The sequence below is a fragment of the Heterocephalus glaber genome, unplaced genomic scaffold (assembly GCF_053883595.1).
Source record: "Heterocephalus glaber isolate CG9 unplaced genomic scaffold, H.glaber_assembly_v1.0 deba00001150, whole genome shotgun sequence".
Taxonomy (NCBI): Eukaryota; Metazoa; Chordata; class Mammalia; order Rodentia; family Bathyergidae; genus Heterocephalus; species Heterocephalus glaber.
In genome coordinates this window covers 2605936-2677453 of record NW_028258204.1, presented here as the reverse complement: position 1 = coordinate 2677453, position 71518 = coordinate 2605936, and the positions used below count along the sequence as shown (strand labels likewise).

The following is a 71518-nucleotide window of genomic DNA, read 5'->3' as shown; positions in this document are numbered from 1 at the left end:
AGTGAAATAAATTTTTTGTAGCAGCAGGTGACATAGCTTTCTTTCACTATTCTTTTCAAATGTATTTTCCTTCAACACCACTCAGCTTGTGATTTTTATTGTCCTTTTTAGATATGTATATTTTTATAAAGAATAATAAGGTTAATTATGTTAAATGGCCACATAGGTATAACATATCTTTTCATTCTTTCCTCCTAAACCTTTCACTTTACTTCCTGTCCCTCTGATCCCCTTCCTTATCGTCACACACCTACTTCTGGTTTATTTTATCTCTAAATTGTTTACTTTTGACTGCTTTCATAAGGAAAAATGTGGGGTATTTTAAAATTTCTGAGCCTGCTTTATTTCACCTAACATGATGGTATGTAATTCTAAGTTCCTGCAAATGTCATGACTTCATTTTTCTTTATGACTGAATATATTGTGTTGTGTCTCTATACCTCATTTTTATCCCTTTTTCTATTATCACGAATTTAGTTTGTTTATTCATCTCTCTCTCTCTCTTTATATATATATATATATATATATATATATATAGCAGTATGCTTTACTGTGTTTATTTTTTATCTTTAATTTACCCATGAGAGATATAATTGGTTCAAATAGAATTTCTATTTTTTTCAAGTAATTAGATATATCATCTAAGACAACCAATTTGGTTTTATCTCAGGAATGAAAGGATGATTTAGCATATATAAATCAATATATGTTACACACCATTAAAAGGAAGCAAGGATAAAAATTACATGATAATCTCAATAGACCCAGAAAAGGCCTTGATGGAATCCAACATTCGTTGATGATAAAAAAAGAAAAATCCTGATGGAAATAGGTATGGACTAATGTTATCTCAAATTTTAAAAAAGTCATTTATGGCAAACTCACTGCCAACATTACACTACATAGGAAATCTGAAAGCTTTTTCTCTAAAATCAGCAAGAAAACTAGAGTTTGTCTATTACCACTCCTGTTCAATGCAGTATTTGAAACTTTAGCAAGAGCAATCAGTCAAGGGCAAGAAAAGAATAGGACTATGCATAGGAAAGAAAGAACTCATAATCTCCTTCTTGATTAATGACACAATCCTTTAGATAAAAGACCCCAATGTCAGCAAAAGACCTCTAGAACTAATAAACAATTGCCACAAAATAGCAGGATATAAAATCAAAATATAAAAGTAATTGAGTTCTTATGTACCAACAATGAACACATGAAGAAGTAAACTGTGAAAACAATCCCTTTCAAAGTAGCTTCACAAATGAAATATAGTGGTACTTGGGTTTGTGACCTTAATTTGTTTTTTGTGATCTTGGAGAAGATGTCTGTAGTTGTGTTAATGTGGCTAAGATGACTTTGGTCATGTTTTTCACCAGAACAAAATTCTGTCGAAAACTTTTGTTTGTGAACTGAATTATTTGCAAGCAGAAATATTCATGAACTTGTACTTCAAAATTATTTTAACCAAAGTGGAAGACCACTATAATGAAAAAAATACAACTGTGAAAATGAAAATTGAAAAGGACATTAGAGAAAGGAAGACATCCCTTCTTCCTGTGTAAGTAGAAGCAATATTGTCAAAATGACCATGCTTTCAAAATTGATATATAAATTTCATGGAATTGCAATAAAAAACTAATGACTTTTTACACAGAACTAGCAAGAAAAACTCTAAAAATTACATGGAACCAGAAGGAACCTAGAAGAGTAAAGCAATCCTGGGCAGTAAGAGCAAAGCAGGGGACATTACAAACCCAGAGTTTGAATTACATTACTGAGCATAATGAAAAAAACAGCATGACATTGACATGAGGGCCAATAGAACAGAATAGAGAATGCAGAAAACATCTCAGCCACATTCAGACATTTAATCTTTGACAAAAGGACCAAACTCCTATGCTGTAGAAAAATCAGCCTCTTTCTCAAACTGTGCTGAGAAAAGTGGTTACCTATGTGCGGAAGATTAAATACAGACCCATAGTCCTCATTCTGCACTAACATTAGATCAAGACACATCAGACCTGGATATTAAAACAGAAACACTGAATCTCTTGGAAGATAAAGTTGGTAAAACTTAAAGCCATAGCCATTGAAAAGGAGTATCTAAACAGAATTCCATTTGTGCAAAAAATTACAAAAGCCATCAATAAATGGAATTATATTAAATTAAAATACATTTATACAGCAATGTAAACACCCAACAGAGTGAAGAAACAACTTGCAGAATGGGAAAAAAAAATGCTGACAGCTCTTCCTCAGAGGGAAGATTTATATCTGGAATATAGAAAACCATGAACACTCTAGTACTCTCAAAATAAAAGACCCAATCGAGTAATAGGCAATTGGTATGAACAGACCCTTCTGAGAAGGAAAAGTACACATGGACAATCAGTACATGAAAATGTGAAGCACCTTTGTTCATTAGAGAAATGCAAATGAAAACAGCACTGAGATTTTGTTTTACTCCAGAAAGCATGGCTATGACCATCAACTCAAAAGCCACAAATACTAGTGAGCTAGTCAGAAAAAGAAACCCTCCTACATTTTTGCTAGGAATGTAAACTAGTATAACCACTGTGGAAATCAGTATGGAGATTCAAAAAAAAACCACTAAAAACAAGAAATTTCATATGACTTAATTCTTCTCTTACTGGATAGCTTCCCAAATGAGTTAATGACATCATATGGCAAAGATACATACATGCTTTTGTTTATAGAAGCACAAATCAGAATAGGTAAATCTGGGAGGCTGCCTATGTACCTATCAAAAATGAGTCTACAAAGATAATGTGATATATATATACACAATGAAGCAGTATTCAGTGATAAAGATAAACGTGTAATTTTAGAAAAATGGATGCACTTTGAGGTCATAATTTTAAGTGAAATAAATAAAAAGTTGATGGTTAAATACCACATTGTTCCTTTTATATGAGGAACCAAAAGTATAAACAATTTAAAGGAAAAATATTCGTTCACAGGATTTATACATATAACCATTACATTGCTCTATTTGCAAGACTAAAATTAGGTATAAGAACACGAATTGACTCAAGAGGATATTTATAGCCTGGATATACATGAAAAACTAAGTATTTTAATGAAGAGTCATAAGTTTACATAAATATAAGAAATATTAAATTCTAAAATATTTTTTGTATGGTATTCATGAATGTTTCACTAATTAAAAACTGTAATGAAATATCTTAGGGCCCATATAAAATGTATTAACAGATTAGAGATTCCACTGAATTTGAAAATGTAGTCTTTTGAATTCAAAATGCTCCATAAACATCTATAGACGTAGTGTGGGTAACAACAGGAGGCCTTAGCAAGAGTAAGACCTGACTGTTGCAGAATCCAACCTCTGTGTCCCTGATACACTGCCATCCATCTGCATCTTCTTTGGCTGCATAGAGAGGGAAGACATGGAAGAAGTGAGTAAATGTTTGCAGGGAGCATCTCTGCTGACCCAGCCAGCAGGCCATGAATGCCCTTTGGTTTAAACTTCTTTCTCCATGAAGGTGCTGTCCTAAAGCTTTTGTCATCACACCTTCTGTCAGTTCCCATGACTAAAAGGTGTTAAACTCTCTTTTCCAGAGAGCTCGAGCCTGTGTATTCTCTGTTGGGATATGGAACGACAGTGGCAGTGCGTTGAAATTGAAAGTTTCATCTAAGGCCAGAAGTGCAACGTGAACACCACTCTCTATAAGATTGTTTGCATATTCTTTAAGGCAAATGGGTGAAATCCAGAAAATCATCTGATCATTGCTCCAAAAAGCACATCTTTTATTTCATTCTGAGTTTCTTCTCTTCTTTCCAGTTCTTTTCCGTCATAATTGAACCTCACAGACACATAATTCCACACTGGAAACTGTTTCTGTGGAAAGTGTTTCTGTGACAACTGCCAACCATTTTCAGCTGGCCCTGCAGGTCTTTCTTGGACAGGTGGTCCAGCATCTGGGCATCCACAAGGCAGTCCATGAAGTAGCTGCTGTATTGAGGGAATCCCAGGCTGGGCAACAACTCATTGCTGATCCACTCTTGGTTCATGTCCCCATATGCAGGTGTCAAGTGTCGTTCTCAGTGTGGGCTGGGTGGATGGGCTGGTTAGTGACATGATCTCTTGGATGGCCAGCCACAGCTTCAGCCTGTTCAGGGCATTGCTGGTGCCAATCTCACGCTGGATCTCTGTGTCTGACAGTCTGAAGTGAGGGCCCCTCTTTTCACATTTGCTCTGCAGGCAGCCACATAATAGGCCAGCATCCCAACACAGAACTCCAGCCTTACAACCAGCGTTGGCCCATCCCACTGTGCAAATGGTAAGCCTTGACTCAGGGATTCCTCCAGAAACTCATGTTTTTATGGGGTTTTTTGTTTTTGTTTTGTAACTCAGGTCCTTGTGCTTTCAAGGGAGGCAAGGTGCCACTGAGCTAAATCCGTGGCCCCTACTTGTGCTATTTTTGTTGTTTGTGTGTGTGTGTGTGTGTTTTTCTAAGTTTACAACTTTTTCAGCTTGTTTTTGAATTTGCTAATTCCCAAGGCATCTTGAGATGAGTTTCCTGCCTCTGAAACACTGTCTTGTCCCCGTGATTCTTTGCCAGTTTGTCCGGCCCGGCCCTTTTCCTTCTTGCCAAACAAATGCCCAATAGAGGACTTGCTGCCCTACTTCTTGGTTGCTTTGTGGAGCTAGTCCTGGCTGTTGTTAGTGCTGCTGGGTTTGCTCACAGGACCATCCTGGGAGCCTGGTGGGTTTCTCATGTCCCAGATGTCCTCGTGGCTGACAGTAAGCAATGCCCCTTTGTGCAACTTGTCTAATTGAAGGGACCTTGGAGAAGAGGGAGGGGAAGTTTCACATTTGGTCATTGTCTTCTCATCTTGTTCCTCTTCTCTGGAAGCTGACAACAGTCATTAGCCCCAGCTTGTCCAATTCCCAGCTGGGCTGTGAAGGACACTTCTCTGGGTGGAGTGATCACTGCCCTGAGGAAAGGAAGCAGAAAGCCAGGAAGCAGGATAGGGGGACTAGAGCTGATCGATCTGAAACAACCAAGATTGTCTAAATCCTACAAAAAAATATAGAGCTTTTGTAAATTATGTACTTATTGCAATTATCACTGTTTAATTTTTAAATGATAAGCCATGACTGAGAAAGGGATTTTACTACATTTCTAAAATCGTCATGACACAACCAGCGTGCATTATCCTTTCCCTACCTCTACAACAATCATTTTAAAATAAGCCGACTTAATTCCAAGGAGTTGTTGTCATATTTTAGGGTTGACTGACCTTAACTGTACTTTTTCTAACAAGAAATCAGCATTTAATAAAGTTGGGACTGAACAGTTGTATCAGAACACTATAAAACTCCCTGCACACTGGTTCCCTTTTCCTCACCCTGTACCTGGACTGGGGAAGCTTCTCTTCAGAGACTGACCAGAAGCTATGAGTTGGGAGCTGCTCTCAGCAAGGCTGCAGTGGCCAGGGGGTGGGGCCCAGCCTGGAGCCTTCTCTCTGCCTCCATCCTGCCAGCAGGTGGCAGGAGCCCTGGAACTACTCTGCCAGGACTAAGCAATATCCACTCTCCTCACACCTCACAGACATCAGTGCATACGCAGATGAAGGCAAGAAATGCTGAAAATAAAATTGTGCAACTCTAGTAAAGGCCTTATTTTTCATATGTAAGTCATCTTTTTACATTTGTTTGTAAGCATGTTTAAAGGATGAACCTAATCATACCTTTTTAGATTTTGATGATGTAGCCATTTTGGATTGTACAAGTGGCAAGTGTAACTTTTACTTTTTAAATGGAATACTAAAAAGGCAGCGAGAAAAGAGTCAAAGCAGGTTGTCTTTTTACATTTGGTTTCTGCTTTCAATCCACTTGTACAATGCATTGTTACTGGTCTGTTTTTCTATTAATCTTTGTGAACTTCCTGATCATGTAACAAAGTTCACAGTCTACTTTTGAGCTTCTTTGTCACATTATTATTTATTGCTTTCTTTCAATAAAATACTGAAGCATTTTCCACTGCCAGAAAAGGGGGAAAAAGAAAAGATTTGTTACAGGAAACAGGAAGGCAGACCATTTGCAGTTGAGAAACTGATCTTGGGACAAAGGGAAAGGTCAGGAAGATAAGGGGAAAGAGAAATAAAAAGCATTAATAAGCTATATGTACATGCACCAACTCTCCACAAAAATGTGTTCATTTTGTATCACAAATATGTACTAAGAAATTTTTAATTAAAAATACAAAGACCAAAGAAAAATGACAATTGTAAATTTTAATGACATACCAAGTAATATTTTTCTATATGTGGACACTGTATAATGCTTGCAAGAGTTTAAACATAACTGCCTTTTCAAACATTTGTCATTTGTTTATAGTGAAAACTTTCAAAGCCTTTTTTCTGTATTTCTGAATTATACAGTAGATTATTTTCATCCAAAGCCACCCTTCTATACAGTTGCACATCAAAACAAACCAATATGGATGAGTTAGAACACTTATTCTGTGAAATATGTGAAGTGCAAAATAATAACCCTAACTGCATGATCTCATTCCTATGCAGATTTTACAAAGTTTATCTAGAAACTGAGCAGAAAGGTGATTAAAATGGCTGCAATAATGTAGAGGCAGCCTTCAGCAAAGGCTACAAAATTCCAGTTAGATGCAATGAATAATTTCAAGAGATCAGTTCTACAGTGTGTTAGCTACAGTTCATGATGATATATTGTATTCTTGGAAAATTCTAAGTGGATATAAGTTAAATGTTCTTAAAAATGATAACTAGGTGAAATAAGTCATATGATAATTTTTGCTGACTTACTGATTTCAAATTTATTAGACTTCCAAACATATCTTATACAAAAAGCATATATAATTTTATTTGACCATTTAAAGTATAGATCTTAAAATTTAAACATTGCAAAAATAGAATGAAAGGTTTCTGTTTCTACACATCCTTATGGTCATACACTGAGCCATAAAATCTCAAATTGCACTTCAAAGATATATCACAGAAAGACTTTCTTGGGCTTGATTTTCATGAAGAAATCACACATTGGTTAGAGTAAACCCTATCACTTTGAAAAAATATGAAAAATAAGAAGTTTCTCCTTTGAGGAAATAAATTTATCTTCTTTCAAGTTAGCTCAATAAACACTAAACTGACTAAAATTCTTCCACTCTTCTTTCTTCTTTGATCCTCAAGGGAGCTGGATTGTTTGGAGACTAGAAAGACCAACCAACAATTTATTTAATTAGCAGCTCTGAGATTCCAATTTTAAGAAGCTAGATCCTGTAAACAAGACCCTATTGCTCTTCAACTGTACTTCTATGGTCTCACAAGTGGGTTTTTAGGGACATAGTGTGTACAATAAAAAGATTCAGTGGTAACTGTTGGAGCGAGTCCATGTGTACTACCAAGGACAGGTAAAGGTATACAGAAAAGAGAAGACAAGCAGCTGAAGGAAGGAGAAAAAGGAAAAGGAACAGGGGCATAGGGCTTCATGTCTAGAGTAGTGACACCGAAAGACTCCCACATATAGTATATAGTCTATAATGATGAAGTCTCTGTACTTTGTACTTTGAAGGAACTTTGGTTTTGGTGAATAACTCTCTTTTTCTGCTGCTCTACCACTTCCTTTTCACACTAGAAATTCAAAACTCTCAAGTTGTATTCCCCTGTCAGATTTCTTGCATTTAATTATTGTTTTATTATTGATGCTGAAAATGTATTAGGCATGAGGTATTGTCTACTTTGTTCTAATTTAAGTGGTGTTTGTTTTCATATTCCCTAGTTGTTTCCACAGGAAAATTCCATTTAATGGCTCTTATTTGTCTGATTTATTATAATTACAATTTATCTTAGTGTCTGTAATAGCGACTATCAATAAAGTTGTTGCTGATGTTTAATAACCAATTCAATATATTCAAGAAAATATCAAATGATTAAAGTTTGAGAGACTGTCTTTGCATTTTTATTAATTTAATAGAAATCCTAGAGTATTTCAATGTAACATCTCCTGTTGGCTATACTCCTTGTGAGTTAGGAAGACATCTTTGATTTCTTTGTTTACTGACAGTCTCCAGCCTGGTCGCTCATCAGGTAAATGTGCTTTACATTTTTTCAAACACATTTTTCTATTGCAATTATGGTTAGGCTTTATATTGATTGATATACTTTGTGATGAATTAGTATGATCAACATTCTCATGTTAAGCACAATTTCATTTTCATAAGTGGCATTACTTGGTCATTGTGAGTTATTTCTTTAAAACAGCTATGGGTGCATTTTATTTAACTTTACTTCTTAGTTTGTATCTATATGAAAGCTTGTGCTCACCTCGAAGATTTCTTTTATGTGTTATAGCAGACATTTTGGTTGTGACATATGTACTTGTTCAGAACATACAATAAGAAATGGAACATGTAAGTTCCTGACAAGACAAATGTTGGTCCACAATTTTCACAACTTACAGCTCAGTGTCTGGTAGAGAAATCACCCATTTTCTTCTCCAGCCTAACGTGTTTTTTTCCTATCTCATCTCTTCTGATTGGTAATGACCCACACTTTCTCTCTGAATTTTAATTTTCTTATTTCAGAGAAAGAACCTTACACATCTTTACAGAATAAACTGGTCAGCAATAATATTTTTTGTCTTATATTATTCAAAAATCTCTAGGCATTCTTAAAACTGATATTTTATGTCATGTAGGATATAACAAGCTTTGTGAATCATTATTGTGCCTTTTAATGTTTATAGAATAATTCTATTTGTATAACTTTTCAAAATTGTAATCAAATCCATCCATCCATATATAAGTTGGCCACTAACTTTGATTATTTTAAGTGTACATACAAAATCAAAATCATGGGCACAAAAACACATAAGTGTGCATAGTCCACATGCTTTTTCTTCTAGGTGGAACTCGTCAGACAAGTATTCTAGCAAAGAAGGATTCATAGAGACCCTTGTTAGAAATCCGTGTGGTGGATAAAAAAGGTAAAAACAAACAATTGTATTTATAATCATCAGAATTCCATCCATGACTATAACCACAGCTTAAGTACATATTGTTAAATATCAGCCCTCCGAGAAATACTTATTGCAATATTAAGAACAGAAATTCACTTCTTTGAGATGGTCATTTTATCCAAAAAGGAGAACAATAACAGTGTTGATTTAATTTTTTTAATCATACCATGTAGTGAACATGTACTACTCCTATTGTAGAGATGAAGTATTTGCAGAGCTTAAATTACTTTCTCAAGGCCACAAAGATGTTATGTGGGTGACAAGGATTCCATTCCATTATGTCTGACTCAAGAATCCACATTACAAATTACAGTCTTATACCTTTGGAATTTTACATATCCAAAATAATTATGGTAAGAAAGGAAAATAATATCTATAGCCATAATGATAACTGTCATTTATTGAGATTCTTACTGAGAACAAAGACATCTTTAACCCTTGAGACCAGTGTTTCAGTAGAAATCATATTTTTGGAAAGAAAACTAGGGCACTGAGATTTAACTTTCACATCACTATGAATTGTCGAATCATAGAATAAAGGCTAACTGTAAAAACATCATTGTTAAATCACTACGGTAGACACGCTACCATGAAGAACTAACAAAATTATCCAAGAAAGTACATCCAACCACTTCAATTACTTTGGAAAGCTGATATGACAAAAAAGTTTAGATTATGTTCATAAATTAAAATTTGAAAATGAAAACAAATGAGTCAATTATAAAAATGAAATATATAAATTTCTAATTCACTGAGGAAGTGGGATGGATTATACACATTGAAAAGGGAAATAAGCTATCATGAGGCTGAATGAATTACTGCTATTGATCTAACACAATAGTGAGTGAAAGTCATCCATAAAAATATGATATTATAAAGTTGTTACCAAGTGAGGTCCCAGGTGCCTGTTCATTGAACATTGCTTTCTTCCTTCTCCAGAAGACAAAGAAGTAACATGAAAGTTGAAAATCACACAGGAGTAGCACAATTCTTCCTCCTGGGCTTTTCAGATGATCCAGAACTTCAGCCCCTTCTCTTTGAACTGTTCCTGTCCATGTACCTGGTCACAGTGCTTGGGAACCTGCTTATCATCCTGGCCATCAGCCTTGACTCCCAACTCCACACCGCCATGTACTTCTTCCTCTCCAACCTGTCCTTTGTTGACATCTGTTTTACCTCCACCACAGTCCCAAAGATGCTGATGAACATCCAGGCACAAAACAAAGGTATTTCTTATATAGAGTGCTTAACTCAGGTTTATTTTTTTTCTTACTTTCCTAGGAGTGGTTATTTTTCTTTTGACAGTGATGGCCTATGACCGCTTTGTGGCCATCTGCCACCCCCTGAGGTATACACTCATCATGAACCCTCAGCTCTGTGTACTCCTTGTTCTGATGTCCTGGATAATCATGTTATGTATCTCCCTTATTCATATTCTCCTAATGATGCAACTCATCTTCTCTACAGGTACTGAAATCCCTCATTTCTTTTGTGAATTGGCTCAGGTTCTCAAGGTGGCCCAGTCTGATATCCTCATTAGTAATATCTTTCTATATGTGACAACACTCCCGATATCTTTGTTCCCTGCCTCTGGGATCATCTATTCATGTTCTCAGATTGTCTCCTCTTTACTGAGGATGCCCTCTACTGCAGGCAGGTATAAAGCCTTTTCCACCTGTGGGTCTCACCTCTGTGTGGTCTTACTGTTCTATGGAACATCACTTGGAGTTTACCTGAGTTCTGCTGGGACCCATTCTTCCCATGAAAGCTCTGTTGCTTCTGTGATGTACACTGTGGTGACCCCCATGCTGAACCCCTTCATTTACAGCCTGAGGAACAAGGATGTGAAGGGAGCCCTGAGGAGACTCCTCAGCAGAGTAGCCTGTGGTTCCTTATGAACAACTGACCTCAAAACTAAGGGTATGTTACAAACCCTAAGACAAATGCTGTGAATTTCAATATAATGGCTCCTTTTCTCTCCTAAATGACATGCTTGATTTCTAGTGTTTTTAAACCACTTAAGTTTTGTTCTGCATATATATTTTTATGTTTGTTTCTCTTCAACAACTCACTCAGGGATTTCTTTGCATTTGCCTTTTTATGTATGGTGCCCAAAATTTCAAATTCAATAAAATTTCTCATACATTTGTGAGACTTCTAAAATAATAGAAACACATATATCACGGGCAGATATGATCTTCTTCAAAATAGTTGGTTAATGTTAATGTTCTTCACCATAATAGGGTAGTATTCTAGTTTTCCCAGATTAAAGGGAATAAAAATCATCGGAGTACTTACTATGTCAGATCTGTGCTTCTTATTTTACAGTATGACTTTATTTATTATTGTAAGTTAATCTTTCAGGCGTTTTCTCTCATTCACAGAATTTCTGAAGGTAAAGCATGAGATTGAGATGCAGTATAACTAGAAATTGACACTAAGTACATATTCCTACCTTTATTTGATTACAAGTGATATGGTGCCCAAAGTAATTCTGAGATTTGCTGTAATTTGGGGGAATCTTATTTTTTCTCATCTCATGTATTTTTCCATTTCTTTCTTTTTTCTCTTGTTTCCTTTCTACTTTCCTTCCTTCCTCCTCTTCTGCTGCCCTGTTTTTCTTTCTCCCTCCCTCCTTTCCTTTCTCCCATCCTTTTGTCCTTCATTCTTTATTCCTTCTTTTCCCTTTTTATTCTTTCTTCCCTGCATTCTGTCATCACGTGCTTCCTCATTTCTTCCTTTTATCTGTTCCTCTTACTTTTGGCTGATTTTATTTGTAACATTAACTTGCTCCATTTATTTTTAAGGATTAATAATATTCTACTGTCTGTACTACTCAGAGTGCTTATCCTCTGACCCATTGATGAATATTTTGGTGGTTTCTGGCCTTGGCTCTTGTGAATAATCTTATAATGATTACACAGGCACATTTATGTGTTTGAACACAGTCATATGCTACAGAATGGGGTTTGACTAAGGACTGTTTCACCTCTGGGGTCACATAACATCATGTGCTTAGTGAAATCCTTTTCACCTTTATCTGTTTGAGAATACTGCATGTAACTGGCAATAATGACAAAGATTCACCAGCACAGCTCTTCTTAGAACCCAACCTAGGTATTAAGCAGCAAATGCTAATTCCTGTTTCCAATTATTAAAGAATTCTATCTAGGAGTGGAACAAATTACTAGCTTACAAAGTCACTTTGTGCTTAATATCTTCAAGAACAGATTAAGAACATTTAACAGATTAAAGAACATTTAGCACTCTAGTGTAAAATGATTCTAATATATCCATATACTCATCAATACTTGTGATTTCCAATTGTATATTGGAAAGTGACGCCTATATTGGAATTGAAGTTTTAACTTATTGTGATTTTGATTCTCATTTTCCAATGACTAGTTATGCATCTTTTCCAATACTTCTTGGTAGATGCTATATGTTGTGTAACAATGTCTTTTCAAGATTTTGCTTCTTTTGAAATAGTGAATTGTATAGTTTTACTTCTGACCTGTATGATTTCTTTGTACATAATAATTACATGAACATGATCAGGTATTTGTTTTACAAATACATACACTTATTTCAATTATATAACTTATTATTCTCTTTATGCCATATTAGTATTCCATTGGTTTTACTTCCCACATTTAATGAAATATTCATCTGGTGACAAATATGTAGCCTAATTGCATATCTTGGCTGTTGTGAATAATGTTACCATGATTATTAGACTGTGCTTGTGTCTTTATATACTGAAGTCAGATGGTTTGGATACATGTACAGTAAAGGCATTGTAGGATCATATGGTACTGCTAGTTTTAATTTTCTGAAGAAATCCCAAAAATTGCATGAGGGCTACACTTTTATTAGCATTCAAGCTTCCCCAGAAAACCAGAATCACTAGGATATTTGTGTGTAAATATAGATTGAGAGATGATAGATAAATGGGTGGAAATAGCTAGTGACAGTGATGTGCAAACCTTTACACCCATTGTGTTAGATTTTGAGTGTATAGATAAATGATGATTACCTGCTCTTGATCTATCCAATGATTGAGGTAAAAACATAAATCCGATGTTTTTTCAGCCTTCCAGGGTAAAGCACTTTTAGAGTTCAAATTACTATCTTAAAGTTAATAAGCATCAGAACAGATGATTTTGATAATTCTATTTACTCACTCAATACCTGAAGTGTGCATTATCTATTGTGTCCTAGAATTTTTAAGCTACTTGCTATTAAAGTAAGGCATTAAAAGCTAGGAGAGTTAAAAATGTCCCCCGGTCAAATTATCTATTATTTTTCAATTGATTTTGGAATCAATTTTCCTTACAAAGCAAATATCCTAAACAATGCATTTCTCATTAATATGTTGATCATGAAAGTTTCCCCTTATTTATCTGAAACTCTGAAAAAATACCTTTCTGATCACTATATTCAGTTATACCTTCAGAACCATACTTTCAATTAAGCAATGGTTTTCAGAGTATTATAGATGTAAAAGTTAAATAAAATTACACTTTGTGTAATGTTCAAAGTCATCCAGTTTATAAGAGCTTACATGTTTATTCCAGAATACACATGTAAAATCACGTCCTTTAATATAAGAATAGAAATTTCCATTAATAACGAATATATTCAACTTAAGGTACATAATAATCTCACACCTCTGGAAGAAATGTTCTGTTGCAAACCTCCCAGCACAGAGACTCCTCTCCCGTAGGACCCTGGGCTTGATCTCCCACCTCAGTGGCATCTATCAAGTTCTATGTCACTGCTGCTCTGGCCTGGTATGTCTGCCTCACCCACTCTGGACTCCCACCCCCTCAACCCTCATTTTGCCTCATGCCTGTTCCCCTTTCCTGATGGCCTTCACAGCTCCTCCTCTGGACCCTGAGAAGCGAGCTCTGGCCCGGAGTCTTGAAGAGCTTGGAGGCACTGTAAGCACCCTGGCTGCGTCTGCACATCCCACCCTTCTGCAGGTCCTAGAAGGCCCACGCAAATTAACGAGTGAGGTGGAAACTGGCCCAGTTCCTGGGGTATGGAGGACCCAGCCTGGCTGAGCTCCCAAGGGTCCCCAGATCCCACCTCAAGTGTCACTCACACCTCACAGAGCTGGGCTGCATGCAGTGCTGCCTGCAGACCCTGACAGGAGTGCCCGGTGCTGGCTGCTCAGCTCCAGCTGTGGGAGGAGCAGAGAACAACAGGCCAGGATGGCAAGCTGGAGACAGGTGTGGGAGGAGCACCAGGGATCTGACCTGGTCTGGGGCCTTTGTGCAGAGCAGCAGCTCTCAGGGGCCCTGCAGAATCCTCAAAAATCACCAGGGAGGGCTGAGAGGCAGCAAGGCAGAGGGGAAAGGGGACATGGGTGGGGTTGGTGTGCATAGCTGTGGCCTGTGTGTCTGCGGCCAGACAGAGGGTGTGTACATGGGGTGCAGCCTGTTCCTGCATCAAGCCATGTGTCGTGTGCTGCAGGCACCCTGCTCAATTCAGTTACATAGACTGTAGGCAGAAGGGAGAGATGTATGCACAGGAGAGGAAAAGAGGGCTGAAGGCAGAGGGAAAGAGGCAGGCGGAGTGGGACTTGTACAGGCGAAGGACGTCTGCAATCAGTCCCAGCATGCTGAGAAGGGACTGAGGTTTCCTCCTGGGGCTGGCCCACATTGTGGGAGGTCAGGGGGTACAATGACTTCTCTGGAGAGGACCTTGAGGACAGCCTCCCAAAGCTCTGTGGGACTCTGGGGCCACTGCTCAGCCTGAGGCTGGTTTTACCAGTTTTGTGGGTGGTGAGATGTGACCACAGGCCAAAACTGGCAGGAAGGAGTGAAGGCAGTGGATGGAGGTTAGATTCTTCATGCTGGTGTACATGGGAGGTGTCCAACCTGAATGTTGCGCAGAGACCTGGTGTGACCTGGTGCACCAGACCTGAGTGAAGACTTTCCTAGTCCCCAAACAGCACTTGTAACCACCAGTGGACAGACCCAGGACTCCATGTGTCCCATAAAGATGGCTGGTTCTGTAGCCTCTGTTAGCCTGAAACACCCACCTGTCTCTCCTGACTTCCCCTTGGCAGCAACTGGCCACACTGACTTCCCACTCCGCTGCTGTCTGTCACAGTCAGCACAGCTGGCTGTGGGTGTGAGCTCAGCCTCTGAGTGGGGAGCTGCTGCCGTCCCCACCTCTCCTTGAGCATCCTGCTCTCTGTGTCCACCCCAGGTCTCCGTGTGCTCCACACACCGTCCAGGCCCATTTCTCCCCACTTTTCACTTTTCTCTTCAGCTCTGCCTGGTTGTACTAAATTTCCAGCTTACTGTCCTTTCCAAACTTGGTCCTTTGTAAACTCTGCCTTTTTCATCAATTATTCTTGCCTGTGATTTTAGCCCTTCCTTTATCTTTTTTGAGGATTTGCCGCCCTCTTTTTTAAATGTCCCTTTTAGATCATGTATGCTCTCTACTTTCTTTCCCTTGACCTCTTTATTTTTTGCATCTTGTTTCTCCATTCTGCTTGGTGAGATTCCTAGGATTTTCCCTCCTAGGTCCTCTTTAGTAGGAGACGGTTTTATATCTGAGTCCCAGCACTGGGGTAGGCAGGTGTCTGAGAGAGAGTTTGTGCTTGGCTTTGCTGGAACCTGTCAGAGTCCATCAGTTACAGATGGGTTGAAGTGTCAGCTTCGGTCAGTTTTCTGCACCAACCTACTGCAGAGCTGGGGCAGTGAGCCGTGTGGCCCTCTTGGGTGCCACGCCCTGGGCAGGGCTGGGATTTCTGGCTCTGCTTAACGAGGTTGGCAGTAAGCCCCCTGCAGCTCCAGGTCATGAGGAGCAGATTCCAAGTCTACATTCCAGAGGGCCAGGTCCTCCTCTCCTAACCCCGCCTGGCATGAAGCATCATACAGAGCCCTTTAGGCATAAGCCCCATTCTCACATCGTCAAGGTTCTAGAAGCCAATTAATGACCTAGCCTCCCTTAAATTGGCTCCTTTAAGATGCTTCTAAGAATTTTCTGGCACTTAGAAAACTTATGTTCTTGCTTTTAGCTGGGCTTTGCCTTGAAATGTACGTGGCATACAGACTTTGGTTGAGGGCATTGGGCATTAGCCATGCCTAGTGGTATATTTTTCCCCTAGTAGCCTTCCGGACCTGGCATGGGCATAGAAAAGCCAAACAAGTGGCTCCATCTGTGAGGCAGATGTTTACCCTCAGCACGGGACACAAAGGAGGGGGGCCAGGACAGATAGCCTGTCAGGCAAGAGTGGACCATGTGTCTGGCTCTGTGGGTAGCACTGGAGGGAAAATGGAGACAAGGGTGGGCTGGAGGGTAAAATGAAGTTAACTAAACAAAGGATGTGAGTAACAAGTCTGAAAACTGGAAACAGCACAGTATTGGCAAAAGATGCCTGGATTGTGTCTAGGACGGTAAGGTGAAGGATGGCAGTGTTGAGATGGTAGTGACAAGGATGCAGTAACAAGGTTAAGGTAAGGTTAAGGTGAGAAATCAGGTATCAGGTCAAGGCCACCATGTGGGACGGGGTGGGGGGGTCACATGGTGATTGAAGTTCGCTGAGTAATAGCCACCCGTGGGCTGCAGAAACCAGAGGTCACCCAGGTGCCCGAGAGAGGAGGTGGCTAATGTTGGGGAGAAGGGGAAGGCAGTGGTGAAGGTGAGAAGCAGGACCTTCCAGCACCCGGATGCTTGGTGTCCCTGCAGAGGGCCTGGCGCTGCCCTGTGGGCTGCCCTGCTGTTGAGGATAGGCTGTGTCTTCTGTGTGAGCTGGGAATGTGCTGTGGCTTAGGGAGGTGCAGGATGCCCCTCCCAGACATCTCCTGGATGTCCGTGTTTTAAATAAACAACTCCAGGCTCCAGAAAGGGGAAAGTAGCTGTAACACTTGGCAAGGTGACATGATGAGTCCGGGGACACATGATGGGTATAAAACCAACTAAATGGTGAGACAGAAGTCTCCAACATATTTGGGGCACAATTTTGCAGTGATACTCTAAAGTCTTTTTTTTTTGAGACAGGGTCTCTGGCCTTGAACTCACTGTGTAGCCTAGGCTGGCCTCAAACTCATGGCAATCCTCCTGCCTCAGCCTCCGGAATGCTGAGATCATAGGCGTGCACCACCACACCCAGCTTGTAAAGTCAGTTTTGAATGGAGGCCTACTACACAAACATAAGCTTCAAGCGCCACCTTCTGGACCTATTTCCCATCACATTGGCCCCCACCTCTTCATCCCCTGCCCTCAAGGTGGCTTTGGGCACCTAATACCAGAGACCCAGCCAGGCAGGAAGGCCCTCCCTACTCCTGGTGAGCACTTGGGCCAGAGCTTCTTTCCTAGGATGCCCTGCCCATGCACAGTGAGCTGGAAAATAGGAAGGAAGGACCAGAATTTCTGGTCACAGGAATTGTACCCCTGAGCTTGACGCCCAAGTCAGCGTTGGGCTCCTGAGCTGAACCTCTGGCTTTCTGGCCTGGATGTCCTTAGAGTCCCGGAACCTGCACAAGGACCTCAAGCCCAGGGCCATGGTCCAGAGAATGGCCAGGACACTGGCCCATGCTGCCCTAGCTCCTCATGGTGAGAGGAGGTCCTGTAACCAACTTGCCAGCTGCTGAGCTGCTGGGTCCTAAGCTGGTATCAAATGCCAGAGCCCACCCTGTGGCAGCAGCTGCTCACTGTGTGTGTCAGGCAGGGTGTCCATAACCTCACCCTGTCCTCACCTCAGCAAGAGGGGTCCTGGCTGTGGCACCCCCTTCCCTGTGACCATGGAGTCCATGAGAGACCGTGGCTTTGTGTGTGCCCCAGGACCCCATCAGCAGAGGAGCTTCTGACCATGTCACCGATAAAGGCTGGTATGCACTGAACGTGTCCTGCTGGATCCTTGTATCAAAGTCCTAAGCCTGTGTCTCAGAATTTAGAGATGAATTAAGTTAAACGAGGCCAAAAGGGTGGCCCCTGTCTGAGATAGCTGGGGTCCTCATGAGAAGAGACGGGGACACAGAAAGAGGCAGAGGGAAGACCGTGGGCAGAGATGGTGGGAAGGCAGCCACCTGCAGCCAAGCTTCCTGGAGACTCAGAGCCTCCAGACCCTGCCTGCACCTTATACCAGAACTAGGAGTTGGGATGTCCCAAGGCCCATGTGTGGAAGCCTTAGTCCTCGGCTTGGCACTGTCGGGAATTGGGGGAAACTTATGAGACAGGGCTCAGGAGAGGTCACAGCTCACTGAGGACATGTCCTTGAAGGGGATGGGGACCCTGGGCCTTCCGCTTGCTCTCTCTCCACCTCCCCAGACAGCATAGTGGAGAGCTTGCTCTGCCACACTTTCCCCACCATGAGGTGTAGCCTCGCCTTAGCCCCTAAAGCAACTGGGCTTCCCAGCCATGGACTGAAGCCAGCAAAGCTGTAAAGCAAAACAAACCTGTTTTCTCTTCAAGTTGATGATTTCAGCTATTTTGTTACAGGAATGGAAAGCCAATATACCTTGATTTTGGATTTCCAGCCTCCAGAGTTGTGAGAAAACACATTTTGATTTTTAAGCCTCTTGATCCATGATGATCTGTTACAGCAGAGCCCTCACAAACCAACGCACAGGTTTGCTGCTAGCAGCCCAGACCTCAAGTTCTTGTACAGAAGGGATGGAGCTCCCTCGTCCCTTCATTGCCCAGGGCCAGTCCTCTCGTCCCAGGGGGCACAGGCTGGTTGTAGGATGGGGACTGCAGGCAGGAGAGGAGGCCTGTGGGGGGAAGCAGGGGCCGGGGTGGGAAGAGTGGAACTAAGGAACTTTGCTTGCCACACAGCTCAGCTTCCTGTAGGACAGCAGGAGGGGAGGTGGTGACAGAAAGGAGCAGGCATGAAGGATGTGGGTGGCAGGGCCGCTGATGGGACACAGGTGGCAGACCCTGAGCATGTAGAAGACAGCTGTGGTGGCACCTGTCCAGCCCATGGCCACATCCTCAAATTTCCCTAAGCCTCATGCTCGGCCCACAGTAGCCACGTTTGTGTGAAGTGACTCTGTGGTCAGACCAAGTGTGGATCCTGACTTGGTTTAGGTCTGAAATGCCCTTCAGCAGCCCACATGTTGGGCTGGAGGTATGGCTCAGTGGCAGAGCACTTGTCTAGCATGCGGGAGGCCCTGGGGTTTAGGCCCAGCATCTTTGGTCTTTGGGGGTGCCCTGGAGGGGACTGTGAGACCCCAGCCCCTTCCTGTCTCACTTTGTTTTGTGGTTCATGTTGTGAGCAGTAAGTCAGTCGTCTCAGGTATTTCATTATCCTGAGGCAAAGCTGAACAGCACAGATATTTGACCCAGGATCTTTTCCCCATCAGTGGCCCTGGGGAGCAGCCAGTCAGCTTCTGCAGGTCATCTGGGCAGAGGACAGGCAAACAGGGACTGGAGGTGGGCAGTGGCAGCCAGGTGCATAGACAAGGTAAAAACCACAGGAGAGGGACACAGAGGCAGGGAGAGGGAAGACACCAAGTTCGGGGGCTACATGGCCATAGAGCAGGGGGACCTTAAGGAGAAGGCCAAGAGTGCTCCTGGGGGCTTTGCAGTGTCTGGCCACTGAGACCTGTCTGCCCTTCTGACCGCAGACCAGTGACCCACAGCCACCTAGTCTGTCCTTCTGTCTCCTCTCGGGCCCTGCTTCTGTGTAGCCCGGACAGACCAATGACAGGGTTTCTGAAATGTTCCCATGGCATCTCCCTAGCTGGCAGGAGGAAACACATGCTCATACGCTGGGGCACATTCCCATGTGGTCTGTGATGTGTTTGCAAGTTTTGCCATTCATCTGAAAGACTTACAATTTAGAGATTTGGGAATATTTTTCCAGCCTGCTTGTGCCTTCAGTCCTGGTGGCTATGGTGAGGCTGGGTCCCTGGGCCTGGTCACCACCCAGCTGCCCTCCTTCTTTCTTTTACCTGGCTGCTAGGATATGAGCAGCTTTTCTCTTCCATACCCTTCCACCATGCTGTTTTTGCCTTGGAGCCAGCTGACCATGAACTGAACTCATCAAAACTGTGAGCCAGTTGTGTGTGTCAGGTATTTTGTCCCAGGTATGAGAGAGCTGGCTAATACACCCTACATGCCAATCTGCCTCCAGTGTGTATTTCTTGGGCTCAAATGGCCCAGGTGAAGGGACCCATCAGGGGATCTACAACCCCATGGTTGTTGCCCTCAGTGATGGGAGCCGTGACAGACAAGAAGCTCCCTACAAAGCCACACTGACTCCTCCTTCTTGGGCCACACCTGGATTCCATGGCAACCTTCTCTGTGTCTACATGTCATGTTTGAGCTCCCTGCAGGATGCCTGGATGTGGGTGTAAAAAGCCCAGCCTGCCACCTTTCTTTGGTGGCCTGGAAGCCATCTCAGAAGAAGCTTCCTGGGTGGAACAGCCCCCTGGTATGTTGGAGTCCTTGAGTGACCAACAGAGGATGCAGTACCCTGGTGACCTAGAACCTGTGAAGTGACAAGGTGAAGGCAGTCTAGAGCCAGTCACTGCACTCCGGGGGGGGTGTCCATCCCTCCCCACAAAGCATGGCACCTGTGACTGTCCCTTCTGTACCCTTCAGCCTGGCTAGGAGCCCTTAACTTAAATACCTCTCCCTGTCTAGCAGGACACTGAGGATGTTCATGTCTTTGTTTAAAAAAATCTCTGTATGCACACGACTTATAGAAACTGCAATAAAAAATTGACCAAGTTTGGCCTCAGATTCCAGTAGGACTGTCAGGCTGTGCCCTGGTTGGGGGGGGGCGCTGCTGCTTGTTCTCCCAGCTGCTCTGGGTCTGAGTTTCCCAAGGGGCTCAGACTGGACCACCAAGTCCATCCCTGGATCGTAGCTCCCTTCTCCATTGCCTGGATGGTGACTCTGTTTCCCTGGAAGCCTCTCGTAACCAGCTGCAGATGGAAGAGAGGCTGAGAAGGGTGGGCACCACCCAGGTCCCATCCTGGCAGCAGGCGAGACCAAGGTGTGGAGCCCAGGCTGTGGCAGCTCAGGATAATGCGGGACAGAGAAGTGGAGGAAGGGACAAGGAACAACAGTTCCTGGAATGAATGAAAGGTCAAAGTTATGGGACCTAGAGAAAGCCTGTGAATGACCCCTACATGGGTGACACAGCCACTCCAGCGATCCCTGTCACTTTGAAAAGGTGGGGGCAGCATGGTCCTCACTGGCCATCCTGTTAAATCCATGCTGAGTGAAGTCCAAAGTCTGGCCTTTTTCTGCTTGTGCGAACTTTACAGAAATTCACCTGCAAAGCTGAAGGCAGCCTGCAGGGAGAAGGGGGCAGATGGGAGCTGCCATTTAATGAATTCTCAGGATGGATTAGGGACAACTGGGCAGCCTGGACCCGGCCCCTGGGAACCCTCCGGAGGTCCTCAGGGCCCCTTGTTGGGTTCCCATGCCTGTGTGCCCTGGTCCTAGGTGGTTGGTCATGAAAACAGTGGTGCATGTGCTGGGTGGTAGGATGCCATGTGCTACACAGCACTGTGAGGATCACACTTTCTTCTCTGGTGAAATGCAGGGCATCTGCTGGAATCACCTGGGCTTGTGACGGTGTGGGTCCTGGCAGGTGTAGCACAGATATGTTTCAGACCGGAGCATCTCCCAGATGACAGACTCTTATTGATGAGCAACAAAACCCAATACCTTTTGATAATAAACCAAGACAGAATACATTATGTTCAGTTCAGAAACAGAGATCTCTTAATTACAGGTTTTTGTGCCATTAGAGATTGGGCAGTGGAGATGGGAGTGACCAGGGGATTCTGCGGATTTCCGGGTGAGGGGCAAGAGCAGCGGCAGGATTCTGGGAGGACACTTGGATCATCTGGCTGGGAGGTGGTGACACTGTGTAAGATACTGAGTGGGACATTCTCCTGGCTGGGAGATAGGTGCATCCGTGGGGTGCAAGGTATCTGTGGCATGGAGACACACTTCCTGCTGTGTGGAAGGCAGATGCTCGGCATACATGGTGGCTGTGTAAGGTGGTTGGACTTCCTGCTGGGTTGGCGGCAGATCTTCTGGTCACGGGAGGCCTGCTCACAGTGGGGACTGATCAGGGTGCTGTTGGTGTACCTCCCCTGAAAGGAAGAGGAGAGGGAGATCACCAAGATGCCAGTGGGAGTTAGGCCAGAGGCTGCAGGTGCCAGCTGAAGGGGATGAAGTCTGGGCCCATCGGGATGGGCAGTGTGGGCCTTCCTTGTCGATGCTGTGAATCAAATCCAACCACAATCAAGATGGAGTCACTTGGGTCAAGTACTAATAAAAATGAAAATTAAAGTAGATAAAGCTGAGAGTTTATGAAGAAGGGCATCTCATGGATGGTTGTTGGAGAAGCACAATTGCAAAAGTCTCTGCCAGGACCACAACTTTGAACCAAGGCCACCACAAAGCTTTCAAATCAGTGGGTTTACAAATACACAGATTCACAGCAACCAGTAGGCCCAGATGCTGAAGGCTCTTCCCTTTTTAAATCCCTTATACTGAAAAATACTGCTACAAAGACATCTATACATTAACTGTACAGCCAAGGCCACCTTTGTTATTGATCCTGTAATACCCTTTTATGAATCCTTGCAGCCAGGGAGTCTTGGTTCAAAATAACTACATAGTTGTTGTTTTGCCTTTCAAGTTCCCCTCTGCTTAGCCCTTTTAATAAGGCCGTGGTTTCTCCTGCTGTGCATGTTCCCACTGCCATGCTCTGCATCACCCCAATAAACTCATCACCACTGGAGAGTCTCTCATGGTTATTTAGTGTGGTATGTTTGGTGTCAGAAGTGGGATGTGAGAAGAGATCACCTGCAGAAGACATCAGTGACTCTGGGGACCAGGTGCAGTGCCCACCTTGACCCCTGTGTTCCCCCCTCTCTATGCTTACCTTTCTGCCCCAGTGCATCTTCTCTTAGGTGGGGCCCCTTTCATTTTGCCTGGGAGTTCCCATTGAATTTATTTGGGACCTATTTTGCATAAGGGTACCTTAATTAAAGAACCTTACCATTAGTCTTGGGACTATAACTTTTCTGTGAGCCTTTTCTGGTATAAGGATAGGTGTCTTTCTGGTTTCTAAGAACTCACATTCTGTCTGTAAGGACCGCAGGTCTTTTCTGGTGAATTCACTCTTGATTTTCCATGCTTGATTACATATTTCATTTTATCTGTACACTTAGTTTAAAAGTTTTGTTAATTCTCCTATTTTGATTTCATTTTTTATATGTATCTATAAGTAATTTGGCTCTTTTACTCCCTGCTTGTTTCTGAACTTTTTTCAAGAGCAGAAATGAACATCTAAATGCTGAAAATGGTATGGCCGCTTAAAAGCCAACAAGGCACTTGATCTCCAAGGAAACAAGGGACTCTGATTTCTAAAGAAAAAAAATCTCCTTTGTAAGGACAAATAGGTCACAGATAGGCAAGAGTACTATTATGACATCTGCCAGTCTCAAAACAATTTCCATGCAACTAGGGAAAATTGGTCACAGGCTAGACAAACTAGGACAAAAGTCATCCAACAAACCACAAATGAATTTGAGTCAGGTGCACTCATCAGAGCAAAACAATGTGCTCAAACCATTAAAATTAATTGATGGGGCTTGAAGGATTTTCCTATGTTCTTGAAAGATTCACAAGAGACAAAATAGGATCCCAGAATTCCAAAGCATGCAAAAAACTTCCTTTTTGGGGACTCTAACTGGCTTTATTATGGTACCTTCCCATGCACACCTTTCCACTGATTGGCAAATTATACCACAGATCTACTCTTCACCCACAACTCTGGGGTTCAAAAATCTGAATAGACACTGGCATTGGCAGGCAATAGCTCCTGGCTGGGCAAGTGCTACAGATGGGGAATCTGTCCTCTGCCCTGTCTCCTCCCCCGTCCCAGTTCTGAGTTTGTCTGCTGTGTTCTCACCCTCTCCCACACATGGAAAGAGGACCAGGAAAAGTGCCAGAAGAAATCACATGGAGCACCTTGTGTCTCAGCGCCCCCTACTGTGGGGCTTCACCTTGAAATGTGCAAAAGGGAAACAGTAGCTCAGAAAGAGGAAGAGGAACTCTGGGATTCTCCTGGGGTTCACATTCCCAGGCAGGTGTCTCCATTCCTGATGTCCCCAACAGCCAAGGAGCCCAAGCTGCCTGTCCATCCTGATGCTGAAGAGGGCATCTGCTGCCAGGTGCAGGCGATGACCAGTGGGCCTGGATTGAATCTAGAGACAGGACCTCGAGAACTCCTGGTCATGTGGCTTTATTGGTGCACCTGGCTGTCCCTTCTGTCTGCCATGGTGTGGTCCAGCTTTCTTTATAACTGCAGGAGTTTCTTTTTATCCCCTTTTGTGAGATGGAAAAGGTAGAGCTCAGAGAGGTTAAGCAATCCAATGTGGCTGAGCCAAGTTCTGCTGTGGTCACCCTTGAAACTGCCACAGGGGCTCCTCTTCATTCACTGCAGTTGTTCCCAGAATAGATTCCTGTCCCTTCATGTACATCAGATAGGAAAAGCCTCCTTATGTCAGAAAGGACCGTAAGTCTACTTGCAGGAGCATGTCTGACTGGGCATGCTCATCCATCCATTTATTCATTTGCCTATTCATTTGTCAAAAGAGAGCTTTTGTTTATTTATTTATTTATTTATTTTTGGTACTGGGGATCGAACTCAGGACCCTGCACTTACAAGGCAAGTGGGAGAACCACTGAGCCAAACTCCTGGCTCAACAGAGAGCTTTTATCTGTGAGTCCAGACACAAGACCACTGCTTCAGCAAAGCTTGTTCCTGTCAACACTCACACCCACATGGCTGCTCTATGTCTGTCTCCCCCCTCCACATAAGTGCGATGATAACTGTTGTTGAGAACAGCTTGACTTGGATAACAAAGACAGTGTTTGATTCTTGCCTTTCGCTTCATGAAGTCCAACCTGCCCCAGGGCATTTGTACTGGTTGTTTCTTCTCCTTGGAAGGAGTTCCTCTGATTTTCACTTCACTGACTTACTCTTACCAACTCATTTTCAGTGTAAATGTCAGTGTCTTCTCTGGCCAGCCAGACATTTGCTGGCATATCAGCGACTTCCAATTCTCTGGACCATATGTGTTATCCCCTGACATTCCCCAAAGAAAATGTAAGCCCATCATGATGGTGGAACTTTCTTCTGCTTCACTGTATGTCCTCAGCACCTGATGTGGAATAATCTTTGCTGAATTAATGGGGACAGTTAACCCCATGACTGTTTTCCTTTGTGAGTTCTTCCCACTGCTTTAATGCTTGCCTAGATCTCTATGCTGACATAAGTTACTTGCATTTTATTGTACTTCTTAGCAGTAATACTTTTTACCTATTTAACATTTGAAACCACTTGGGATTTATTCTATTATGTCATGAAATGAAGCTTCAGTTTGTACTTTTTCCCAATAGCTTGTCAAATTTTACAAAATTGGGACTGAGGATTTAGCTCAGTGGTTCCACAGCCTGCCCCGCAAGTGCACGCTCCTGAGTTTGATCCCCGGTACTAAAAAAAGTTTTTACAAAATCATTAAACAAGCAGTAAACATACATAAGTCCATCTGAGTATGCCCGCATTCCCAGTTTGATCGCCTTGGGCAAGTGCTGTAACTGCAAAGCATATTTATTCCAGGTGGTGCTTGGTTGATTTGGGGCTATTGTTTGATGGGACCATTATTTTAATTGTTGGAGCTTAAGGTCTTGATGATATAGGATAAGGCAAAGTTTCCTTCATTATTTTTCCCTTTTGAAAATTCCTTAAAGGTTCTAGACTCTTTACTATTTTGAGTGAACTTTAGAATCATTTTGATCAAATTCCTTAAAATATTTCATTACAATTTTCACTAAAGTAGTATGATGCTCATGACTTGCTCTGGGAAAATATGACACTATGGTTCAGGCTTTTATATTTTCAAATCTTCTCTTACAGCAATGAGTAAGGCTTTGTGATGTCTTTTCATCACAAGTGGGTATATTTCTGTTGCATAGGCATTTGGGTTTTTATTGTTTCTAGGAACAGAATGGAATCTGTTTTGCTTATTTCCAGATTTTCTGCTTATTTACTCTCGAACATGTGCAATCATCCCAGGCCTAGCGCTTACCCCTCAAGAGCATGAGTGCAAGGGAGGGGGCTGGAGCTGCAGGAACATGCATGAAGATGGGTCGGGGACACCACACCACAGGGTCTGCCTCCAGTGGGCTGTAGAGGCCCAGAGTCTGTGTAATTGCAAGGGGAGGGGGAGGTTCCTCTTTCCTGTCAGCCTGTCTACCAAATGCAGAGGTCTGAGCCAGCAAACAGTTATTTCTTACATCACTCAACCACTTCACAGTGAAGGGACATTTCCCAAAGTTATCAGCAAGAATTTGACAGATGGCTTTTTCTTCCAGTGCTGGGAGCTCTGTTTCTGTATTTCCTGATTATTTCATAGAGGTGTGTGTGCTTGCATGTGTGTGTGTGTGTGTGTGTGTGTGTGTGTAGGTGGGTGGGGTCAGAGGACTGCCAGCTGCCATGGCAAACCTATACCTGGGACCTGAGACTTTGGCTTGCAGGACAGTTAGGTTAGAATTCCTGGGCAATGGAGCGCCACCACTTGGCTTTATCACAGTGTCCCTTGGCCTAGTTCCTCCCACGTCAAGGTTAGAAGGAGAAGAATGCAGGTGCCCCTTGCTCCTGAATGCATTCTGTGGCCCATCTGTCACTATGCTGTGACTGCTACCCAGAACAACAGTTTCCCAGCAAATAACAGGTATGTTCAAAGTTAGGAAGTCAGCAAGTAGTGTGAAAACCAAGATACAAATATTCACAAGTGTTTTGTATGTAGCACATTTTGGGCAGAAAGATGTACTTTCTGGATGTTTTCATAGATCTCACCCTGACAGTATGATGCTGGGGACATTGCTTCCCCTGGGTCATTTCACGGCACAGTGATAATCCTGCATTCTGAAACCATCACTAAACATCAGAGGCTCAGTTTCCATGGCTGCAGTATGCACTGTGGTGACCACTTTGTATAACAGAAGGGGTCCCTGGATCTGAGCTGCTGGAGGCAGGCCCTGTGGTCTCCTGGCTACGTGGCTATGGGCAACTTACTCCACTTTGCAGACTCTACCTTCCCTGCAACCATAGTTGTTGGTTTAATTAAAAGCACCCATTTGTGGGAAGCACTCAGAACAGAGTCTATATAACAGACAGCTGCAATCCCTCGGGGGCTGCCATGACAATGAATCACCCAAGATGTCCAGATCAGCCTTCCCTTGATTAACTTTAGGCCCCTTTCCTTCCAGACCCACCACACCCAAAATTCCTCAGGAAAACTGCAAGTCCATAAGTTGGCTTAACTGAGAAAGTGGAGTAGAAACCTGAACCTAAGATAAAGGAACAGGTTGATAGGAATCAAAGAATGCTTACATTATCCATCCTAAAATTAAAAAAATACCAAAACCAAAGCCTGGGCTCATACATGTAATATGGACCAGCATCCTTCTGGGGTGTGGGCCACCTTTTCCTGACGTCTCCATCTCCCTCCAAGAGAAGCAGTTTCTGGCTTCCAGAAATAATATGCCTCTCTCCCTTGGGCCTGATCTCTATTTCTTTGAGTGTATTCCTTTTAATTTCTATCTAATAAACCTTTCCTGTGTCTCTTACTGATGAGTCTTAAAAATTATTATTTTTTGGGATGGCAGTCAGTGAACCTACAGATCAGGACCGTGTGAGTTAGGTTCCTTATTCAGCTTTGGGGACTGCCTTGGACCCTGTCTGGTGACATGGGGTAGCAGCTCCTATAAATTCTAGGCCAGGTTCATATGAACAGGCTCATTACCTGTGGAGCTTGTTTTCATGCCCAGGTCAGCTATCACCTGACACCAGGAGGAGGAGGAGGAGTTTGGAGAGACCCCTGCCAGTCCTATGGGCAAGACTCTGAGCACAGCTTCAGGAAGAGGGGTGTGGGGCACACAGGTGACTTGCGGGGAGAGAGGGCCAGCAACACCTGTCCTGGGAAGGACACCTGGTTGATGGCTCTACCCTGTACCTGGGATCAAGTTGCTGGGGTGGTGAAGTTACCTAAGCTGGCCACCAAGTGGGTTCCCATGATATAGGATCCTCTTGTGCTCAGCCAGAGGGGCACCCCCGATGATGTAGCCCCAGGCTCATCCCAGCAAGTGGGAACCTAGCTGAGCTTGCCGAGTAGGCTAGGCTGGTGTCAGGGCCCTGTGTACTCTGCAGAGCTCTCTCAGGGCACAGTGCACAGGAGACACACCTTGGACTTGGGTGCCTGGCCAAAACCTTATCAGACACTCAGGAGGGCCTCTAGGACTACAGTAGGAATGGATGAGGTCAAATTAGATGGTGGCACAGGAGCCAGAAGGAAGGCCAGATCTAAGTAGTATGAGCTTCCCTGGGTTCCAGAAAGAGCTCTGTTGATTGAACATAGCCCTGGATGCTGGCCCTGACTATCTGGGTGCCCTTGGGAAACTTCCTCTCACCCTATGGGCCTCTGCATTGCCACCAGTGACACAGGGCTCCTCGCCATAGGATTGCAGGGTGAACCTGCCGAAACAGTAGTGGAGGGGGCCTGGCACAGCTGGGCAGCTGTTAGAGTTCTCTACAATCACTGGGAGCCTGCCACCAAGCCTTTGTGACAGGGTTGCCCTCAGATCCTGAGCCTCACCCTCTGAGCTTTGTTCCAGCATCCACTACCTGGTCTGTTGCTTTCCTCTGCTTGGGGGAAGGCATTTTCACACCTCTGCCCCTTGCTCTGTCCTCCCTCTCCAGTGGACACTGGATGTCACCCCAGTCCAGTGCATAGGACAGGAATGGAGTACAAGGGCCACTCGGGCTGTGATAATGGGAGCCCCACAAGAAGTAATGTGGAGAATGGGCACGCAGACAAGCAGGGCAGGCCTGAGAACCCCATCAGAGAGAGACCAGAGCCCCCTGCTGGAGAAGCCACAGCCTCCACGCCAAGCAGCCCTGCTGGAGTCCCTGGGCCTGGGTGCCTAGCTGCTTTTCCTGAGCAGCACCAGGGCGTCCAAGCAACACGGACCTTCTAGATATTCCATGTGCCCAGCCACTGAGACGGAGTTGCCTGATTCAGGGAGCAAGGCACCAAACATCCTCCTGTCCCCAGCCCTGTTTGTGCAGAGGGCTGGGCTGTGGCCCAGGAGCATCTAGAGGTTTAGGGACTTGGGCCTGAGCAGGACGGGCCTGAGCAGGACAGTCCTGAGGCTGACCCAGCAGGGATCTGGGCAGTGGGGAAGAGGGAGTCAGGCTCAAATTCAAGTTCTGATTTCTCCCTCTGAGGCTCTGTCATGCAGACTCTCTGGGCTTCTGTCCCCTGGGTAAACTGGGAAAAAATAATTGGCTACTGCAGTTTGTGGGAGGATTACAAGGGAACACAGGGACAGTCCTGGGCTCTCAGCTGGCCCGAAGGAGGATGTGGTGATTACCAGCCCTCAGGGGCAGGACATTCCAAGGAAACAATCCTAATTATGTGGCTTCTCCCCATGGTTGCCAGACAATGACACATCTGGTAAATGGGTCTGTGCTGGATAGCCTGGTCCACCTGTCTTCCTGGCCCAGCTCACCAGTCAAGGGTTGGCATGGGTGCCACATCAAGACACCATCTGGGAAGCTATGAGCTCCATGTCCCGTGTCCTGGGGGGCCCCCTCAGCATGTGCCTGGCTCAGCCCTGAGCCACATCCCAGAAACAAAGCAGGGGTCATGCTACCCAAAGAGAGCTTTCCAATGTTCCACTCACCGTTCTGGGCTGACACCATGTCCGTGGCATTTGGTGGCAGCTTGGGTAGCCACAGTTGCAGGAGGAACCCAGATTTCCCTGAAACACAAATGTGGCACTCAGGAAGCAGCATAGCATAGACATGGCCAGGTTTCTGGCTGTCCACTGGCACCAAGAACCACAGTGCCACAGAGCCACGTGCCCTCCCAGGCTCAGGGCCCAGAGCTCCTGTCCCCAGAGTGACCATCAGGGTCATGGCCCCCACCCTAGGCCTTCTCACCTTTATGGTTCTGGCCTTCCTGCACCCGCAGCGGTGGACGATCACAGTGGGCCTCGTGTTTATAGGAGGAGGAGGAGGAGGTGGGGGTGGCTGCTGAGAGGGAGTGTATGGTGGGGGAGGAGGAGGAAGCAATTTCTCCCTTTCTGGCTCCTAGAAGTGAAAAAGAGCTGTCTGAAGGCCCTGGGGAGCAGAGACATGGGGACCTTGACCTGGCACCTGCATGTGGGGTCAGCTAAGGTTTCGGGGTGACAGAAAGGACAGTAAGCAGCACCCACAGCGAGGGGAGGGCCCTGTGTGGAAGAACAGCCAAACTCCCCTGCTTCCCACATCTGGCTCTGCCCCGACTGCCCACAATCCCAGGGCAGAGTCTTGGTCTCCTGAGGTCCCCCTGGCTGGCCGAAGACTGGCAAGGGGCTGTGCAGGGATCGGGGCACTGGCAGGTGACTTTCCCCTCCCCCTGGCCTTGCAGATGCCACCTCCCCAGGCCACAGTGCTGCAAGCACAGGTCCCAGGCAGCACCCTGTTTCCTGGTACCCCCTGCCGGGTCCCCTGGCCCAGCCACTTAGCACTTCCGGTCCCACTCAGCTGAGCCCCAGGCTGCCCCCGCCCCATCCCTGTGCTCTCCTGGGAAGAGCCTCGCAGCTCAGCCCCCAGACCTCTCCACCCTCAGCCCTGTGTCCACAAGGCTGGGCCCAGCCCAGCCCTGGCCCTGCAGGAGACAGAGATGAAGTTGAATCCAAGGGAGCCCAACACAGCCAGGGTGGACACAGAGCCAGCTCTCCTTTCCCAAAACCCTGAGTGTTCAGATCCCAGAAACACCTTTGGGGCTGAATAGCCCATCAGGGCAGTAGGGACGGTGACTGCTGAAGCAGGTCCCCAAGGTGCTCTGTCTGTGACAAAGGTCAGGACCAGCAGGTGTTGGGGCCTGGGGGTGCTGTCTGGGGATGTCACTGAGTCTCCTGTTATTTCCTCCTTGACCCTCTGTCCCCTCTCCTTCACACAGGTGGGTGGAAGATTTGGGCACAGGCTTCCCGGTTGCCTCATTTGATGGTTGCTACCCTGCATGGATCTGTGCCAGCATCAGGACACAAAGCAGGACTCACCATTTGTGGCCTGGGTGCGGGTGGTGGCTTGAGCTGGAACATAAAGAAACACAGCATGGGCTGAGAGTGTAAGGGTTGCTATGGTTTCACTGAGAGTTCCCCAAATGCCTTGTGGGGAAGACTTGTGCCTAGGATCAGGAGGTGCTAGAGCCTGGGGGTGCTGTCTGGGGATGTCATTGAGTCTCCTGTCCTCTCCTTGACCTCATGTCCCATTTCCTTTGCCCAGAGGGGTGGGAGAACCTAGGCACAGGCTGCCTGGTGCCCCTTTGGAAGGATAGCACAGTCCTGGGTGCGTGAAGATGTCTGGACTCAGACCTCCACTAACCATTTCAGGCTCAGGTGGAGGTGGTGGTGGCTCCTGGCGGTGCTGGAATGGAAGACAGACACAGCCCGGGCTGCTGGGGTGGGTGGGCTCTGCCTGAGCCCTGCAGCCTAGGGGACCCTGGTCTGAAGCAGCAAGTAGGACACAGCTTTGGGGTGCGTGTTGGGCACCCTGTCTCTGTGGCACTGTGCCCAGAAGCCCACCTGACCCACCCCTCCCTCTATGGTGGGCCAAGGCACTGTCACCCCCAACCCACCCTGCACCACAGTGCACTCCGGCCTCTTCCTCCCTCTGGGAACCTGGCTGTCCTCAGCCCTCCCTGCTGATCCTTGCCAGGTGCACCCTACCGTCCCTGCTGGCTCCGTCCTGGCCAGAGCCAGGCACCTGTTCCGGGCTGGACATCAGCCCCTTCAGGCCTGCTCTCTACTCCCTCCTCCAGTTCTGGATGCCTCCTTCCACCTAGTTGCCCAGTGCTCCGCATGCCCTGCACCCCAGGCTCTGCTGTGCCCAGGCCCTGGCCGCAACCAGGCACTGGTGACATTTCCCTTGTGGCCGAGCAGAGGCTGCTATGAGCTCCCCGTGGGTGCATGGCGGCCGCTCCGTCCTCTTCCACCCAGCCCAGCTCAGGCCTCACAGTCTGCTCAGTGACAGGGGCGGTATGTATGGTGTGGAGACATGTAGGTAGGTCCCATGGGATTCAAGGCACAGCTGCCCCAGCCAGTCCTCCCTGGTCAGCACCACCCTGCATCTGGGCCATCGGTGCTCCATGGGTACCCTGTCTCCTTCCCCACACAGAGGCTCCTGGATATGTGTCCTCCTAGGGTCTGCAGACTTTCTGATGAGGGCCCCTGGAGTGGTCTCTCTTCTGGAAACGAGGCCTAAAGGAGCCTGCCTAGAACTAGGGTTGTGACCCTGAGTCACAGGAAAACCTTGGAGCAGATGGAGATGGTCCACAGCTGGATCACGGGCTGCCACATGTCCCTGTCCCTTGGCAGGAAGGTGTGTGCAGTGCCGGGTAGCAGAAACCCTTACCTTCCTCCACCACAGTCCCCAGCAACAGCACAGCAGCAGTGGGATCAGCAGCAGGGCTGGCAGGAATTTCAGGTAGGGCTTGATTTGGGACCCTCCTCCTGACACAGGGTGACTCTGTGGAAAAGGATGAGGCCAATAGCATGAAGGGCTGGCACTGGGCATGGCTAGGGGGCTTCTTCCTGAGCGCCCACCTGGCTTCCCATCTTCCCCTCCTCCTCCACACAGTGCCAGGCATGAGGGACATCATGGAGCAGGGGCCGGCCCTGACCCTCAGGCTGCAGGCTGCACCTCTGCCCCACTCAGAGCTCTGCACTGAGCCCAGACAAGGAGGCCCAGGAGCCCCTGTGTGACCCCAGCCTCACTGCTCACCTCGGGGCCAGCACAGCTCGTCCTGAGGACACAAAGAGCTACAGGTGCCATGTTGGGGAGGCCGGGCTGCTGGGGATCCCAGGGAGGACAGGAAACTGGGGGCCCTCAGGCCTTGCTGCCCACCTCCCAGTTCTGGATCATGGGCTCACCTCACCCTCCCCGAGCCTCAGTGAGCCCCTGTGCACAGGGGTGGGAGCCACCTCCTGCCCATGCACTCAGGGGCTCAGAGAGTTTGGGGGAGCCCAGCTCAGGCCCCATGCACACGGGTGAAGTAAGGGGTGTCCGTGGTTGTCACAGTGAAGGTTCACAGGCCACCTGGCTGGCCTCCCCTGAGTCAAGGGCTAGGTCGGGGAGGATGCACAGGGGACAGGGCTGAGAGCACAGAAGGGGCAGTGCTGGCTGTGGGCTGGCAGATCCCAGGTCTGCACCTGCTCTCTCTCCTGCCTGTGCTGTCCCCGCACAGCTGTAACAGGTGGACCCTGAGATCAGATGCTACCCTGTGTGTGGCTATGCAAGGATCGGCCAAAGCAGACACATGGGGGCGATCACTCTGTGGGTCCCCACGGGCTGAGCCTGGACGTGGGTGGCAGTGGTGAACAGCCCTCTTCCTCCAGGGAGGTCCTCCCACCCTTGGCCCTGCCTGAGGGCTGGTGACAGGGCTGGGAGAAGCCCCCTGTTGGAGCAGCATCTTCCCTCCCAGGGTGTCTGACTGTGCTGAGCTGACACACCTGGACAGCATCCCCAAGCCCAAGAGGGAGGAAAGCTCTGTGGGCGACAGAGCAGGCAGGGGGCTAATGGGAGCTGAGGCAGGAGGAGGGCAGGAAGGGGCAGAGTACACTGCAGATGACAGGGCTGTCACCATGCAGGCTTCAGCCTGGGCTCCTGAGTGGCTTTGGGCCATCACTGTATCTGGGGCACTGATTCAGTGACACAAACTCCTACCCCAGCTGGTGGGACTCCAGATTCCTGTGCCTATGACACCCATGTGCCAGGGCTGGGTGCCTTGGACCTTTGGATAGGCTCCAGGCAGAAGCTTCCTCCTCCCCGAGTGGCCGAGGGAGAACCCAGGTGGGGCCCAGGGTCTGTGTGCTCAGTTGCTGTCTGTATTGCTGAGACCCCCTGCCTTGACTTCCCCAGGTGGATTGTGTCCACTTCAGGGCTCACCAGAGTCAGGGAGTGCAGTCCTACCGTGGGGTTCACACAGTTGGTGCTGGTGATTTTGAATTTGTCCCCAATGAAGCTGGTGCCATTGTTCAGGCTGAGGTCAACAGAGAGCTTCCTGTGCACAGAGTTGCGGCAGATGGTGAGCACCAGCCGGGGTGCTGAAGCCCAGAGCCACCCTCTCTAGAGTCCCAGCATCTGGAGCTCCCAGAGGGAGGGCAGGTGGGTCCTGAATTCTCCTTCCAGTCACTGCAATGCCAGCCTCAGCAAGGGCTGCAGCTCAGGCAGTGAGTGGCCCTCACGGCGGATGGTGCCATCCTCCCCATGGCTGAGGGACCAGGGAGGTCTGAACAGCATCACCGTCACACTTCTATCACGCGCTGTGTGGTCCTGGCCGGGAAAGGTGACCCGGAGGAAAGGCAGCCATGCCTGGCCCAGCCTCTCCTGCACCTGCCCTCAGCAGTGCCTGGGCCTCTGTGCGTCCCTGGGCACCTTGAAGGTCACCCCCAAGGGCAGGTGGGGAGGGCGCCTCAGCCCAGAGCAGGCTGACCCCAGGACAGGAGACGGTGGCAAACAGGCCACATTGTCCCCACCTCTAGGACCCAGAACCACGGCACTTACCATCCAGGCTCATCTATCCTCGGCCCAGGACAGGTTATGGAAGCTTCTTCCACACTGGTGGGTTTTCTTTCTAAAAAACAATGGCACCCAGGTGTCTGTGCACCTGTCTTTCCCCCATGCCCTCCACCTGCCCTGGGCCAGCAGAGCCACCACTGAGCCCAGTCCAGCACCTCCTGCCCTCCTTCCCTTCTAAGACCCCTGCTCAGCTCCTTCTCTCCTGGGCTCTGAGCAGTGCTGGTGTGTGACAGGGGAAGGCAGCGAAGGTTCCAACTTCCCGGGCTCAGTGTCAGGGATGAAGGGGACAGAGGAAACACTGCAAAGCGAGCAGCCCAAAAGGCAGGCGCATGGTGCTGGGGGGTCCAGGCCACCTGTATCGCCTTTGGAGATGCAGTTGCTCTTTGAGAGACACTGAAATATCGGCACTGAAATGGTGCCAGCCCTGGAACTGGATCACAATGCTCTGTGGTGCAGGTGGTAGGAACCCAGAGGACATGGGTAGGCACCCCAGAGAGCAGGCACCAGGCTTCCAGTTCCATGCAAGTCTTGTTCCCCTTGCAGGCAGGGGCCTGGTCTGTCAAGTCAGCTCTGCCTGAGCAGCAGGTTTCAGCTGAGCCCAACCAGAGCAGCAGCAGCTGGGAGTGACGCATGGGAGCAGAGGCTGGGCTGTGTGAGTGGCAGGTGCCAAGGCCTGTGGCAGGAACTGAGGGGCTTGTGGAGGAGGGAAGGACGGGAGCCCAGTGGTGGGTGTCAAGTGGAGGACTGGGTTTTGCTCCTGGTGCAGTGAATCCTTGTGGGTGCACAGATCCTGGGCACCGTGTGGACGGCAGTATTGTGGGACTAGCTGGGGGACTGGGTGTGGGGTGGGCTGAAATGACCAAGGGTGACCCTGGGATTTGACCATAGGGACCAGGTGGGGTCATTACTGAGCTGGGGCAGCCTGTGGAGGAAACGGGGATGTTTGATGATTTCACTGTTTCCTTCCTTCCTCCTTTCTTTCCTTCTTTCCCTCCCTCCCTCACTCCTTCCCTCCTTCCCTCTCTTCCTCCAGAGCCTGACAACCATTCCATAACGTGTAGGAGTGGAAACCTCCCAGTCTGGAGCCCAGTCCTCCTCCCATGGAGCTGTGCTTGCATGCCTGGGATGCTCGGGATGCCCACTCTCTGGCCTGGAGCTTCCAGGTCCAGTGTCCCCTCTGCAAGCTGGAGTGGATGGTTTCCCAGCAGCTTCTCTGTGCACCTGGCCAGGCTCAGAGCCCAGGGCTGCAGTGTTCTCCCTGTAGCAGACTCCTGCCTGGGGTTCCAGCTCTCAGGGAAGGGTGTGGAGGACCAGGTGAGACAGATGCTGCTGTGAGGCCAGCCCAGGCTCACACCAGCCTGCCGAGGGCGAGACCTACTCCAACCCGCTCCTGGGGTGCTGGGGTTTACCAATACCCACTTTGCAGAGGAGGAAGGGTCCCCTGCTCCCCCTGTCCCCTAACCTCATGGCATCCTCTGGGAAAGGTCAGCCCTGGCTGGAGGCTTCCAGTACTGAGGGGAAGGATGTCCTGAGGGAAACATGTGACCTAGAGGCAACCAGGAGCCACTTACCAAAGATGGTGTCACCGAACTTGAATCTGCAAATAACCTGGTCTGGGCCTTTTGCATTATGAAAACCTTGTCCTCTGATGACCACCGTGTAGGGCTCTGCAAGGATACATTCAAACTGGGAGTGTGGGAGTGGGGCTCTGGGTTCACAGCAGTCACCCCCAGGGGGACTCTCAGGGTTCCAAGAGGTGGCAGCTGTATGTGAGCATCTGTAACCCCCAGACCAGATGCAGCAGAACCAGCCTTGAAAATGTGGGAGCCCTCCTCCTCCCACCATCCAGACCACAGCACCATGACAGGCACCCAGCTTCCAGGGACCACCTCAGCTGGGGCCTCCACCCTGAATTCCCATGGTTCCCATTGAAGACCCCAGGAGCAGGGCCAGGATGGGAGCACCAGAGGCCCCTGTCCTACCAGGAGGGGGGCTCATGGAGGTCAACACCTCCACACCTAGCCTCTTCCTGACCCACAAGGAACACAGCCCACTGCCCTGTGGACCCAAAAGCCCCTCACTCTACCAGCATGGCCCTCCCTGCCCCTTAGCCTAAGCCACAGGGGACAAGAGAGGGCAGCTGGGCAGCTCTGCAGCACCCAGGCTGGGTTCCTGTGGGTCTTCCAGTTGCAGTTTCCAGCTACTTGGCCTGACAGCAGCTCCTGGCCCAGGCCTGTATCCTTCCTGTCACCATGGCCCTGGTGTGGCCCCAGGTCACCCAGCCCAGGACCCTGGGCTGCAACAGCCCTGTCCCCCAGTCCCTGCACATGGACTGGCTCTCCACGCCGACCTGAGCACCCAGGCCATTCTGTGTCACCTGGGGCCCAGGCTCCTGCCTCAGCTTGCCCCTGAGTCACTATGTGTATGGCAGCTCTGCTCAGGACACCCAGGAGTGTAACAGGTCAGCAGTGGAGCTGGTGTCTGGAGGCACCTATCACCTCAGCTCTGTGGCTGGGAGGAAGCAGTGGCAGCTCCTGTCCTCACCTGGGGTTTCTCTGGCTGCCCAGACGTCAGGGCCTGTGTGTCAGGGCAGCTGATCTGCTGAGGTGCTTCACACCAGAAGGAGGAGAGACCCTGGGGTGAGGTCCCTGACCCACCTCCACCCAGCACTGCAGCCCCCACCCTGCCCAGCATCAGAGGGGCTCGGGTGCAGAGCAGAGGTCCAGGGTGGAGAGGTCAGGACCAGGTGCCATCCTCAGCTCCTATCCACGTCCTGATGCTATGCCATCACACTCTCTGTCCCCCAATGTCCCCACAGTGTTATTTCTATCCATCGAAGACCACACTGCAGCCCAGGTGTTTGGCACCTTTATCTCCCCTGGGCCATGGGTGGCAGAGCTCAAAGTGGGCACAGTTCTGTCTCCCCACAGCCTGCAGTCATGGTGCCTCCCACAAGGGACACAGAAGCCAGGACCCAGCAGCTGCAGCGGCCAACATGCCACTTGTGGGAGGAAGAGCCTGACCCTCCCTGTCCCCTCCACCTGGGTGTCAGAAGCCAGCCACATGGGGATGATGGCTGCATACATAGTGCCCATGACAAAGACAGGTGGCCTCCCTCTGGACCACTTAGGAGCATCCTCAGTGCACCAAGGCAGGGATCTGGGCTGGACTGGGGGCATCCATGCCACTTCCAGCCTTGGGGACAGGCACTGCTATTTCCCCATGGGCTCGAGGTGCACCTGGCTGTCTATGGAAACTAGGTCAAGTGTGGAGGTTTCCTCCTCTCTCCAGCCCAGGGATGGATGCTGAATTTGTACAATGCTTTTGTTTCATCCCATGTGGTGACACCTTGCGTCTGTCTCCATTTGGGGATGTGGAAACTGTTTCTATTTCAAACCCCGTATCTGCCCATCCCTTCTTGCTGAGCACTAGCTGCCGTGTCTGTGTTGGCCTGTTTAAACACTGCTCTGTCCCATTGCTGGGTGTCCTTCAGCATTTCTAAAACAAACTTTTCCTACATTCACAATTAAACTTTGTGTTGTGATAAGTTTGAACAGTGACTGTACACATATACCTACACTGTCACCAGACACACAAGTGTACAAACCCAGTGCACAGTCAGGCTAAACATCCACTTACACCACACATGAGATGCATACCATGCCCTCAGGAAGACAAACATACCCATCCGTGTACTGTCTGCTCCATGCACAATCACACCACACCATGAACACTACACAACCACCATGCAGATGCACCATGCACCCAAATACCGTGCTCCCAACATAGGTACAACAACCCACACACATACTACAAACACACAATGTGCACAGCATAAGAACACAATGCTATACTCACACCATACTTTCCACATACTTCACATTCCAACATACACACTGCATTCATACACAACATACTTTGACAAACATACCCACACACACCAAACATAACACACACTGCACATATATGCATATGCTCATACCTTATGTACCTACAAACCAGAAATACACTCCAATATCACACTCCCTGTAGAAGCACCGCACACCACAAACACACATGTCACAATACCATACACACGTTCCATACCTCATAACCACTCACAAATAGTCACGCCCCACACCCTCCACAAAACACCACATGATTCATATACAGCCACCTCACATGACATACACATTCTGGAAACTCAGCACTCTCGTACTCACTAAACACCATACACACCACCAATCATATACGCACGTACCACACACATCGTGTACCACACATAAACTCAGAGATACACCACACATCACAAAAGCATATCATTCCATACAGACACACTTCATTCCCTCCCACATACCCCACACAACACATCACAGCCACAACATAAACAGACCAGACAGCCTCTGACCATAACCATGTGTGCCACTGCCTCCATAAACCTCACACACTTCACATACATCACACATGCTGCACACACTGCACATATACCACACACATCACAAATACACTCACGCACACATCACACATACAACACACACATCACACATACCAACAACACCAAGTGCACTCCGCACACATCACACACACTCATCTCCCACACCACACACATCACACACAAGCACAACAGTCCCACACCATCCATTTCCTCACATCCCATGGCACACACACTATGGAGACACACACCACACATTGCAAACCCAGCACACAGACTCCTCCAACACATATTACACCAGTACATATAGGGCACTTGCTACACAACCTGACACTTTCTCCACACTCATACCACAAACTCATACCACATCTACACACATCCCCATCACCTTCTTCCCTAGTATACCACAAACAAATGTTATTAATATGTCACCTAGACACACAAACAACACAAACCCCCTACATGCATTTCATATACACATTCTAATACATATGCCACAAACCCCTGCTCATGAACCACCCACAAACAATACATACACACATCACACACCAAAGAAGGGCCACAGGCTACCCAAACAAAAGCACAAAAAGTATACACAAAGCACCCACACAAAAACACATGGCACCACAATCACCTGTTCACACACACACACACACACACACACACACACAAATACCTGCAATGACGGATTGAGCTGTCTGCTGGTTCCCAAGCCCACAGCCCTTACCTCCCACACACAAGTTGGACGGCTCCACCGACGTCACCTCAAGACAGGACTTGGAGACAAGCTGGTAACAGGGCAGAAGGAGGACGGGAGTGTGACACTTGGACCTTGGAGTGATGCCCCCACTGTGCCCAGGTACCCCCACCCTGCTCACCCAGTCCACGATGTACAGCAGACCCTCGAAGCCACTGTCCACTGCGAACATGTGTCCTGGGGTGTCTGCGAGTGCCACCATCTATGTGGGGAAGAATCAGCTTGATGCCCAGGCAGGGCCTCAAGGATGCACCAGGTCTCCAGACCCAGGACAAGGACACAGTGCCTTGCCCTCAGGGCTTGGGGGCAGTGGAGAGTCATACTCTCAGAGACAGACTGGCTCCTGTGTCAGGCCAGGTTCGGGGAGGGGGAAGGTCTCTACCTGCCCTGTGAGGCCCCGTGTACTCAAGCCCCTTGGTGGGCACCTGGTCTGAAGTACCTGGTCTTTGTCGTAGTCTAGCACACCCACAGTGTAAACAATGGCCCCCAAGTGCCGGGACTTGTCCGCCTACAAGAAAGGAGACATTTAGGATAATGCACCGAAATGGGTGGGGCAAAGTGCTGGTGACCACACCTGGGCTCACCTCCTCCTTTGTCTCTTCAAATGAGTCTTTCCTCAGCCTCCCACTGGTCAGCATGATAATCACACTGGCAACTTTCTCACCTGTGTAGGAAGCAAGAAGTAGGGGCCAGGTGAGCGAGGCTCAGGAGTGACCGGCAGGGGACCCAGGACCACGGCAGACTGTCAGGACCCAGCACTGCCCACGAAGGCAGGTGGGTGCTCCTCATACTTAGGGCTCCTGGGACAGGTGGCCAGACCACAGAACCTGCCACCCAGAGACTCCAGAGTGAGAAGGGGGCCTCGCCCAGGGCCATTTTACATATGAGAAGAGAGGGGTTCAGGATCTTTCCTGACCCTAGCCCTGCTGTCCCCCAGACTGCACACCCTCCTCCCTGAGGACAGCCCAGCCATGTGCCCACCAGTCTCAGCCCATTCCCGGGCACAGGAAGCAGCAGCCCCTCCTGCAGAGCAACCCAGGGAGGGGTGGTGCCGGTGCCTATTTTGGGCACAGTCTGTGGGCTTCTGCTTGGGACAGCGGCCCAGCTGCTCAGCACTCTCATGCAGGGTCCTGGACAGGGGACCCCATTCTTCCCCAGCGCTGTCCCCACTGGGCCCCACCACTCTTGCCCAGAGCTGCCAGCCCACAGTGCAGAGGGATATGTGTCCCGGGCCACACAGACATTTGTGTGGTGGGAGGTGCAGGTCCAGGAGCAAGTGGGCCACGGAAGATGGGAATGGAGAAGGGGAGGAAGGTCTGGCCCTGGGGACAAGGTGGGCGCCTCATGCTGGTCCTCAGGCTGCTCAGGATCTGGGCTTTCTCCTTCTGCATGCAGAGCCCAGTGAGGGACCAGGAGCTCAGAGTGACCAAGTGCCCTGGGTAGACCCATGGGGCCTCCTGTCCTGTGAGAACCATGCCGAGGCAGGCGTTCTGCCCACCAGAAGGGCTGGTCTTGGACAAGTGTATTCTATTTTGGAAACTTGATGTTTCCCAGAATCTTATGTGTTGAAGGTTTGGTCCAGAGCTGCTGCTGCTGTTGGGAACTGCGGGAAACTTTATGGGGCGGGACCTCACTGGTGGAAGTTGGTAATAGGGTGAGTCCTTGAAGGATGAACCTTGTCCCTGGCTCCTTCTTGTTCTTTCCTTCTCCTGTCCATCTTGACATGAGCAGCTTTGCTCCACCACACACTGCCCACTATGGTGTTCTGCCTCACCACAGCCCAGAAACAATGGAGGCAGCTGACCATGGACTGAAGCCTAGGAAATTGTGAGCCAAAATAAACCTTTTCTACTCTTAAGTTGATTTTCTCAGCTATTTTGTCATAGCAATGAGAAGCTAACACAGAGTTCCCAGATTTGGGGCTGGGAGGAGCCTGGAGACTGTACACAGACCTCCCTGAGAGCCACCAGCTGTGCACCCAGCTGCCTGAGGGGGTGCAGGCCACTCACCTCCAAAGTGTGATCTCATGATCTGCTTGTTTGCCTGCAAGGGAATGGACATGGGTTGGGGAAAGCACTGGACAGACATGGTCACATTCTACGCTGTTAGGTGGTTTTGCCCCTGGGTTCCAGCCTTCTCTACCTTTTCGAACCCTTTCTGCATGTATGTGTAGTCTCCAGGCAGCACCGATTGGAGTCTGTTAAGACCACTGTCGATTTTGTCTCTGAAAAAAAATCAAGAAAGAGGTTTGTTGTTACAACACACCCGGAGCTGTCCCACAGCCTTGTCCATTGACCATCAGGATGGGTGGCTCTGTCCCCTGTACTGAACTGGATCATTTCCTGGAGGTCTGTTTCCTTCTCTGTCCCCAGCCTGCTTAGCCCTTTGGCAGGTGCAGTGGCTAACAGCCGGTCTCATGGGAACGCCTGATTTTCTCTGAGCTCACCCTGTCTCAGGCACCCCACTCTTGGAGACATCCCATGAGCCCCGTGAGGACTTCCTGGTGAGTGTGGTGCCCAGGGATATGCAGTTTGAGTCCGGGGATCCAGGGAGACCCTCATGCCTGGTGCTGACCAGAAGCCAAGGATACCCTGGCTGAGGCCTGCTCTCCAGCAGAGAAGGCTGGGTCACATGGATCACTAGCTCAGCCTGCCCTGCTCTGTCCCCACTGCACAGACCCTGACCTGCCCCTCCTTAGCCACCAAAGGAAGGAGCCAGGCTGCTTCATGAGCAGTGTGGGCCCAGGACTTCAGTGTTCCTGACACTAAAGGCCTGAGGTGGGGACATGGCCACAGGCAGCTAAGGCAGTCAAGCCCTATGCTCAGGCTTCTGGGACCAGGCTGTCAGGGGCTGTTAGAGACAGGCTTGATTAGGGCAGGCAGCACCAGCTCTGGTGGCAGCACTGGGACAGAAAAGGAAGACTGTGTTCAGGCTGATTGGCTGTGACAGGGCTGAGCCTGCACAGCAAGGCCACCTAGAGTGAAGACCTCAAGGGCAGCTTCTTCCTGGGGCAGAGACACTGCTGTGGGCCAAGCTCTGAGGGCCCTAGACCCATCACTGCCTGGTCCTGTCCACGAGGGGTGAAGACACAGCCAGCCCTACCCAGCGGAGGCTCAACCAAGTTCTGCCCAGCCCAGCCCCTGCCCTGTGCCCAGCACAGTCCCACTGCCCCTCAAGAATTCTGCCAGCTCCTTCTCATGCTCCACTTCCCCACCCATTGTGGCCATTCAAGTCTCTCCCACACCCTGCACCAGGCCTCTCGTGTGTCCATGGAGCCAACCGCTCTCTGCTCTTCCTGTCAGCTGGACCCGGGGCAGGAGGGAGTGGCCCTGCCTCAGACAGTTATGGGCCACCATGGGGGATGGTGTTGGAACAGAAGGATGGGATGACACATTTAGCTCCTGAGCACAGTATACACCCTGGTAGCATGGCACGTTCCAGCAGATCCATCAGAAACCACAACAGATCCTGATAAAACCACAAAAGCAGAAAGTTGGCATGAATTGAGAAATTGTTCCCAAAAAGGGAAACTGCTAAATCATCCCTCTAGCTTCACTTGCTCTTAGTTAACTTATAATCACTAATTTTGGATGTCACACAGCTGGGCAATACATTAATAGCTTCCCACAATCAGCACCTTTGATGCATGGGTCTGACAACAATTTCCTGGGTTACTTCACAGGGACTCAAAGGCACTTTAGCTGAGAACCACTGATTCTTCTCTTGAGCCTTGTGATGGTTAGCTGAGTGTCTGCTTCATTTGCTTGGCATCTGCCTGTGGGATTGGTGGAGCACCTTTCTGGGTGTGTCTGGGTGGGTCACGGTCACGGAGGTGTGACCTTGAGTCCTATATATGGTTTCTGGCTGCTTCCTGTCTGGCGCTATTCTCCTGCTCTGTCTCATGGCTGCCATGAATTAAGCAGCTTTGTTCTAACACACCCTTCTACCATGCTGTTCCTGGCATGCAGCCAGCCCATCATGGATTGAATCTCCTTAAAACATGAGCTAACTTAGCCTCTCCTCCTTGAAGTAGTGGGTGTTGGGTATTGTGTCTAGCTGAATAAGACAAGTCCACAGATGTCTGATGGGTAACTGCAATGGGACAAAATGCTTGACATAGTGCATGTTCATGTTTTCTGTCCCTTTTTCTGCCACAGCCCTAGAGCCAGACTCTACCCAGCTCTGTACAGGGACATGTTGACCATTTAAGAAATATCCTGTCCAAGACTATGCTACAGGGTTAACTCAGCTTGTTGTCCCTTGGAGCTGGTGCTTTCAATCCATCCTTGGACTCTCAGCAGCTCCAACACTGAATGTCCTTCAGCCCTATCATACTATACAAGATGATGACACCAGCTATAAGAGTAACTCAGGAGTTCCTGAGTCAGTTGACCACCCATGAGCCCCCCAAGTATGAGGCCAGAACGATTTGTGCAGGATGATGGCACCAGGTACATGAACATTCAACAGCCTCGATGATGAGTTCACCATGACCATAAAGTGATCCATGTTAGTCACAAGAAGAAACATTGTTTGGAACTGAGCACCCAGCATGGGAATCCCTGCACTTCAGCCAACCCCTGCAAATCAACACAAACCTGCTGCTCCTTTGCTCTCTGAGCACACCCTGGTCCTCAATCAATTGCTGGCTTCCTTTGGCCAAAGCCTCAATTAGGCTGAATGTCTCCACCCCATACTCCATGTGCCCTTAAAGCTTTGCCTGTGCACAGTGTGTGCACTGCCAATGTTGACCCAGTCTCTTTTCTATTGTCCCTGGGTCAAAAGATCCTGATGTCCAGTGTCACTGTCCTCAGGCCCCAGGGCTTCCTGTCCCTCCCTTCCCTGAGTGCTGGCTTGTCCTTCACTGTCTTCCTCTGGCTTCTCCCCAGGGCCCCACAACTCCAGGCTAAGAGTGCCCACCTCTCCTCTGTACTCCTCCCTCTCAGGGTTTGAATCCATTGCTATCCCTCACCCTACAGCTGATCAGCAGCTCTCCAGCATCCTCCTGGGTCTCTGCATCTCTGGGCACATTGAGCCACCTCCCCCTGATGTTGGTTTCTCAGGTCTCCCTGTTGAGGCCTACTGGGGGGCAATGCTGCCCTGCAAAAAGTCCCCAGCCCTTCCCCAGCCCTCTCTGTGCCCCACTGGCCCTGGGCAGAGGGTGACCTGTCACAGTAGGCCCCACACAGGCCAAGGTGCTTATAGGAGTCTCATCTGCTCCGCCAGCCCCCTGGATCCCGCAGGTCCCCACAGCCAGCCCAGGAAAGAACTCAGGTCTGTTGGAGTCTGGGCAGACATGTGGACTTCGGGATGGCAGGGTCTGTGGGTACCAGTACAGCAGGACTGTGAGGGGCTGGGCATCAGGCTGGAGGCCAATGTGGATCCCTAGGGATCCCAACCAGCCCATCCCATGCATGGATGAGGCCCCACAGAGCCGGCAGTGGAGCCCTCAGTTCCCTGAAGTTCCTGTGGCCTGGTCCCCAGCCCTCCTCAGGTCACCTACCTGTCTGCAGTGAGAGGCACGATGACTTCGGCATCTCTGGAGACGACAATGAAGGACATGCGCAGGTCGGGGCTGGAAGGAATCAGGGCAGTAAGAAACCCATGCATTTGACCCCAGGAGACTGCCTGGGATGAGGGGCAGTCTCTGTGCGCACCCCTCTCCGCCCTGGGCTCAGAGAACCTCAGCGAGAGGTGCTGCAGCCTATGGGGACGTGGGCCCCAGGGAGGGTCAGGGTGGCCTCACAACCACACCTCTGCTCCAGCACTCCAACACACAAGCAAGCACACGATAGACCCCTAGGTGTGCCCACAAATACATACACACTCATCCACACAAGCTCACACACTCACGGGCACTCACATCACACACACATCCAGTCTCACACACTCATGCGCACACCAGTCACACACACACACAAACACACTAAAGAGGACAGACCCTCTGCACTCCTTCATGAGGCCTCCCTCCCATCTGTCTCTCTGCTGCTGCTACTTTTGTATCTCTAGCCTTTTTTCCTCTTCCCAAACCCTCCTTCCTCCCAGCTCAGGAAGTCCCACTCCCTATGGGCACCATTCACAAGGCCTTCCCTTCCTGTCGCTGACCACTGCCCTTGGTCCAGGACCTCTGACCCTTGCAAGGTGGCTGCAGCCTCCCTGGCTGAGCTGACCACTGCTCCTGTTCTTCTTCCTGGCTCTATTCACCCACAGTTGCCAGGGTTTTTCTTGGAGCACATCACTCCCCTGCCCATGAACCTTCCATGGCTCTCTATGGCTCAGAGGAAGAATTCAAGCCCCTCCTTGGCCTGGCACAGTCAATCCTGGGGGCATTGGCCCCAAGCTACTTGTGAGGATTTGTCTCCAGCCCTCCCCTGAGTTACCCACACTCCTCAGCCTAAACAGACCCCCCACTAGAGGGCACCCTGAGGGTTACTGTGGCCCTGACTTTTCTCCAGCCTTCAAGGTCAAGTTCACTTCCCACCTCCTCTGGGAAGCTGCCCAGGACCACTTCCCTCTAGGAATCCTTGCTGTCCCCTCTAACCTTCCTGGCACACTCTCTGTCCCTTTCCTTTGGCCCTGAGCACCCTGTGTCCAGGTGTCAGCTACTGAGTTGCTGTCCTGACTTCCTTCCCAGCCTGGGGGTCTGGAGGGCAGACAGTGTCCCTGCAGGTGCCCAGGCTCTGAGGCAGGACAGGCACACAGCTGAGACCCAGAGGAGCAGTGCACTCTGTCCCCTTTCCTTCCTGGTCACGCTGGGCTCTGTGTCCCCACCCAAGGGACCCCACCAAGTCTAATCAATGCTCAGGCAGCCTGCACCATGGAGAAGCGTACTTTTTAAATCTTGGCACCAAATCTGCCACAAATGAATGAAGGTGAATCCAGTTGTCGTCCACACTGTCAGACCTGATGACAAAGGAGACACAAATTAGGGCATGAGATGCCTTCATCACCCAGAGCAGCTTCTTTCTCCGTCATCTTTCTGCAGGATCCTTAACACTGGCTCCCATCCCAATGCCTCGGACAACAGCAGGTTATCCTGGAGGTGACTGTCATCAGGACCACCAGTGGGCAGAGGCTGGCCAAGCAGGCCATCTCCTGGGATTGAGGAACCTCTAGGAAAAGAGATGCTGGTCACACTAGCTGAGGGCTGCGGGGACAGGAAGTGGAGGAAGAGGATGTGACTGGAGAGGTCCTTGAGCACCTCTGATTCTTGGGCTCTCTGGGTCTCCACTGGCCTTGGTGTGACCTTCCCAGCTCCCTGTGGGTGTGTAGAGACCTTGGCATCACAGCCATGGGAAGCCTTTGAGAGCCATCACCAGGTCCAGAGGTGACCAGACATGGCTTGTGGTTCCCCTGCTGGACTCCTGAGTACCAAGTGTTAGAGCTGCCCTTGGGGTGAAGAACCTGCTCAGCTTTGTCACCAGCCTGTAGTCCAGCCCCTGCAGGCCCAAGGGGCCTTTTCCAGCAGGCACTGCTGGGAAAAGGGAACAGGCTGGCCACTGCTTCCCTGGTGCCCACACTGTGGACCAGCAGGGATGGCTGCAGGCTCTTCCCATCCCCACTCCAGCATCCTGCTCCATTGTGTCCCACTCTGTCCCCAGATGGAGAGTGAGGAGCAGGAGGAGGCTGGGGTCTCGTGACTCCTGTCCAGTGGGAATCAGTCACATCTGCCCTATGTCCATGGCAAAGGTCTCTGAGTCCCCACAGCTCTGCCAGTGAAGCATCATGGGGCAGAGGAGAATTGTGCCTTGTGAGTGAAAGACACCTGCCAGGAGACCACCTTCTCCCCTCCAGAGATGATGGTGCCCACAAATGGGACCCCCTGAAGGTCACACAAACGTGTGGTGACTGTAGCACACCAAGAGCCACCTCTTTCTGTCCCATCTACTGCCTCCACTGGGCTATGTCTAAATCAGTGTGGACACTAGGAGGAAATGAAGGCCTAGATGATTCGAAACGTATCAGGATGATTTCTCTGAGCATGTGTCTCCCAGGCCCTCTGCTGTGTGCCTCCATCCAGGGAACACTCACATCAGCTCATTCCCTTTTACAGGAGAGGAAACCGAGTCTCTCACACATTAAGAAAACCCTGACAGTCTCCATGCCCAACCTAGATCTGAACTCAGTCTTTCTCCACACCCCGTGCATTATTCACTGCACTTGGCATCTCTGGGGGACACATTGCTGTCCCACAACTGCTAACGGAGCAATGAGCTCCCCTTCCATGAGGGCCAGGAGTACTATAGTCCCCGGGGCTGATGGTCTGTGCCAGGCCCTCCTGACTGAGATGGGAAACAGGTGCAAAGGGTGCCTTCTTTCACCCTAGCTGCAGCAGCCAGTAGGTGGGAATGGCAAGTGGCAGGTCTAGGGCGGGAGGGGAGGCACCCAGCAGACAAGCCTCCATCCAGGAGCTCAGCCTGGGCACGGGGGCTGAGCTGCTCCCCTTCCTCCCTCAGAGAGAATTCAGAGCCCAGCTCAGGTTCCAGTCTCAGGCGAGTGTGGCCAAAGGACTTGGCCCATCCTAGCCTTGAAGATGCCTTGCCTGTCCTCTTGCAGAGGCAGGAGGCATGTGGACTGGGGCTGGGGTGGGAAATGAGGAGCCTCAGCTCTGGAGCACATCTCCTTGGGCCTGTCTAGTCCTCCCACTTCCTTCGACTTTAGGAAAAAAGGAAAGGAGAATTTTCCCACCCTCTGATAGTTTGCTGCAGAGTTTTGACTGAACTTTCCCAAGTCATGAAGCTTCTTTCAGCCTCAACTTCACCCTTTTTGAGTTGAGGGCACAGAACTGACTTCCTCAAGCTGTTGGGAGGCCTACAGTGTCCACATCAGTAGGCACACAGCAAGTGTCCAATTAATGCTATTCCACATCCCCACCTGTGCCCACAGCCCTCCTCATCCATCCCACATGCAACAGGGTGGCGGCCGAGAGGAGCTTTGGGGTCTTGGCCTGATTAGGCTGTCAGCGCCCTGGGCACCCATCCTCCCCAACTCTGATGCCCAAAGGCAGCCACCACCCATGCTGTGCTAAAGATCCGAGGGCACTGCCTGCCCAGGGCATCTCAGAGTCCCTGGGCTGGAAGGGAGGAGGGACTTCTCCCACGGTGGGCAGGGGGCTCCTAGGTGGCTGTTTTGGCTCAGGAGCTGGGACTAGGCCCTGTGTTCCCCACCCTCAGTGCCCACAGAGAAGAAGGAGATGAGAGGGCCACACCTGTGACTGTGGAAAGAGCCCAGAACAGGAAGCCTGGGTCTTGTCACCACCAGCATCCTCCAGGCACCTTGGCCACCTAGGAGCTCACCCTGCAACAGGACATCACAGGGAGATCCCCGGGCTACTGTGCATCCAGAGGGAGAGGGCTGAGGGAGGAGGGCTGGGGACCAGGGAGGGCGTCCCCCTGCTGAGGGCTGCACAGGCTCTCATTGGGTCCCAGCCCCAGCCAGCAGGAGGGCTGGGATGGAACCCGGCCACCTCTCTAAGACCAAGACACACCTGCCTCCCTCTCTGACAGCCAGCAGGAGCCCCAGGGACAGCACAGCTTCCCCAGGGCCAAATGAGCCCCTGGCTGCCCCGAAAGTGGAGGGACTGTGCCAGGTCTGCAGGGTGGGAGGAAGAGCAAGGCTTAGAGGAGAGGCCACTGGGCAGGGATGCCGCCCCCCCGACCCCAAGGCCATAGGTGGTCTCTCCCAGAGAACCCGAAGGGCTCTGGCTGTCCTCTTGCAGAGGCTGGAGTCCCATGAGGCCTTGTCCTGCCTGTAATGACTGGGAACCGCTGCTTCCTGGGGTCAGGTGGAAGGATGACCTAGGGGACACTCACATGTTCAGGATGAAGTAGAGGTCGAAGGAGCCCCAACAAACACTCTTCTGACTGGGGTCCCGGTGTCGCCTAGCTTCCGGATTATGGGTCATGATGCAGTACGGATTGGGGCCTAGGGACCTCCCTGCTCTGAGCAGGGGCAGGAGCAGCAGCAGTAGGAGCAGGAGGAAGAGCACAGAGCAGGGCACACAGGGGCTGTGCCTCCCCATTTTGCTGTCCGTCTCTGTGACCTCCTTGCTCATGGGACCCTGTCCAGAGCCCAGGGAGGCCGAACACCAGCCACCTCGGGCCTCCTGCGTGGCCACCTCCTCTGTGCCCAGGGACCAAGGCCCCTGGAGCCCTGTCACCAATGTGCAGCGGGCCCACACCAGTTCCCTCTGAGAGCACAGTGACTGAGGACACTGCTTCCCTCGGTGTCCAGACATGGACTGTCCCCAAGGCCCTCCCCCCACCCCAGGGCAGAATACCCTGTGGTTATGACGGACAGAATGGTTGGCATGGTGACTTTGTGACCCGCAGCTCTGCCCAGGGACCTGCATGTTGACAGCATCAAAGTGGGGGTCATAGGGTCTCTGGAGGGTGTGTGAGATGAGGCCTCCCTGTCCCTCTTCCCAGCCCTCATGTGTGGTCCTCAAGAGGCCACCTAAGGACCCAGGCGTGCTGTTGAGAGAGGACAGCAGCTCTGGCTGAGATCAGGATGTCACCATGGGTGGGGAGTTCCAGGGACTGGAGGCAGCAAGGGAGATGTGGGGAGGCCACTGTGAGCATCCTGTGGCCAGCCAGGCAGTGTCAGAGCTGGACGAGGCCGTGTGCTGTGAGTGGGGGACAGTGCCTTATCCCTGATCTCTAACACACCACCCAAGCTCAGGGACGTGAAACAAGAACTGTTTCATTGTGCCTCAGGCTCCGTGGACAGACATCAGGAGGGCAGAGCAGGGAGGCCCCGTGACAGGGTGTTACGGGAAGGCTGGTGAGAGGTGTGACTTTGGTGGCTGGGTGTGAAATTCTCTGGAGGCTTCCTCACCCCGATGTGTGGCAGCCAGGATGGGGGACCCCAAATTTGGGCTCCATTGGGGCTGTTAATGTAGATCCCACACCTGACTTCTCCAGGTGACTCGGGCTTCCTCAGAGCGTGGGCATCAGGGAGGGGAAGTGATAGTTTTTCATGGTGCCTCAGAGCCTCATGAGAGGGTATTTGCAGTGATAATGCAGAAGCCTTTTATGACATCAGCTCAGAAGTCACACTGTGTCACTTTTACTATGCTGGGTCAGCTCAGGTTCCAAGGGAGAAGACAGACCTGGTTCTCAGAGGAGTAGGCTGGGCTTGGCCTTCTGTGACCCGCTGCAGGCTAGCACTTGGGCTGGCAGGTGGGGGACATGGTGTGGGGACTCTGCAGACTGTGCGTTCAAAGGGCTGAGGAGCATCATACTGGGAAGGGAAGGGAAATATACTTGATCAGCTTTATTTTCCTTTTTTTAAAAAAATTTTTTAAAATAACTTTATTATCAAACAAACACACATACAAAAAATTAAAACCATTCAGAGAAGAACAATGCAAGGGGATAAAAACTACAATAATACTCAAATACAGTAGAACTCAACCAAAATAAAACTTAAAGCACTTAAACATTTTCCCATATAACTTAAAAATGCATCTCAAACACCAACAAGACACCAGAGGATGTGATTTGTTTCAGAAAGATCCCCCAAACCAATATTGAACAAATAATGATCTGGAAAAAAACTCCAGTTAGTTAGCAGACTCCACATAAGCCAAACTTCTCCCTAATTTAAATTTTGATACATTCATATAACAAGCGATGGAAATACAATCCGAGAAATATGTTATTAGGCCATTTCATCCGTGTGTATCCTTATTTACACTCTCAGTTTCTCACACTAGAGAAACTATTCAGTATTTACACATGTGTGTCCTATTTATTTCACTTAAGAGTATGGCCTCAGGATGCATCCATTTAGCTGTAAACGTCTCTAGTTTCTCGTTCTTTATGGCTGAGTAGTACTCCATTGTATTAAAAAACCACATCTTCTTTATCCTGTTTCCGGTTGTTGGGCACTTGGGCTGTTTCCAAGCTTTCACTATTACCAACTGTGCCACCATAAACACGGGTGCACATATATCTCTGTGGTAAGATTCTTTTAATTCTTATTTTCCTTGTTTTTATATGCACAGAAGATGATGGCAAACCTTTTCCTAACAGGACCAAAATGGATCCTTACTATATGTAACCCGGTATTTCTCTGTGGTATCCAGCTTGGGTTTGTAGGTTTTTTCTTTTGAAGTTGTCTGCAATAATGGGATATTTTTAATAGTTGTCCTTTAGGATAGATGTAATCTAGGGTCCTCCCACAACACATCAGCATCTCCCACTTTGCATCCTGCATGGCTGTCATTGTTATAGCTTTGTATTTGCTCCTAGCGATTGGATGTCTCACTGTGGCCTTAATTAACCTCTTCCCAGTTTCTGAGAGGACTAGTCCTCACCTTAGTCCTTCCTCTTTCCTCCCCTGTGAGGAGCTGTTTGATGGTGTGGTGTGGCCCTTCTCTGATGGGCAAGCTTATTGCTTCCTTATTGCTTCATTAACCTTATGTATTTTGGATACTAACTCCTCCTCACCTGTTGCAAACACCTTCTTCCAGTGTGAGTCTTATTTCTTCACTGTATTGGTTTTTCGTGAAACACAAGTCTTACTTTTAGTGCAGAACCTGGTTTGGATGAGTATCCCCCAGAAGCTTGTGATGTAGAGGCTTGGTCCCCAGGGTGGCATTCTTGGAAGAAGGTGGACAGTCTAGGGGGTGGGGCCTGAAGGGAGGTCTTTAGGTCACTGGGGAAGGGGCTTGTGGGACACCCATCGCTTCCACTTTTTCTCCTGGCTCCTGGTGTCAGTTGCCTCACTAGACACTAGCATGGTGCACCCCCCTTTCCAGAGGCCAGAAAGATGGGGCCATGGGGCCATCTGGTCCTGGAAGAGAACGTCTAGAAGAACCAAGAGCCACAATTTTAAAATTGTCTTTAAAAGTTAGTTGCCTTGGGTATTTTGTTATAGTAACAACAAGGAGACTGATATACAGGAGAATTGTCCTTTTCTACCCTTAGCCCATTCCACCCTGCATTGGCAGTGGCATCCTGGACACTTTCTGATTTTCAGTGGTCACCAGAATTGTCCTAATCTCACACAGGGCTACCATTTCAGAACTGATAGAGTGGGACCTGGCAGAGGCGGGTGTCAGAGAACTGCCCTAGGGAAGACCTGGAATCCTTTCTATGCCTTGAGAAGCAGCAGCTCTACTGTTGCTGGGCTGAGTCCCAGAAGGAGGATCCAGAGCTTTGGAGTCCTTGGGTGGTGCAGGCTGGAGGTGCAGCCTGGAAGTTCAGCTGTGGACACTTTACCAGGTCAGCACCGCTGCTGTTGCCAGTGCTCTGAGGGCCCAAGAGGAAGAAGCCAGGGCTCACTGAGTGAGAGAGCAGCTGTGCTGTGGCCTCTGACAGCTGGGGACTGAATGAGAAGGTCCCCACCTGTCCTGCAGGCCCCAGCACCTGGCCTGGACTGAATCAGCTGTGGCTGGGTGCTGGGATCTGCAGAGCTGAGTCCCTGGGGTGGCCCTGAGGCCTTGGCTCTGTTAATAAAGAGGTGAGTGTGCTTGACCCTGAACATGGAGCTCCCTGGCCTCAGCCCCCTCTCACCTGGCTCACCCCACAGTCTCAAAGGCTGCTGAGCCCTTGGGTGGGAGGTGCAGAGACTCCATCTGGGGGCAGGAGCAGATCCAGGAGCTGAGGCCTGGTCACTCTCAGAGCTACTGGGCCAAGGGCAGAGCCACACACCTGTGCCCCTCCTTCCCATGGAGGCTGATGGAGATCCGGGCGAGAGAGCTGCATGCCTGACAGAGAGGGCATGGGTGCAGGAGCCTGGTCACTTCTCCCTCTGTCTGTCTCCCACCACCCCAATCCCTTCCCTAGCCCCTCACTTCCTCTCTTCCTTTCCTTACTTTCATCCAGGGCTCCTGTGGGTGCTAGGGGAAAAACCTTGGGGCAACATTAGTAGCCTCAGATGTGGTTCCATTGATATCTTTGTCTCATTTCACCCCACAGCAGCACTGGGGTGCATCAAAGTCTCACCCTACTGCAGAAGAAACTAAGCTCAGAGAGATTTCCAGCTTCCTCAGATCATTGCTCAGAGCAGTGGATCAAGAACAAGACCCCAGGATGTCAGCACTAAGGTCATGTCCTTCTTAGGCTGCCACATGTGTGGATAGCTCCACATGGGCACTGGACACCCTGGAGGACTTAAGAACAAGAACAAAGGAGGAGGTCTAGATTCCCTGCTTCAGCTCTACCTTAACCTTATACTCTCTCTCCTTGTTCTGAGCAATTTCCACAGTCCTCCTAAGTAAGTTATTGATTAATCCCACTTGCAGAGCCTCCTATGGCTAGAATGTGAGTTCTATGAAGGACTTTTGTTTCTTTCTTTCCCCAGACTTCAGCACCAGTGTGGCAACCTCGGAACCAGCCTTGCTCACCTGTGCCTCAGTTTCCTACCAGTGGATGAGGATACTGTGTGTGTTATAGATTTCTGAGGCTCCAGGGAGATGTAGAGTGAGAGGAGCCTAGACGAACGTCCCCACACAGTCAGGGTTCACGCACTTCATTGTCATCCTGCCAATTCGAAGACTGCCCCTTCCAGGACCAACTGGTCTCTGAGCTGGACTTTCCTTCCCAGTGACATAGGACTCTAAATGATATATGGGAAATAGCATAACTCTCAACCTGTTAGATTTCAGATACACCAAGTTTGTGTTCTCCAAAATTAAACAATGAATTTTAAGTAACAACGGAGGTTGAGAGTTGGAAATCTTTTTTATTTTTTTGGTACCAGGGATGGAACTTGGGTCCTTGCACTTGCAAGGCAAGCGACAGAACCACTGAGCTAAACCCCTGGCCCCAGAGTTGGAAATCTTGAGCTGGGGTTGTAGGCCATGCCTTATTGACAAGCACAAGGTCCTAAGTTCAATCCCCAGTATGCCCTTCTCTCCCAAAAAAGAGTAGGAAATCTTTATGGAGGAGGAGAGATATAGCTCCTGAGGAACAGGAGTGGGCCCTAGTGAGTTGCCAATGAGTCCACTTTGTAGAGGAAGTCTTATAGAGCAAAATCACAAGGTGGGTACAAAATCACGAAGAAGGTACAACATTGGACAAAACTATGATTAACCAATAAGATTACAAGTATGGTAATACTGAATCAATGGAGAAGCAAGTCATGTAGCAAGAGTACATGGAAAGAACAAGGACTTTTTTGGAAGAAGAGATGAGTCAGGAGATCCTGGTCACCCACCCAGGTGACTGATGCCTCTCTAGCTAGGCTTTGTTGGGCCAGGTAATACTGATTATAGTATACTGTTTATTCTTTGGGGAGGAATGTAGGCCTAGTCATTTCATCTTTATCTTCAGTCCTGACCTTTAACTAGTGAGACTCGAGCCACTTTAACTAATGACACTCCAGCCACAGTTCTTATCTTTTGCAATGAGTCTTTGGAGGACCTAGCCAGGTCTGACTGCCTATAATATTTCTACCTAACTTACCTGTCTGTAATACTGGGATGCCCCATCCTTCTGTGTAGAGCAGGGAAACAGGACCAGAAGATTCAGCATCTCCAGGGCCACAGTGTCCCTGGTTGGAGAGTTGCATCCAAGTGTTTGGATGCCCAGTTCCCTTGGGGCTCAGAACCAGGCTGCTGGGACTGTGGCCTGGATGTCATGAGCCCAGAATCTGCCTGTGGAGTCTGTTTCTCGGGGCAAAGAGACCAACATTTTAACTCACTATAATTCTCAGAGGATACACATGGGTAGGCCAGGTGTCCACATCTGCTGCAGTTGTCCTGCCAGGTGTTGCCACCAAGCAGCTTTCCCAGTAGGCCATGAATCCACTTGGGGCTCTAGAAGACTGAAGTCCTTGCCCTCAATGAAACAAGTGGGGGGCTCCTTCCAGGCAACACCTGGACGGCACAGCAGCCTCTCCTGTATCTAGGTGTCATGTATGAGCTTGAGACACCCCCACCTTGGCCAGGCAGGGCAGCACCCAGGGGAGCTCGCCCTCTCACCCCACCCCAGCCTAGCCCAGCCCCAGGATCTGTGGCTTCCACCTGGGAGCTTCTTGCCTCTGTGTCCCCATAGCACTGCTAAGAAGCCAGCCCTTGCTAGAGACACTGAGAAGCCACGAACTGCCCTGTAAAGAGGGAGGACACCATGACCAGTGGCCAGTTCTAACTGTGGGGCCATCCTCGCCCACCCACAGGACCCAGAGGCCAGCACTTGGTCATGGAGCCAGTGTGCCCCCACCCTGGGCCAGGCTACTCCTGGCCATCTCTGCCTTCCGCTCCTCTGCCTTGGTTTCAAACACACACCCTTGAGCACAACATGGGCCTCCTTACCCTCTCTCTGCCCACGTGCTACCCTACCCTATCCTGGGACTCTTGCCCAGCCACATGCCCACACCCGTGCCCCTTGACACCCTCTATTTCCTGCTCACATGCCTCCAACCTCTGACCTCCAACACCTGCTGTTAGCTAACTTGTGGCCCAAACATTCTGACCTCCCAGACACCCAAGAGTGCCAGCCTCCCCAGGGCATCCAGAATAGGGCCTCAGCATGGCCCTGGGGACAGAGCTGTCAGGAGCTCTGGTCCTGACGCTGCTGGAGACCGAGTCCTGGCCCTGCCCTTCCTTTTTGCCCCTGTGTCTTAGTTACTTTTCTTGTTGCTGAGGCAAAACATTCCCACACCCAAAGTTAAAGGAGGAAAGGTTTATTTAGCTCACAGTTTGTAGAAGTTTTAGTCCATGGTCAGCTGGCTCCAATGCAGGGTGGCATGGCTAAGAGGAATCACAGACAAGACATAGTTCATGTTGGGCAGAAGTCAGCAGAAACAGCAAGCAGCAAGAGACAAGGAAGGACCCTCTTTCTGTCCCTTATAGTCCACCCAGGCTACACAGCCTTAGGGCAGGCAGCACTCACACCCAGAACTATGCCAAACCAATCAGTGGACTCACTTAGTAATCACACACCCTTAATCCCAGTATCACACACTCTAGATCCAGCCACCTCTGAAAGAGACCCCCCTCTATGACCACATGGGGCTTTGGGGGGACACCTAGATGCAAGCCATAACTCCCAATCTGCTTTTTAGGGCACCATGACCTTGTGTAAATTCGGTCACCCCAGCTGCCACCAGGTGCCACTGATAAGGTCTCAGCCCAGTGACCAGGTAAGGAGAACACAGAGACTCTCCTGGTGGACACAGTGGGCACTGCTCTTCCCTGACCCCTGTCCTCTGGGACTGTGGCTCAGGGTTGCATTGGGGCATGTGCTGGGGGGACACACTGGTTGGGGGACACACCAGGTTGTAAAGATCCATTTCAGTCCTTTCCTGGGACACAGGGAAATCCACATGGTTATGAGTGTCCTCCGTGGAGGTGTGATGCTCAGGGCTGGGGGTCACCAAAGCTTCCTGTGGCTCAAAGCTATGCCCAGGTGTCCTGGTGTCCCCAGTGCATCATCCCAGCAACTGTGGGAAAGTTGTGTGCACTTTCCCAGTTCACACCAGAGACAGAAACCTGCAGAGTTTATGTGACCTGTCCCTGGTCACAAAGCCCAGGCCTGGCTCCCACCTCCCCTCCAAGGATGCAGACTGGCACCCCTTTCAGATCCACTGCTCAGCCCCCAGCCTGGCTGTTTTCAGATGGCTGGACTGAGCCTGAAGGCAGTGGAGGCTGGAGGGCAGCACCAGGTAAGGTGTTTCATCCAGGCCCACCCTCCAGCCAGGTGCTTGCATCCTCTGGCCCAGTTCCAGGGGCACTCAGCCATCTCCTCTCTCTCTGCTCTTCCCACCAGGGCAGCTGTACCAACTTCGACCTCCTGAAGGCGCTCTGTGCCCAGGGCCCCTTGGCCCCAGATTTGCCTTCAGCCCAGCCAGGACAGCCTCCACATGGCCTACTGCTCCCAGTGCCACCACCCGCAGCCCAGAGTGCCAGATCCCCTTCTAGAAAAAAATGGAATCCATAAAACAGATGCAAACAGATTTCCAGGACATTAAAAACTCCATTGAAAGTTTATGCAGCAGAATGAGCCAATGTGAGGGCAGAATTTCAGATATAGATGATAGGATTGCAATTAGTGACCAGGACAAGAAAAATTGCTTGAAAATTGTAAGGGAACCCAAGAAATCAATACAGCAGCTGCTAGATGATGCAAAAAAGAATAACATAAGACTGATTGGGCTCAATGAAGAAACAGGAGAGAGTGCAGATGACATAAAAAAAACTATTCACAGAAATGATGGCAGAAAACTTCCCAAGCAGGGGAAAAGAACTTGACATACACATAAGTGAGGCATATAGGACTCCAAATAGCCTTGATCAAAAAAAATCTACACATAGGCATATAATTGTTAAGATTCAGAAACCCAACAGAAGAAAAAAGTTCTACAAGCAGTTAGAGAAAAGAAACAAATCACATACAAAGGAAAGCCCATCAGAATCACAGCAGACTTCTCAGTGAAAACCTTCAAGGCAAGAAGAGCTTGGAGTGACATATTTCAAGCCCTAAAAGAAAACAGCCTCCAACCCAGATTGATGTACCCTGCAAAACTGTCTTTCAAAATTGATGGTGAAATAAGATACCTTCATGACAAACAGAACCTTAGGAACTTATTGAATACCAAATCAGCACTCCAAAATTTTAGACAAAATCCCAGGAAAAGACAACAAGGATCACAACCCCAGGAAGCCCAGCAGAATGAATCCACCAGTCACAACAAGAAATTGAAAGCAAAGGGGGAGAATCCAACAAAAAGAAAAATTCATGACAATGATAAGTCAATACATATCAGTTATACTATCAATGTTAATGGTCTCAACTCACCAGTCAAAAGAAATAGACTGGCAGAATGGGTCAAGAAGCAAGATCCAACAATATGCTTCATACAAGAAACACACTTAATTCAAAAGGAAACTCATAGACTGAAAGTTAAAGGGTGGAAAACAATACTCCAAGTGAGAGGAACCTGAAAAAAAGTAGGAGTAGCTATCCTCTTTGCAGACCAAGTGGATTTCAAACCAACACTGATTAAAAGAGACCAAAAAGGACACTAAATACTTGTAAATGGAACAATCCAAGATGAAGAGATGACAATCATAAATATCTATGCACCAAACACTAGGGCACCCAAACGTACAAAACAAGTACTAATGGACGTGAAAAATCATATAAGCACTAATACAATAGTAGTGGGGACCTCAATACCCCATTGTCACAAATAGATAGATTAACTAGACAAAAAACCAGCAATGAAATACTAGAACCCAATAAAACTCTTGAACAAATGAATTTAACAGATATTTACAGAGTGTTCCATCCCACAAAATCAGAATACACATTCTTTTCAGCTGCACACTCCAAAATAGACCACATACTCACTCACAGAACATATTCAGGTAAGTGAAAAGGAATTGAAGTTATCCCCTGTATATTATCAGACCATAGTGTGATGAAATTGGAGATCAATACCAAAAGAAAGTGCAAAAACTTCATAAACACATGGAAATTGAACAACACACTTCTGAATAACCAATGGGTCACAGAGGAAATTAATGAAGAAATCAGACAGTTCCTTCAATTAAATGACAGTGACAGTGCAACATATTGGAATCTATGGGACACAATGAAAGCAGTCTTATGAGGGAAATTCATAGCAGTGAATATTCACATTAGGAAAACAGAGAGAGATGAATTAAACAACCTGATGCTGAACCTCAAGCTTCTAGAAAAAGAAGAGCAGGACAAACCCAAAGCCCAGAGAAGGGAGGAAATTATAAAGATCAGGGCAGAAATCAATGCAATGGAGACTAAGAGAACAATTCAAATAATCAATGAAGCCAAGAGTTGGTTCTTTGAAAGAATAAACAAAATAGACAAACCCTTAGCCAAACTTATCAGAAAAAGGAAAGAAAAGGCCCAAATCCATGCTTATATGAATGAAAAGGATGAAGTTAAAACAGACCCAGCAGAAATCCAGAAGATCATCAATACCTGCTTCGACAACCTATACGCCAATAAGATGGACAACACACAGAAGAAATGGACAGATACCTAGATACATATGAATTACCAAAGACCTAAAAATTCTGAACAACCCAATATCAACCAATGAAATTGAAAATGTAATTAAAAACTTATCAACTAAGAAAAGCCCAGGCCCTGATGGCTTCACTGCTGAATTCTACAAGATATTTAGAGAGGAACTGCTGCCACTACTGTTTAAACTCTTCAATGAAATTGAAAGGGAAGCAATCCTCCCAAATTCATTCCTGAAAGCAAGCATCACCTTGATCCCCAAAGCAGAGAAAGACCCAACAAAAAAAGAGAATTATAGGCCAATCTCACTAATGAACATAGATACAAAAATCCTTCCTAAGATATTGGCAAATAGAATGCAGAAGATCATCAAGAAAATCATACACCCTGATCAAGTGGGATTTATCCCAGGGATGCAGGGATGGTTCAACATATGCAAATCAATCAATGTAATATATTATATAAGTAGAGCCAAGGACAAAAACTACATGATCATCTCAATAGATGCAGGAAAAAGCATTTGACAAAATCCAACATGTATTTATGATAAAAACCCTACAGAAAATTGGAATAGATGGAATTGGAATAGATGATAAAAGCCATCTATGAAAAACCAACAGCCAGTATCATACTAAATGGTCAAAAACTGAAATCCTTCACACTCAAATCAGGAACAAGACAAGGATGTCCACTATCACCACTCTTGTTCAATATAGTTCTGGAAACATTAGCCATGGCAATTAGACAAGAGAAAGAAATAAAAGGAATAAAGATAGGAAATGAAGAAGTCAAATTGTCATTATTTGCAGATGACATTATACTCTATATAGAAGACCCCAAGAACTCCACCAAAAGTCTTCTAGACTTAATGACCAAATTCAGTCAAGTAGCTGGTTACAAGGTCAACACACAAAAATCAATAGCTTTCCTCTACACAAATGACAGACTCGCTGAGAGAGAAATAGGGCAAATAATTACTTTCACAATAGCATCCAAAAAACTGAAATACCTAGGAATCATCCTAAAGAGAGAAATCAAAGACCTCTTCTCTGAAAACTATGGCACTCTGAAAAGAGAGAGTGAAGATGATATCAGAAAATGGACAGACATCCCCTCCTCCTGGGTAGGAAGGATTAATATAGTGAAAATGGCCATACCTCCAAAACTTCTATATAGATTCAATGCAATCCCAATTGAAATCCCAGCAGCATACTTCACAGACCTTGAGAAAACAATCCAAGAATTCATTTGGAACAAGAAGAGACCCAAAATAGCAAAAGCAATTCTAGGTAACAGAGATATGGCAGGGGGTATTACAACCCCCCAACTTGAAACTATACTACAAAGATACTGTGATGAAAACAGTATGGTACTGGCAAAGAAACAGACCTGAGGACCAGTGGAACAGATTAGAAGATGCAGAAACAATGCCAGACACACTCAGCCACCTCATCTTAGACAAAAGAGCCAAACACCCTCACTGGAAGAAAGATAGCCTCTTTAATAAATGGTGCTGGAGAAATTGGGTTTCAACTTGCCAAAGATTATAACTAGACCTATATCTCTCACCATGCACTAAACTAAAATTGAAATGGGTTAAAGATCTGAATATTAAAACAGAAATGCTGAACTGGCTGTAACAGAGGTTAGGTAGAACTCTTGAAGACATTGGTGTAGGAAAAGATTTTATGAACAAAACCTCAGTTGCCCATGAACTACCACAAACAATCAACAAGTGGGATCTCTTATTAAAAAGCTTCTGCACAGCAAGAGAAACCACCAGCAGTGTGAAGAGACAACACACAATGTGGGAAAAAATTTTCATCAGCTGTCCCTCTTACAAAGATCTACTATCTCAAATCTACAAAGAATTTAAAAAAATCAGACCTCTCAAATTTAAAGACCCAATCCAAAAATGGGCATCTGAAATGAACAGACATTTCTCACACAAAGAAGTAGTAATGGAAATAAACGTATGAAAAAATGTTCAACATCACTGGTCATTTGAGAGATGCAAATGAAAACAACACTGAGATTCCACCTCACTCCAGAAAGAATGGCTGCTATCATGAAATCAACCAATAACAAATGCAGGTGGGCTGTGGGGAAAGAGGAACCCTGCTCCACTGCTGGTGGGAGTGTAGACTGGTGCAACCACTTTGGAAATCAGTATGGAGATACCTCATAGAACTAGGACTGGAAGTCCCATTTGACCCAGCTATTCCACTGCTGGGTATCTTCCCAAAAGAACTAAAAGAATCATACCACAGTGATATATGTGCACCCATGTTCATAGCAGCACAGTTTGTAATAGCTAAACCTTGGAAACAGCCCAAATGCCCATCAACTGGAGACTGGATAAAGAAAATGTGGTTTTTTTAATAAAATGGAGTACTATTCAGCCATAAAAAATGAGAAATTAGAGACATTTATAGATAAATGGATGCACACTGAGGAGATACTCTTAAGTGAAATAAATAGGACACACATGTATAAATACCGAATAGTTTCTCTAGTGTGAGAAACTGAAAGTGTAAATAGGGCAAAGAGGTATAATAGATAATGTGAAATAGGAACAAAAGGGGCAAAGGGGAAGGGGAAGTAGGAGAGGTAGGGGAAAGGAAAGAAGGGAATGGAATTAATATGAGAAAATGGAAAAATGGAAACAAAGTCTTTGTAAATAGGGAGGAATGGAGGGGTTGAAGGGAGGGCAGGGGAAGGGGGAATAATAAGAACCAAGAGAGATTATGTAAAGGTGCAAATTCCCAATAATGAATGTCATTATATTGTATACCTAAAATGTACCAATAAAATAAAATTTTTAAAAAACCCCAAAAAGAGAAGATAGTTTAGGGGCAGCTTGAAACACAGACCATGTGGCTCAGGATTTTGTTTTGTTGATAGTAAAGGCCTTTGTGATTTTTCAGTTTAAATCTTTTTGTGGTTCTGAGTATTCATTCCAGAGTCTCAGGCATGTGAGATAACCTTTCCACACCCGAACTGTGCCTCTGCACTGATGAAGGCTTCCCTGATGGCTGCCAGGACACACAGTTAATCTAAGGTGAAATGGAGGAGAAGGGAACTGGTACATTGATGCATTATTATCTTGTTCATGTAACTGAAATGCACAAACAAATCTCAGTTTGGTACTTTGAGGAATCTTTTAGAAAGAAATATGGGGTCAGGACAGTTCATCTTGAAGTTATTAATGAAGTGAAGCTGCCTGCAGTAGGACATCACTGATGTAAGAACAGAAAGACAAACATAGAGGAGGAAATAGCCCACAGAGTGTTTACTGATGAATATGTATGTGTGCTCTATACACTAAACATAGAACCCAGGATGTTATCTTATAGAACCCAGGATGTTATCTATGAGAAGTGATTGTTCAATAAATGGTATTAGAACAGTGAATGACTTGGGAAGAAACAGATTAAATTTCCCTTACAGTCTGCACCATGAAATGAAGGTCCAGGGAGTTAATGTTTAATGCGCAATATCAGGTGCCCTGGAGCAAGACATGACCAGAAGCCCTGTATCTTGACCCCATCTCTCAGGACAGATTCACAGGAAAACTGACCAAAGCAGTGCTGCTTTAGCATACAGGTTTTTCCCTGGGGAGCTTGGGAAATGCAGGGCTGGGAGGTTCTGCCTCAGTAGTGTGCAGGCTCAGATGCAAGGTCCCTGGTCATGGTACTGTTGATGCTGCACATCGAAGGGCTACTCCTGAGGAGTCTCCAAAATCCCTTCCCAATCTTGGATTCTGTGTTGGCACCCACCTGTCTCCCATCTTCTCTTATTTTATCTGGGTTCTTGAGCATTGTGTATGCTGACAGGGAAAGTGCAGGCAGAAGGGGATTTGCTAATGCTTTCTAGGTACTGTGGCTTCATGTCCAGCCTTGTGGTGAGGCTAACTAGAAGTGCATCCCTGTGAATTCTGTCCCATTAGCTACATCGCTGCTCAGACAGTGGGTTTGTTCTCCAGGTGCCCTTCCTATGGTTCCTCTGTGACTCTCGTGTGTCTTTTGTCCAGTGTCTTGTTTCCTTTCCTTTGCCATTTTCAGACCTCACAGTAGCACAGGACATCCCTTGATTGGCTTGAGACAAACATATTTTAAGAAAGTTTGAGTTTGAATTAAAGATCAAGAGGAGGCCTGCGTAGATTTTTTTATAGATTCAGAAACAAGTTTCTTTCTTAAACATAATGCAGTGTAAGGGACCCAAAGAATTGGTTCCCAACTCTGATGACAATAAAATTATCAGCCTGACTCTTATTCCTATTGCTCTGACCTCACTGCAGATCAGTTAAATTAGAGTGTTCGTGAGGGAGTTTGGTGATAGTGTCTTTCAAAGTCACCCAGCTAATTCCACCGGACAGGCTGAGTTGGGAAGAGAAGCATTGCTAGGGGTTCATCTCAGCTTCCCCAGATTTGTGATTGGAAGAGCATAGCAATTCCTTTCCTTTACCAGCCTCAGCTTTCTTGTTTGTAAAATTATTCTTTAATTGCATCTCTAAAATATTATTTAATTTCACAATTCACTCAAGATTCAAAGAAAATATAAAATCATATTGAACTGCAGAAAAATACCTACATCTGAGACAATAAAACAGTGCTAATTTCATTATGATTTTTGAAGTCCCCGACTTTCATTCTGTTCCATGTATTGAATTGCAAGTAATGTACAAAAGATTCAAAACATGATTGCATTTACCCACAGGTGCAATGCAGGAGAATGAATATCACAGCATATTGAATAAGAAATACATACTTTTATTTTCTTTTCTCAGCTATATATACATAACCAGTGTGTGAAGCAGATGCTATATCCCCGAGCTTCACCTCAGTCTACCATTGTGATGAGCAAGACTCCTTCCAGGTAGATTGTTGAGAGCCATTCTACATAATATTTGGGAAAAATATTTTATAATTAAAGTATAACTATAGCTGTCTAAGATCCAATGTCCCCTTGCCTGAGAGCTGGCTATGGCATGTGGAAACATAACTTCATTTTGCCTCCAGTCACAAATTGAAGCCTAATGGTCCTGTGGTACTGTGACACTCAAGGGCAAGAGTACATCAGCTGAAGACACACCCTGGTTCTTCAAGAACTGAGTGGTAATAAAAAAAGAGAAAAGTTTCAGCTGGAGGAAGGACAAATTCTTTTTTGTTTTTTGGTACCGGGGATTGAACTTGAGTCCTTGCACTTGTGAGGCAGGCAGTAGAACTACTAAGCTAAATCCCCAGCCCCTAGGACAAATTCTTTATTAGCCTACCATCTCATCCCACCTACTATTGTAAGACTGCTCTCCTTACTGCCCTCATAAACATAAGATCTTTAGCACTTAAGATCCTCCTCAGCCTAAGTCCTCATCAACATAGGATTACCACTACCCCCTAAATCACCTGATACTTCCTCCAATTATTGTGTCTATCCAATAAATAGTGGCTATCTCAGAATGTCTTTGTCTTTGCCCACTCTGAAGCATGACTTCCTGGCCTCCCATGTACTTTGAAACTATGTGTCTATTTCTTTCTTTAGCCCTCACTGTCCTCCTTTCTAGGCAGAGGATTGATTGCCCTCTGAGAGCAGACATACTCCGAAGCAGAGACATCGAGCATTTATACAGCAGAGGGACACCATACATTTGACCTTCATGGAAAGATAACTGGCCAAAAAGACACTGAATATTTACAGGGATGCTTATTAGCTGGAAACCATGCATTCATACAATTTATGAGTTTTTCATGTATCCGATCTATAGGCAATTATGTGTTTACTGTGGTTCACACCCATGATATATATTTGCCATTGACCTGAGGGAGAAGAAAAGAAGGAATGATCCTTTATTGAGCCATCACCCTACACTGAGTTGATTGGCAGATATATGACATGTGCTTACTTGATTTCTCCCACAAAAAGCTTCAGGTTTTGAATGTCAGTCACCAGAGTTTGTAGTGCTTTTGTGAAGCTATAGAATAGCCCAAATGTGAACCTAGTGACTGCTCTAGGCCTATGCTGAGGTCCAAACTGTATTATCCTATTTATGAGAGAGCAGGAAGGCACCAAATTATTGTCTCCTTCACACTGGCTCTTTCTCATGACTGTGTGAGAAGGCAGACTCTTACTCATACTTCGGTCTTGCTAAAGCAGAGGACAATATTTTGACTCCCTTACCTGAAAGTGTAACTGAGTGCTCTGTTTGCACAAGCACCTCCCAACGCTTAGCTTGTGTGCCATGAATTGTGTTGATTTGTCATATGAACTAATACAAGACCAGTAAAAAACCTCTTCAGGACATACTGCAGTTAAAATTCCAGAAATTCAGCACAATCAGAGAATATTAAAAGCTGTTAGAAACAAAGCAAAACAAAACAAAACAAGAAGCAATCTATAAAGGTAAGCATATCTGAATAACATCAGGTTTTTCAGCACAAAGTTTAAAGCCTAGGGGAGCTTGGAGCAAAGATATTTTAAGGTCTAAAAGAAATCAACTGTCAACTAAGATTCCTATATTCTGCAATTTTTTTCATCAGAATTGATTGTGAGAGGAAAACTTTATGCAACAAATAAAATCTAAATAAACTCACTAAAATCTAAATAAACTTCCAGTAAGCTAGCATTGTGGAAAGTACTCAAGATAATCCTAGACAGAGAGAGTGAGGCCTCTACCATCAAAAAGCCTAAAAGAAATAGTACAGCCCCCTGAGATAGCATGTAAACAAAGTGAAAAAATAAAGAAATCAACACTGTTGGAGGAAAGATAGCCTATTTAATAAATGGTGTTGGGAAAACTGGATTTCAACCTGCCAAAGATTAAAACTAGACCCATACCTATCACCAGCACTAAACTAAGATCAAAGTGGATTAAATACCTAAGTATTAAGACAGAAACACTAAACTTGCTGGAAGATAAATTAGGCAGAACTCTTAAAGACATTGGCATAGGAAAAGACTTTATGAACAAAACCTCAGTAGCATGGGAACTAGCACAAAGAATCAACAACTGGGATCTTATTAAAAAGCTTCTTCACTGCAAGAGAAACCACCAACAGAGTTAAGAGACAACCTACAATGTGGGAAAATTTTTTTAGCAGGTGTACCTTAGACAAAGGACTACTATCTAGAATATATAAAGAACTGAAAAAAATCAGACCCTGCAAATTCAAAGACCCAATTAAAAAATGGGCATCTGAAATGAATAGATATTGCTCAGACAAAGAAGTAAAAGCAGCAAATAAATATATGAAAAAATGTTCAACATCACTGGTCATTTGAGAGATGCAGATGAAAACAACACTGAGATTCCACCTCATCCCAGAAAGAATGGCTGCTATCAAGAAATCAACCAATAACAAATTCTGGCAGGGGTGTGGAGAGAAAGGAACCCTTCCCATTGTTGCTGGGAGTGCAGACTGGTGCAACCACTGTGAAAATCAGTATGGAGATACCTCAAAGAACTAGGGCTAGAGGTCCCATTTGACCCAGCTATTTCTCTGCTGGGTATCTTCCCTAAAGAATTAAAAGAATCATACTGTCAGATAAAAGGGCCAAAGACCAAGACCAGGCCAGACCACAACAAGCCTTTATTAGGGGAATAGATCTGCCGGGCTGTCTCTGAACAAAGGAGAGACAAAAAGCAACATGGCCGAGGCAGGGAGAGTCTTTTATAGAGACAGGGGTGGAGTTTGTAGGGGCTGAGGCAGGGTTGAGTGAGGTAGTGATCAGGGAGTGGAGGAGCCCGGGACGTTACTAGGTGGTAGGAGGTGAGTGAGTATTAGGTTACTCTATAGGTGAGACCAGGGGCATGCTGGGAAGAAGGGTTTGTTCTTTGGTGGGAGCAACCATCTTGGCATGACGTCACACAGGGGAGGGGGCAAGGCACTGTAGGAAGAGGGCAGCTACTATACATAATGGCTGCTGAGGTAGTGGAAGACCTATCACATACCACAGTGATATATGTGCACCTATGTTTATAGTGGCATGGCTTGTAATAGCTAAAGCTTGGAAACAGCCCAAGTGCCCATTAGCTGGAAACTGGATAAAGAAGATGTGTGTGTTTTTTTTTAATAAAATGGAGTACTACTCAGCCATAAAGAACGGGAAACTAGAGACATTTATAGCTAAATGAATGCATATTGAGGCCATACTCTTAAGTGAAATAAATAGGAAGCACATGTGTAAATACCGAATAGTTTCTCTAGTGTGAGAAACTGAAAATGCAAATAAGGATTAAAATGATTAAAATGAATAATTGATAATTTGAAATAGGAAGAAAAGGTCCAAAGGTGTAGGGATGGTGGGAGGGGAAGGGGAAAGGAAAGAATGGAAAGGAAAAATTATGAGAAAAGAAAAAAAATGGAAATGAAGTCTATGTAAATAGGGAAGGGTGGAGGGGGTGAAGGACACACAGGTAATGGGGAAAAAGTAAGAACCAAGATACATCACGTACAGGTACAAGCACCCAATGATAAATGTAAACATATTGTATACCTACAATGTACCAATAAAAGAATTTAAGGAAAAAAAGAGAAATCAACACTGCAAAAAGAACACAATGACAGCATCCAGTAAATAGCTGTCAACAATAGAGTTCAATGTAAATGGTCTCAACTCCCCAATTATAATACACAGACTGGTAGATTGGATCAAAAAAACAAAATCTGAATCTCTGTTGCCTGCAAGAGACACAGTTTATCCACAGAAAAACCCATAGACTGAAAATGAAAGGATGGAAATGGTACTTTGTGCAATTGAATCCTGAAAGCAAACAGGAGTAGCTATCCTATTTTCACATAAAGAGGTCTTCAGGGTAAAAGTGGTCAGAAGAGACAAAGAAGATCCCTACCCACTGGTAAAGGGAACTGTTCAAAAGAAAAGAGATAATAGAAATTATATATGCATTGATGTTAGTGCAACAATTTCATAGCACAAACTATTGGAAATAAAAGGACAAATAGACACAAATACAGTATAGTTGGGAATTTAATACTCTACTGTCACAGACAGAGCAACTAGATGAAAAATCAACAAAGAAATATCAAAGTTGAACAGTACTATTGAACAAATGGAGTTAACAGATAATTACAGTGTCTCATCCACCAACAGAATACCCAGAATGTTCTTCAAAATAGTCCATATCTTAGTCAATGAAGGATGTTAAAAGAAGTAAGTACTATCAGATCATAGTGGAAGGAAACCATAAATGAGCAAAATGAACCACAGGAATTCTGCAAACCTATGGAGATTAAATTCTACACTATTGAGTAACCAATGGGTATAAAAGGTATCAAGGAAGAATTTCAAAAGTTCCTAGAATCAATGGACAATGGTAGTGCAACACACCAGTGCCCATGAGACAAAATGAAAGTAATTCTACAAAGGATGCTTATAATTGTGAGTGCCCACAATGCTCTGAAAAATAGAGCAATGTCAACCAAGTATCTAACAATGAATCTCAAGGTCACTGAAAAATAAGAGCACTCTGAATTGAAAATGTGTAGAATACCAGAAATTATAAAGATCAGAGTGGAAATAAATGAAGTGAAAACAAATAAATCGATAGAACTATTCAAAAGTAGATAAAATGAAATGATAAATAAGACTGACAAACTCTTAGCTAAACTTAGAGAGAGAAACAACTTATATCAATGGAATTAGAAGTGCAATATCGAAGTGGTTTCTGATAAAAATCCAGAGCACTATAAGAAACTGCTTCAGAAACTTGTATTTTAATAAATTGGAGAATCTAGAAGAAATAGATGAGTTCTTAGATACACATGAATTACCCAAATTGAACTACAGATATCCTGAATAGACCAGTAACAGGCAATGTAACAGAGATATTTATAAAAACCATACCAATTAAGAAAAACACAGGACAGATGGATTCTCTGAATTTCACCAGAATTTCAGGGAGGGACTAATGCCAATATTTCTCAAACTGTTTCCTGAAATTGAAAGGGAAAGAACACAGCCAAACTCATCCCTTGAAGCAAAAATTACCCTGATACTAACACCAGACAACAAATCAACTAAAAAAAGAAAACTAGAGCACAGAGGAGGTCAGCCACTCCCAGTGCCCAGGAGGAGGCTTCTGGGCTGCTGGATCACCCCCCCCCCCCAGTGCAGAGAAGGTGAGCTGTACCCAGTGTCCAGGAGGAGGCTTCTGGGCCACTGTACCCCCACCCCCAGCCCAGAGGAGGTGAGCAGTGCAGGTGCCAGCAGCCCCCCACCCCATTGAGATGAGAACACATGCAAACAAGTCTCAAAAACAGACTTCCAGATCACCTAAAGCAACCCCAAAGGGAAATGAGATGGAACAATCTGATACTCAACCACCTGGACTCCCTGAACTGGCAATAAAAGAGGATCTGGAAAAAATGAAATCAGAAATAATTTCTGAGTAATCACCAGAGATTGTGCCCAGAGTGCAAGGCATGATTAATAAGTCTAGAGAGGGCACAGATGAACAAATAGAGGAACTGAGGAACACGATGGAATCCCAACATAGGAAACAAATGGAAACCATAAAACAGATGCAAACAGATTTCCAGGAGCTTAAAAACTGTATTGAAAGCTTATACAGCAAAATGAGCCAATGTGAGGACAGGATTTCAGATATAGAAGATAAGATTGCAATTAGTGACCAGGAAAAGAAAAATTTCTTTAAAATAGTAAGGGAGAAATCAATCCAGCAGCTGCTAGACGAGGCAAAGAATAATAACATAAGACTGATCAGAGTCAATGAAGAAACAGGAGAGTCTGCAGATGACATAAAAATACTGTTCACAGAAATGATGGCAGAAAACTTTCCAAGCAGAGGAAAAGAACTTGACATACAGATAAGTGAGGCATATAGGACTCCAAATAGCCTTGATCAAAAAACAAACAAACAAACAAACTACACATAGGCATATAATAGTTAAAATTCCAGAAACCCAACAGAAGAACAAAATTCTACAAGCAGTTAGAGAAAAGGAACAAATCACATACAAAGGAAAGCCCATCAGAATCACAGCAGACCTCTCAATGCAAACCCTCAAGGCAAGAAGAACTTGGAGTGACATATTTCAAGCCCTAAAGGAAAACAGCCTCCAACACAGATTGATGTACCCTGCAAAACTATCTTTCAAAATTGATGGAGAAAGAAGACACTTTCATGACAAAGAGCACCTGAGGAACCAGCACTTCAAAAAATTTTAGACAATATCCTAGGAAAAGACAACAAGGATCACAACCCCAGGAAGCCCAGCAGAATGAATCCAACAGGCACTACAAGAAATTAAATGCAAAGGGGGAGAATCTAACAAAAAAAGTCATTACAATGATAAGTCAATACATACCAGTTATAACCATCAATGTTAATGGTCTCAATTCACCAATCAAAATAAATAGCCTGGCAGAATGGATCAAGAAGCAAGATCCAACAATATGCTGCACACAAGAAACACACTTAATTCAAAAAGAAACTCAAAGACTGAAAGTTAAAGGGTGGAAAACCATACTCCATACGATTGGAAACCCCCTCTCCCCCCAAAAAGCAGGAATAGCTATCCTCTTTGCAGATCAAGTGGATTTCAAACAAAAATCTGGAACACTTCTGGTCCCAGGAATTCCAGATAAGGGATAGTTAACTTGTATGTACAAATCTGTTGTGAACATGTGTTTTCATTCTTCTTAAGTAAAAACTTAAGAACAGAACTGTTGGTTCTTAACAGTAATACAA

The 71518-nt window shown here is 47.3% G+C and overlaps 1 protein-coding gene, 1 long non-coding RNA gene and 2 pseudogenes across 3 annotated transcripts; 2 read left to right on the top strand and 2 right to left on the bottom strand.

Annotated features, from left to right (window-relative positions):
• Positions 1-3325: 3325 nt before the first annotated feature.
• LOC147828279 (liprin-alpha-1 pseudogene) lies at positions 3326-4278 on the bottom strand (annotated as a pseudogene).
• A 5714-nt stretch (positions 4279-9992) lies between these two features.
• LOC147828278 (olfactory receptor 7D4-like) lies at positions 9993-10989 on the top strand (annotated as a pseudogene).
• Positions 10990-21463: 10474 nt separating this feature from the next.
• Positions 21464-50089, bottom strand: LOC147828277 (anthrax toxin receptor-like). 2 transcript variants are annotated; one of them, XM_087210625.1, is made up of 17 exons: positions 49645-50089; positions 46664-46735; positions 45336-45407; positions 41975-42056; positions 41842-41875; positions 40417-40496; positions 40272-40340; positions 39954-40034; positions 39803-39863; positions 36236-36331; positions 34650-34719; positions 34032-34146; positions 32499-32612; positions 31145-31177; positions 30042-30191; positions 29783-29860; positions 21464-22113 (listed from the first exon to the last, which is right to left on the bottom strand). In XM_087210625.1, exons 1-17 carry the CDS (start codon positions 50067-50069, stop codon positions 21715-21717), a joined length of 2031 nt encoding a protein of 676 aa, XP_087066751.1. In that variant the 5' UTR covers positions 50070-50089; the 3' UTR covers positions 21464-21714. The 2 variants fall into 2 exon arrangements, with proteins under 2 accessions (XP_087066751.1, XP_087066752.1); XM_087210626.1 differs by having other exon boundaries at positions 34056-34146.
• A 109-nt stretch (positions 50090-50198) lies between these two features.
• On the top strand, positions 50199-54526 carry LOC147828276 (uncharacterized). The gene is made up of 3 exons (XR_015451065.1): positions 50199-53061; positions 53758-54055; positions 54143-54526. It is a non-coding gene; the product is annotated as an uncharacterized LOC147828276 (long non-coding RNA).
• Positions 54527-71518: the final 16992 nt, after the last annotated feature.

What these genes read in the sequence shown, in the direction of transcription:
- LOC147828277 (XM_087210625.1), bottom strand. Translation starts at nt 50,069, where the DNA reads ATGTCTGGACACCGAGGGAAGCAGTGTCCTCAGTCACTGTGCTCTCAG. An exon ending in TGCAGAAAGGGTTCGAAAAG is followed by an intron (nt 41,876 to 41,974) that starts GTAGAGAAGGCT and finishes ATTCCCTTGCAG; the next exon opens with GCAAACAAGCAGATCATGAG. An exon ending in GACTGCACTCCCTGACTCTG is followed by an intron (nt 32,613 to 34,031) that starts GTGAGCCCTGAA and finishes CCTTTTCCACAG; the next exon opens with AGTCACCCTGTGTCAGGAGG.